At 59.5% G+C, this 51,046-nt stretch overlaps 1 protein-coding gene, 1 long non-coding RNA gene and 1 pseudogene across 2 annotated transcripts; all 3 read right to left on the minus strand.

The window, feature by feature from the left end:
- Nucleotides 1-415: 415 nt before the first annotated feature.
- Nucleotides 416-5,253, minus strand: LOC136046014 (uncharacterized). Its single transcript, XR_010621956.1, has 3 exons — nt 5,227-5,253; nt 3,124-3,238; nt 416-605 (listed from the first exon to the last, which is right to left on the minus strand). It is a non-coding gene; the product is annotated as an uncharacterized LOC136046014 (long non-coding RNA).
- A 13,863-nt stretch (nt 5,254-19,116) lies between these two features.
- LOC136046015 (shematrin-like protein 2) lies at nt 19,117-22,003 on the minus strand (the record flags this gene model as incomplete). The annotated part of the gene is given in 6 exon segments (XM_065732239.1): nt 19,117-19,246; nt 19,436-19,661; nt 20,233-20,281; nt 20,283-20,583; nt 21,207-21,451; nt 21,905-22,003. Coding segments are annotated over 6 exon segments (1,050 nt in total), but the record flags the coding sequence as incomplete, so codon positions are not given.
- Nucleotides 22,004-44,062: 22,059 nt separating this feature from the next.
- LOC136046016 (5S ribosomal RNA) lies at nt 44,063-44,181 on the minus strand (annotated as a pseudogene).
- Nucleotides 44,182-51,046: the final 6,865 nt, after the last annotated feature.

The following is a 51,046-nucleotide window of genomic DNA, read 5'->3' on the forward strand; positions in this document are numbered from 1 at the left end:
CCCAGTGCCCCATAGAGCCCCATAGCGCCCCACAGACAGCCAATAGTGCCCCATAGCCACCTCCCAGTGCCCCATAGAGCCCCATAGCCACCTCCCAGTGCCCCATAGAGCCCCACAGTGCCCCACAGACAGCCAATAGTGCCCCATAGCCACCTCCCAGTGCCCCATAGCGCCCCATAGCCACCTCCCAGTGCCCCACATCCACCCCATAGCGCCCCATAGCCACCTCCCAGTGCCCCACATCCACCCCATAGCGCCCCATAGCCACCTCCCAGCGCCCCACAGCCACCCCATAGCGCCCCATAGCCGCCCCTTAGAGCCCCACAACGCCCCATAGCCACCTCCCAGCGCCCCATAGCCACCTCCCATTGCCCCACATCCACCCCACAGCGCCCCACAGCCACCTCCCAGCGCCCCATAGCGCCCCATACCCAGGGCAGGGTGTCGAGCCATGGGTCGGGGCGGGGGGGGGGGTCCCCGGGGTCGGTAGTTCCCGGCGCGGTCGAAGCTGCCGCTCTCCATCTCCTCCTCCAAATTGAACGGGGTTATGGGGCACTGCCCCACGGCGACCTCATCGCTGCCCCACTGCGGAGCCGCCTCCTGCCCTGCCCCACAGCGCCCCATACGCACAGCGTCAGCGATGCTCTGCGCCCCACAGGGACGCGCGCGGACGCGGAGGGATACACTGTGCCCCACTGCGCCCCATAGGGACCCATAGGGACCCATAGGGACCCATAGGGACACATAGGGACCCATAGGGACCCACAGAGACCCATAGGGACCCACAGAGACCCATAGGGACACACTGTGCCCCACTGCGCCCCATAGGGACCCACAGAGACCCATAGGGACACACTGTGCCCCACTGCGCTCCACAGGGACCCACAGAGACCCATAGGGACACACTGTGCCCCACTGCGCCCCATAGGGACCCATAGGGACACACAGGGACCCATAGGGACCCATAGGGACCCATAGAGACCCATAGGGACCCACAGGGACCCATAGGGACACACAGGGACCCATAGGGACCCATAGGGACCCATAGAGACCCATAGAGACCCATAGGGACCCACAGGGACCCATAGGGACACACAGGGACCCATAGGGACCCATAGGGACCCATAGAGACCCATAGAGACCCATAGGGACCCATAGGGACACACAGGGACCCATAGAGACCCATAGAGACCCATAGGGACCCATAGGGACACACAGGGACCCATAGAGACCCATAGAGACCCATAGGGACCCATAGGGACACACAGGGACCCATAGAGACCCATAGAGACCCATAGGGACACACAGGGACCCATAGGGACCCATAGAGACCCATAGGGACCCATAGAGACCCATAGAGACCCATAGGGACCCATAGGGACACACTGTGCCCCACAGCGCCCCATAGGGACACACAGGGACATATAGGGACCCACAGAGACACATAGGGACCCATAGAGACCCATAGGGACCCATAGAGACCCATAGGGACCCATAGGGACCCACAGAGACCCATAGAGACCCATAGGGACACACTGTGCCCCACAGCGCCCCATAGGGACACATAGGGACACACAGGGACCCATAGGGACCCATAGAGACCCATAGGGATACACAGAGACCCACAGAGACCCATAGGGACCCATAGGGACCCACAGAGACCCATAGAGACCCATAGGGACCCACAGAGACCCATAGGGACCCACAGAGACCCATAGAGACCCATAGGGACACACTGTGCCCCACAGCGCCCCATAGGGACACACAGGGACATATAGGGACCCACAGAGACCCATAGGGACCCATAGGGACACATAGGGACACACTGTGCTCCACTGCGCCCCACAGGGACCCACAGAGACCCATAGGGACACACTGTGCCCCACTGCGCCCCATAGGGACCCATAGGGACGCATAGGGACCCATAGAGACCCATAGAGACCCATAGAGACCCATAGGGACCCACAGGGACCCATAGGGACACACAGGGACCCATAGGGACCCATAGGGACCCATAGAGACCCATAGAGACCCATAGGGACCCATAGGGACACACAGGGACCCATAGAGACCCATAGAGACCCATAGGGACCCATAGGGACACACAGGGACCCATAGAGACCCATAGAGACCCATAGGGACACACAGGGACCCATAGGGACCCATAGAGACCCATAGGGACCCATAGAGACCCATAGAGACCCATAGGGACCCATAGGGACACACTGTGCCCCACAGCGCCCCATAGGGACACACAGGGACATATAGGGACCCACAGAGACACATAGGGACCCATAGAGACCCATAGGGACCCATAGAGACCCATAGGGACCCATAGGGACCCACAGAGACCCATAGAGACCCATAGGGACACACTGTGCCCCACAGCGCCCCATAGGGACACATAGGGACACACAGGGACCCATAGGGACCCATAGAGACCCATAGGGATACACAGAGACCCACAGAGACCCATAGGGACCCATAGGGACCCACAGAGACCCATAGAGACCCATAGGGACCCATAGAGACCCATAGGGACCCATAGAGAGACATAGGGACCCACAGAGACCCATAGGGACCCACAGAGACCCATAGGGACCCATAGGGACACACTGTGCCCCACAGCGCCCCATAGGGACACACAGGGACATATAGGGACCCACAGAGACCCATAGGGACCCATAGGGACACATAGGGACACACTGTGCTCCACTGCGCCCCACAGGGACCCACAGAGACCCATAGGGACACACTGTGCCCCACTGCGCCCCATAGGGACCCATAGGGACGCATAGGGACCCATAGAGACCCATAGAGACCCATAGGGACACATAGGGACACACAGAGACCCTAGAGACCCATAGAAAACCACAGGGACCCATAGGGACCCATAGAGACACACTGCGCCCCATAGAGACCCATAGGGACACACAGAGACCCACAGGGACCCATAGAGACCCATAGAGACCCACAGGGACCCATAGAGAGACATAGAGACCCACAGAGACCCATAGGGACCCACAGCCCTCAGCCACTCGTCCGCCCCATAAGTGCCCCCCCCCCCCCCCGCCCCACAAGTGCCCCCCCCCCCCCCCCCCCGTGCTGCCCCATAGCGCTGACCGGGGATGTCGGCCATGCCGAGCGCCGCCCCCCACTGCTCCTCCTCCTCCTCCTCCTCTTCATCGCTGTCCAACGACGGCTGACCCGGAAAGCGGCTCCCGGGGCCGCTCAGCCCCTGCGCCCCATAGCGACGCGCTCAGACCCACAGCGCCCCACAGCGCCCCATAGAGACCCATAGCACCCCATAGAGACCCATAGCACCCCATAGAGACCCATAGAGACCCCACAGAGACCCATAGTGCCTCATCGAGACCAAGACTGCCCCATAGAGACCCATAGCGCCCCACAGAGACCCACAGTGCCCCACAAAGACCCACAGTGCCCCATAGAGACCCATAGTACCCCATAGAGACCCACAGCGCCCCATAGAGACCCATAGCACCCCATAGAGACCCATAGTGCCCCATAGAGACCCATAGAGACCCCATAGAGACCCATAGCGCCCCACAGAGACCCACAGTGCCCCATAGAGACCCACAGCGCCCCATAGAGACCCATAGAGACCCATAGTTCCCCATATAGACCCATAGCACCCCATAGAGACCCATAGTGCCCCATAGAGACCAAGAGTGCCCCATAGAGACACATAGCGCCCCACAGAGACCCACAGTGCCCCACAGAGACCCATAGTGCCCGATAGATACCCATAGCGCCCCATAGCGCCCCACAGAGACCCACAGTGCCCCAATAGAGACCCACAGCGCCCCACAGAAACCCATAGGGACCTATAGAGACCCACAGCGCCCCATAGAGACCCATAGTGCCCCACAGAGACCCATAGAGCCCCATAGAGACCCATAGAGACCCACAGTGCCCCATAGCACCCCATAGAGCCCCATAGCACCCCATAGAGCCCCATAGAGCCCCATAGCACCCCATAGAGCCCCACAGAGACCCACAGTGCCCCACAGAGACCCATAGAGACCCATAGCACCCCACAGAGACCCATAACGCCCCATAGCGCCCCATAGAGACCCATAGTGCCCCACAGAGACCCATAGCGCCCAATAGAGACCCATAGAGACCCACTGAGACCCACAGCGCCCCATAGAGCCCCATAGCACCCCATAGAGCCCCATAGCACCCCATAGAGACCCATAGAGACCCATAGTGCCCCATAGAGACCCATAGAGACCCATAGTGCCCCATAGAGACCCATAGAGACCCACTGAGACCCACAGTGCCCCATAGAGCCCCATAGCACCCCATAGAGCCCCATAGCACCCCATAGAGCCCCATAGCACCCCATAGAGCCCCATAGCACCCCATAGAGACCCATAGAGACCCATAGTGCCCCATAGAGACCCATAGAGACCTCATAGAGACCCACAGCACCCCATAGAGCCCCACAGAGCCCCATAGAGCCCCATAGAGCCCCATAGCACCCTATAGAGACCCATAGAGACCCATAGAGCCCCATAGCACCCCATAGAACCCCATAGAGACCCATAGAGCCCCATAGCACCCCATAGAGCCCCACAGAGACCCACAGTGCCCCACAGAGACCCATAGCACCCCACAGAGACCCATAGAGCCCCATAGCGCCCCATAGAGACCCATAGTGCCCCACAGAGACCCATAGCGCCCAATAGAGACCCATAGAGACCCACTGAGACCCATAGTGCCCCACAGAGCCCCATAGAGACCCACAGTGCCCCATAGAGCCCCATAGAGACCCATAGAGACCCACAGTGCCCCATAGAGCCCCATAGCGCCCCATAGAGCCCCATAGCACCCCATAGAGACCCATAGAGACCCATAGCGCCCCATAGAGACCCATAATGCCCCACAGCGACCCATAGAGACCCATAGCACCCCACAGAGCCCCATAGCGCCCCATAGAGCCCCATAGAGACCCACAGCGCCCCACAGAGACCTCTAGAGCCCCATAGCACCCCACAGCGCCCCATAGCGCCCCACAGAGACCCACAGCGCCCCACAGCGATGCGCTCAGACCCACAGCACCCCACATCGCCCCACAGAGACCCATAGCACCCCACAGAGCCCCATAGCGCCCCACAGAGACCCACAGAGACCCACAGCGCCCCACAGCGATGCGCTCAGACCCACAGCGCCCCACATCGCCCCACAAGTGGCGCTGACCCTCTTGTGGGGCGGCGCGTCGCGGTCCTCGTGGCCGTGCTCCTCACTGAAGGACACCTTGCGCTTCCCCATGGCGCCCCTCGTTAGCGCTAATTAATTAATTACCGTCATTAATTGCACCTCCCCCCCCCACCCCATTAAGCCCTAATAACCCACCATTAACACTAATTAAGCCCCAACTAACGCTAATTAATCCCTAATAAGCCCCATTAAGCCCCAATAAACGCTAATTAAGCACTAATTAAGCCCTAATTAACTTTCATGCAAGCCTAATTAATACAATTAATCTCTAATAGCGCCCTGAAGATCTAATTAACATAAGTTAAACCCTAATTAACGCTAATAAAACCCTAATAAACCACCATTAAGCCCCAATAAACGCTAATTAAGCACTAATTAAGCCCTAATTAACTTTCATGCAACCCTAATTAATACAATTAATCTCTAATAGCACCCTGAAGCCCTAATTAACATAAGTTAAACCCTAATTAACGCTAATTAAACCCTAATAAGCCCCATTAAGCCCTAATAAACCCTAATTAAGCACTAATTAAGCCCTAATTAACTTTCATGCAAGCCTAATTAATACAATTAATCTCTAATAACGCCCTGAAGCCCTAATTAACATAAGTTAAACCCTAATTAACGCTAATTAAACCCTAATAAACCACCATTAAGCCCCAATAAACGCTAATTAAACACTAATTAAGCCCTAATTAACTTTCATGCAACCCTAATTAATACAATTAATCTCTAATAGCACCCTGAAGATCTAATTAACACAAGTTAAACCCTAATTAACGCTAATTAAACCCTAATAAGCCCCATTAAGCCCTAATAAACCCTAATTAAGCACTAATTAAGCCCTAATTAACTTTCATGCAAGCCTAATTAATACAATTAATCTCTAATAACGCCCTGAAGCCCTAATTAACATAAGTTAAACCCTAATTAACGCTAATTAAACCCTAATAAACCCCATTAAGCCCTAATAACCCACCATTAACACTAATTAAGCCCCAACTAACGCTAATTAATCCCTAATAAGCCCCATTAAGCCCCAATAAACGCTAATTAAGCACTAATTAAGCCCTAATTAACTTTCATGCAAGCCTAATTAATACAGTTAATCTCTAATAGCGCCCTGAAGATCTAATTAACATAAGTTAAACCCTAATTAACGCTAGTTAAACCCTAATAAACCACCATTAAGCCCCAATAAACGCTAATTAAGCACTAATTAAGGCCTAATTAACTTTCATTCTACCCTAATTAATACAATTAATCTCTAATAGCGCCCTGAAGATCTAATTAACATAAGTTAAACCCTAATTAACGCTAATTAAACCCTAATAAACCCCATTAAGCCCTAATAACCCACCATTAAGCACTAATTAAGCCCCAATTAACGCTAATTAATCCCTAATAAAACCCATTAAGCCCTAATAAACCCTAATTAAGCACTAATTATGCCCTAATTAACTTTCATGCAACCCTAATTAATACAATTAATCTCTAATAGCGCCCTGAAGATCTAATTAACATAAGTTAAACCCTAATTAACACTAATTAAACCCTAATAAACCCCATTAAGCCCTAATAACCCACCATTAACACTAATTAAGTCCCAATTAACGCTAATTAATCCCTAATAAAACCCATTAAGCCCTAATAAACCCTAATTAAGCACTAATTAAGCCCTAATTAACTTTCATGCAAGCCTAATTAATACAATTAATCTCTAATAGCGCCCTGAAGATCTAATTAACATAATTTAAACCCTAATTAACGCTAATTAAACCCTAATAAGCCCCATTAAGCCCTAATAAACCCTAATTAAGCACTAATTAAGCCCTAATTAACTTTCATGCAAGCGTAATTAATACAATTAATCTCTAATAGCGCCCTGAAGATCTAATTAACATAAGTTAAACCCTAATTAACGGTAATTAAACCCTAATAAGCCCCATTAAGCCCTAATAAACCCTAATTAAGCACTAATTAAGCCCTAATTAACTTTCATGCAAGCCTAATTAATACAATTAATCTCTAATAACGCCCTGAAGCCCTAATTAACATAAGTTAAACCCTAATTAACGCTAATTAAACCCTAATAAACCACCATTAAGCCCCAATAAACGCTAATTAAGCACTAATTAAGGACTAATTAACTTTCATTCTACCCTAATTAATACAATTAATCTCTAATAGCGCCCTGAAGATCTAATTAACATAATTTAAACCCTAATTAACGCTAATTAAACCCTAATAAACCCCATTAAGCCCTAATAACCCACCATTAAGCACTAATTAAGCCCCAATTAACGCCAATTAAACCCTAATAACCCACCATTAAGCACTAATTAAGCCCAATTAACGCCAATTAAACCCTAATAAACCACCATTAAGCCCTAATAACCCACCATTAAGCACTAATTAAGCCCCAATTAACGCCAATTAAACCCTAATAACCCACCATTAAGCACTAATTAAGCCCAATTAACGCCAATTAAAACCTAATAAACCCCATTAAGCCCTAATAACCCACCATTAAGCACTAATTAAGCCCCAATTAACGCCAATTAAACCCTAATAAACCCCATTAAGCCCTAATTAGCCCCCTTAAGCCCTAATTAACGCCAATTAAACCCTAATAAACCCCCATTAAGCCCTAATTAACCCCCTTAAGCCCTAATTAACGCCAATTAAACCCTAATAAACCCCCATTAAGCCCTAATTAGCCCCCTTAAGCCCTAATTAACGCCAATTAAACCCTAATAAACCCCCATTAAGCCCTAATTAGCCCCCTTACGCCCTAATTAGCGCCCACTAAACCCTAATTAACGCCCCCAGGTCGCCCCCGAAAACCCCAACGAAGCGCCCTGATCCCAATTAAGCCCTAATGAGGACCTAATTAACGCAATTAACGCCCTCACAGACCCCCTCTTAACCCCCTCCCCACTTAACCAAACGCTAATTACCCGCCCCCCCCCCCCCGGCCTCAATTAACGCCCATTAACCCCAATTCACCCTCAGGAGCCGCTGTGCCTTCTCATTAGCGCTAATTAGCGCACCCGCAGCCACTAATTAACGGCCCCGACCCCTCGTGCGCCGCCGCAAAACCTCATTAACCCCTTCGGCCGCTAATTAAGCCCCCGCCCCCGTCTAATTAAACCCCCGAGCCCTCATTCCAGCCCGATTTGCCCCTCATTAACACTCATTTGCATATGCAAACGCCGCCGCTCCGCGCGGGCCGCGCTCACCGCTCTCAGAGTCGCACCGGAAGTCGAATGGTGGCCACTTCCGGTCCTCGGGCAGCCCGGAAATGGCGTAAGTACGGGCGGAAGTGCTCGGAGCAGGATGGCGTCAGTGAGGGCGGAAGTGCTCGGAGCCGAAAGGGCGTAGTTCGGGCGGAAGTGCTCGGAGCAGGATGGCGTCAGTGCGGGCGGAAGTGCTCGGAGCGGATAGAGTCAGTGCAGGAGGAAGTGCTCGGAGCGGATGGCGTCAGTGAGGGCGGAAGTGCTCGGAGCGGATAGAATCAGTGCAGGAGGAAGTGCTCGGAGCGGATGGCGTCAGTGAGGGCGGAAGTGCTCGGAGCCGAATGGGCATAGTTCGAGCGGAAGTGCTCGGAGCGGATGGAGTCAGTACGAGCAGAAGTGCTCGGAGCGGATGGCGTCGGTGCGGGCGGAAGTGCTCGGAGCGGAAAGAGTCAGTGCAGGAGGAAGTGCTCGGAGCGGATGGCGTCAGTGAGGGCGGAAGTGCTCGGAGCCGAAAGGGCGTAGTTCGGGCGGAAGTGCTCGGAGCAGTATGGCGTAGGTGAGGGCGGAAGTGCTCGGAGCGGATAGAGTCAGTGCAGGAGGAAGTGCTCGGAGCGGATGGCGTCAGTGAGGGCGGAAGTGCTCGGAGCGGAATGGGCGTAGTTCGGGCGGAAGTGCTCGGAGCAGGATGGCGTCAGTGCGGGCGGAAGTGCTCGGAGCGGATGGAGTCAGTGCAGGAGGAAAAGCTCGGAGCGGATGGCGTCAGTGAGGGCGGAAGTGCTCGGAGCGGATGGCGTAAGTGAGGGCGGAAGTGCTCGGAGCGGAATGGGCGTAGTTCGGGCGGAAGTGCTCGGAGCAGGATGGCGTCAGTGCGGGCGGAAGTGCTCGGAGCGGATGGCGTAAGTGAGGGCGGAAGTGCTCGGAGCGGAATGGGCGTAGTTCGGGCGGAAGTGCTCGGAGCAGGATGGCGTCAGTGCGGGCGGAAGTGCTCGGAGCGGATGGCGTCAGTGAGGGCGGAAGTGCTCGGAGCGGATGGCGTAAGTGAGGGCGGAAGTGCTCGGAGCGGATGGCGTCAGTGAGGGCGGAAGTGCTCGGAGCGGAAGGCGTCAGTGAGGGCGGAAGTGCTCGGAGCGGAATGGCTGACCATCAACCAATGGCTGACCACTGTTCATTAATTAAAGATTAATCAACCAGTGGGTGTATTTTGCTCATTAATTAGCACTCAATCCACTAATGGGCGACCACTGTTCATTAATGAGTGATTAATCAACCAATGGGTGTCTTCTGCTCATTAATTAGTAATCAATCAATCCACCAATGGGCATCCTTCGCTTATTAATTAGCAATCAATCCACTAATGAGCATCCTCCGCTCATTAATTAGCGATCAATCCACCAATGGGCATCAATTAATTGGGCGCCGACCACGGGAGCTGTCAATTAACCAATTAACTGGACATCAATCAATCAATTAATAACAAAGTTGTAATTATTAACAGGCCTCCAATCAGCGCGCGTCATTAATTAATTAATGAGATGGCACCCAACGGGCTCCCAATCATCAATAAGACGTTAATTAATTAACAAATCGTCCATCCGACAAGAAGCGTTAACGAACGCAGGGCGGCAATTAACGGGAGTCCACCGTGGGGCGCTAATTAGAGACGCTAATTAGCGAGGTGTCAATTAACGAGGCGTCGGTTGGAGTCACGTGACGCTAATTAGCGAGGTGTCAATTAACGAGGCGTCGGGCGGAGTCACGTGACGCTAATTAGCGAGGTGTCAATTAACGAGGCGTCGGGTGGGATCACGTGACGCTAATTAGCGAGGTGTAATTAATTAACGAGGCGTCGGTGGGGATCACGTGACGCTAATTAGCGAGGTGTCAATTAACGAGGCGTCGGTCGGGATCACGTGACGCTAATTAGCGAGGTGTCAATTAACGAGGCGACGATGGAGATCACGTGACGCTAATTAGCGAGGTGTCAATTAACGAGGCGTCGGGCGGGATCATGTGACGCTAATTAGCGAGGTGTCAATTAACGAGGCGTCGGACGGGATCACGTGATGCTAATTAGCGAGGTGTCAATTAACGAGGCGTCGGTGGAGATCACGTGACGCTAATTAGCGAGGTGTCAATTAACGAAGTATCGGGCGGGATCACGTGACGCTAATTAGCGAGGTGTCAATTAACGAGGCGTCGGTCGGGATCACGTGACGCTAATTAGCGAGGTGTCAATTAACGAGGCGATGATGGAGATCACGTGACGCTAATTAGCGAGGTGTCAATTAACGAGGCGACGATGGAGATCACGTGACGCTAATTAGCGAGGTGTCAATTAACGAGGCGTCGGTCGGAGTCACGTGACGCTAATTAGCGAGGTGTCAATTAATGAGGCGTCGGTCGGGATCACGTGACGCTAATTAGCGAGGTGTCAATTAACGAGGCATCGGGTGGGATCACGTGACGCTAATTAGCGAGGTGTAATTAATTAACGAGGCGTCGGTGGAGATCACGTGACGCTAATTAGCGAGGTGTCAATGAATGAGGCGTCGGTCGGAGTCACGTGACGCTAATTAGCGAGGTGTCAATTAACGAGGCGTCGGTTGGAGTCACGTGACGCTAATTAGCGAGGTGTCAATTAACGAGGCGTCGGTGGAGATCACGTGATGCTAATTAGCGAGGTGTCAATTAACGAGGCGTCGGGCGGGATCACGTGACGCTAATTAGCGAGTGCCAATCAATTAACGAGGCTGTTAATTAGTCAGATGTTAATCCATTAATGAGGCAGAAATTGGTAACAATTAATTAGCGAGGTGTCAATCAAGTGAGGAATTCCCCTCCCCCCACCCTCATAGAAACCCCATAGAGACCCACACAGCCCCATAGAAATCCCATAGAGCCCCATAGCGCCCCATAGAAATCCCATAGAGCCCCATAGCGCCCCATAGAGACCCCATAGAGCCCCATAGCGCCCCATAGAGACCCCATAGAGACCCATAGACATCCCACAGAGCCCCATAGAGCCCCATAGAAATCCCATAGAGCCCCATAGAAATCCCATAGAGCCCCATAGCGCCCCGTAGAAATCCCATAGAGCCCCATAGAAATCCTATAGAGCCCCATAGCGCCATATAGAGAACCATAGAGCCCCATAGAAATCCCATAGAGCCCCATAGCATCCCATAGAGATCCCATAGGGCACCATAGAGATCCCATAGCACCCCATAGAAATCCCACAGAGCCCCACAGCACCCCATAGAAATCCCATAGAGCCCCACAGAGCCCCATAGCACCCCATAGAAATCCCATAGAGCCCCACAGAGCCCCATAGCGCCCCATAGAGACCCATAGGGACCACAGAGACCCATAGAGCCCCATAGGGACCCCACAGAGCCCCATAGAGACCCCATAGAGACCCATAGAGCCCAATAGAGCCCCCCCCCATGCCCCCCCTCCTTCCCCCCCATATGTCCCCCCCTCCCCCCCCCATGTCCCCGCCCTCCCCCCCCCGAGGTGTCCCCATCCCCCCCCATATGTCCCCCCCTCCCCCCCATAATTCCTACCCTCCCCCCTCCCCCTCCCCCCCACATGTCCCCCCCTCCCCCCACCGAGGCGCCCCCCTCCTCCCCCATGTCCCCCCCTCCCCCCACCCATATGTCCCCCCCTACCCCCCATAATTCCTCCCCCCCCATATCCCCCCCTCCCCTCCCCCATGTCCCCCCTCCCCTCCCCGATATGTCCCCCCTCCCTCTCCATGTCCTCCCCTCCCCCCCCCACATGTCCCACTCCCCCCCCATATGTCCCCCCCTCCCCCCCCACATCCCCCCTTCCCCCCATGTCCCCCCCTCCCCTCCCCGATATGTCCCCCCCTTCCCCCCCCACATGTCTCCCCTCCCCCCCCACATGTCCCCCCCTTCCCCCCCACATGTCCCCCCCTCCCCTCCCCGATATGTCCCCCCTTCCCCCCCACATGTCCCCCCTCCCCCCCCATATGTCCACCCCTCCCCCCCCACATGTCCACCCCTCCCCCCCCACATGTCCCCCCCTCCCCTCCCCGATATGTCCCCCCCTTCCCCCCCCACATGTCCCCCCTCCCCCCCCATATGTCCCCCCCTTCCCCCGCCATATGCCCACCCCTCCCCCCCCCATATGTCCCCCCCTCCCCCCCCAACATGACCCCCCTCCCCCCCCACATGTCCCCCCCTCCCTCCCCATATGTCCCCCCCTCCCCCCCGAGGCCTCCCCCCCCCACATGTCCCCCCTCCCCCCCCACATGTCCCCCCCTTCCCCCCCCATATGTCCACCCCTCCCCCCCCGATGTCTCCCCCCTCCCCCCCCGAGGCCTCCCCCTCCCATATGTCCCCCCTCCCCCCCCCACATGTGCCCCCTCCCCCCCCAAGTCCCCCCTCCCCCTCCCCCATGTCCCCCCCTCCCCCCCCGAATCGACCCCCCCCCCCCCCCCACGCACCGCGTCCCGCCCCGCCCCCCCCGCGCAGTGCTTCCGCGCTCCGCGCGCTCCGTGGGGGCGGGGCACTTCCGGCGGCGGCCGCAGCTCCGCCCCGCGCGTTTCCGCCCAACGGCGCCGCTGAGCGCCGCGTTCCCGCTCGATCTGACGCTCCGACACCGACACCGACGACACCTGAGGGGACACGGGGACGCCTGAGGGGCACCGCAGGGGCACCTGAGGGGACACGGGGGCGCCTGAGGGGCACCTGAGGGGCACCTGAGGGGACACGGGGACACCTGAGGGGACACGGGGACGCCTGAGGGGCACCGCAGGGGCACCTGAGGGGACACGGGGACGCCTGAGGGGCACCGCAGGGGCACCTGAGGGGACACGGGGACACCTGAGGGGACACGGGGACGCCTGAGGGGCACCGCAGGGGCACCTGAGGGGACACGGGGACGCCTGAGGGGCACCGCAGGGGCACCGCAGGGGACACGGGGACGCCTGAGGGGCACCGCAGGGGCACCGCAGGGGACACGGGGACGCCTGAGGGGCACCGCAGGGGCACCTGAGGGGACACGGGGACACCTGAGGGGACACGAGGACGCCTGAGGGGCACCGCAGGGGCACCTGAGGGGACACGGGGACGCCTGAGGGGCACCGCAGGGGCACCTGAGGGGACACGGGGACGCCTGAGGGGCACCGCAGGGGCACCTGAGGGAACACGGGGGCGCCTGAGGGGCACCGCAGGGGCACCTGAGGGGACACGGGGACGCCTGAGGGGCACCGCAGGGGACACGGGGGCGCCTGAGGGGCACTGCAGGGGCACCTGAGGGGACACGGGGACACCTGAGGGGCACCTGAGGGGCACCTGAGGGGACACGGGGACACCTGAGGGGACACGGGGACGCCTGAGGGGACACGGGGACGCCTGAGGGGCACCGCAGGGCCACCTGAGGGGACACGGGGACGCCTGAGGGGCACTGCAGGGGCACCTGAGGGGACACGGGGACGCCTGAGGGGCACCGCAGGGGACACGGGGACGCCTGAGGGGCACCGCAGGGCCACCTGAGGGGACACGGGGACGCCTGAGGGGCACCGCAGGGGACACGGGGACGCCTGAGGGGCACCGCAGGGGCACCTGAGGGGACACGGGGGCACCTGAGGGGCACCGCAGGGGCACCTGAGGGGACACGGGGACGCCTGAGGGGCACCGCAGGGGACACGGGGGCGCCTGAGGGGCACTGCAGGGGCACCTGAGGGGACACGGGGACACCTGAGGGGCACCTGAGGGGCACCTGAGGGGCACCTGAGGGGACACGGGGACGCCTGAGGGGCACCGCAGGGGCACCTGAGGGGACACGGGGACGCCTGAGGGGCACCGCAGGGGCACCTGAGGGGACACGGGGACACCTGAGGGGACACGGGGACGCCTGAGGGGCACCGCAGGGGCACCTGAGGGGACACGGGGACACCTGAGGGGACACGGGGACGCCTGAGGGGCACCGCAGGGGCACCTGAGGGGACACGGGGACGCCTGAGGGGCACCGCAGGGGACACATAGGGACACATAGAGACCCCACAGAGACCCCATATGACCCCATAGAAACCCCATAGCGCCCCATAGAGCCCCATAGAGACCAACAGAGACCCCATAGAGCCCCTCAGAGCCCCATAGAACCCCATAGAGACCAATAGAGACTCCATAGAGCCCCACAGCGCCCCATAGAGCCCCATAGCGCCCCATAGAGCCCCATAGAACCCCACACAGCCCCATAGAACCCCATAGAGACCCCATAATGCCCCATAGAGACCCCATATGACCCCATAGAACCCCATAGAGACCCACAGAGCCCAATAGAGACCCCATAGAACCCCATAAAGACCCATAGAGACCCCATAGAGCCCCATAGCGCACCATAGAGCCCCATAGAGACCCCATATGACCCCACAGAACCCCATAGAGATCCATAGAGACCCCATATGACCCCATAGTGCCCCATAGCGCCCCATAGCACCCCATAGAGCCCCATAGAACCCCATAGAGCCCCATAGCGCCCCATAGAGCCCAATAGAACCCCATAGAGACCAATAGAGACCCCATAGTGCCCCATAGAGCCCCATAGAGACCCCATAGAACCCCGTAGAGACCCATAGAGACCCCATATGACCCCATAGTGCCCCATAGAACCCCATAGAGATCCATAGAGACCAATGAGATCCCATAGAGCCCCATAGAGGCCCCATAGAGCCCCACAGAGACCCCATAGCGCCCCATAGTGCCCCATAGAGACCCATATGACCCCATAGAGCCCCATAGAGCCCCATAGAGACCTCATAGTGCCCCATAGAGACCCCATAGGGACCTCATAGTGCCCCATAGAGCCCCATATCACCCCATAGAACCCCATAGAGACCCATAGAGACACCATAGAGACCCATAGAGCCCAATAGAGCCCCATAGAGACCCCATAGAGCCCCGTAGAGCCCCATAGAGGCCCCATAGAGCCCCACAGAGACCCCATATGACCCCATAGAGCCCCATAGAGACCCTTTATGACCCCATAGTGCCCCACAGCGCCCCATAGAGACCCCATATGACCCCATAGAGCCCCATAGCGCCCCATAGAGACCCCATAGCGCCCCATAGAGACCCCATAGACCCCATAGAGACCCCACAGAACCCCATAGAGCCCCATAGCGCCCCATAGAGCCCCATATGACCCCATAGAGGCCACATAGAGACCCATAGAGACCCATAGCGCCCCATAGAGACCCCATAGAGCCCCATAGAGACCCCATATGACCCCATAGAGCCCCACAGAGACCCATAGAGCCCCATAGAGCCCCATAGAGCCCCATAGAGACCCCATATGACCCCATAGAGCCCCATAGAGACCCCATATGACCCCATAGAGACCCTTTATGACCCCATAGCGCCCCATAGCGCCCCATAGCGGCCCCACAGCGCCCCACCTGAAGCACCAGGGCGTCCTCGCGCAGCGCGGTGGGGGCAGGGCGGCGCAGGAGCTGCACGGTCTCGGCGGTGCCCTGAGCGCGGCGCAGTTTGTCGGGGGATCCCAGGGCGTGGCGCAGCAGCACCAGCCCCACGCGGAACATCACCTTCACCCCTGCGGGGAAACGCCCCATAGCGCCCCACGCACACCCCACGGCTGCCCCATAGCTGCCCCATAGCTGCCCCATAGCCGCCCCATAGCGCCCCACGCACACCCCACGGCTGCCCCATAGCTGCCCCATAGCCGCCCCATAGCTGCCCCATAGCCACCCCATAGCGCCCCACGCACACCCCACGGCTGCCCCATGGCTGCCCCATAGCCGCCCCATAGCTGCCCCATAGCGCCCCACGCACACCCCACGGCTGCCCCATAGCTGCCCCATAGCTGCCCCATAGCTGCCCCATAGCTGCCCCATAGCCACCCCATAGCGCCCCACGCACACCGCACGGCTGCCCCATAGCTGCCCCATAGCCACGGCATGGCTGCCCCATAGCCACCCCATAGCGCCCCACGCACACCCCACGGCTGCCCCATAGCTGCCCCATAGCCACGGCATGGCTGCCCCATAGCTGCCCCATAGCCACCCCATAGCGCCCCACAGCCACAGCATGGCTGCCCCATAGCTGCCCCATAGCCACCCCATAGCGCCCCACGCACACCGCATGGCTGCCCCATAGCTGCCCCATAGCGCCCCATAGCCATCCCATAGCGCCCCATAGCGCCCCACAGCCACGGCATGGCTGCCCCATAGCCGCCCCATAGCTGCCCCATAGCCACGGCATGGCTGCCCCATAGCTGCCCCATAGCCACCCCATAGCGCCCCACGCACACCGCACGGCTGCCCCATAGCTGCCCCATAGCCACGGCATGGCTGCCCCATAGCTGCCCCATAGCTGCCCCATAGCCACGGCATGGCTGCCCCATAGCCACCCCATAGCTGCCCCATAGCTGCCCCATAGCCACGGCATGGCTGCCCCATAGCTGCCCCATAGCCACCCCATAGCGCCCCACGCACACCCCACGGCTGCCCCATAGCTGCCCCATAGCTGCCCCATAGCCACCCCATAGCGCCCCACAGCCACGGCATGGCTGCCCCATAGCCGCCCCATAGCTGCCCCATAGCCACGGCATGGCTGCCCCATAGCTGCCCCATAGCCACCCCATAGCGCCCCACGCACACCGCACGGCTGCCCCATAGCTGCCCCATAGCCACGGCATGGCTGCCCCATAGCTGCCCCATAGCCACGGCATGGCTGCCCCATAGCTGCCCCATAGCCACCCCATAGCGCCCCACAGCCACGGCATGGCTGCCCCATAGCCGCCCCATAGCTGCCCCATAGCTGCCCCATAGCCGCCCCATAGCGCCCCACGCACACCCCACGGCTGCCCCATAGCTGCCCCATAGCTGCCCCATAGCCGCCCCATAGCGCCCCACGCACACCCCACGGCTGCCCCATAGCTGCCCCATAGCTGCCCCATAGCCACGGCATGGCTGCCCCATAGCCACCCCATAGCGCCCCACGCACACCGCACGGCTGCCCCATAGCTGCCCCATAGCCACGGCATGGCTGCCCCATAGCTGCCCCATAGCCACCCCATAGCGCCCCACAGCCACGGCATGGCTGCCCCATAGCCGCCCCATAGCTGCCCCATAGCCATGGCATGGCTGCCCCATAGCTGCCCCATAGCCACCCCATAGCGCCCCACGCACACCGCACGGCTGCCCCATAGCTGCCCCATAGCCACGGCATGGCTGCCCCATAGCTGCCCCATAGCTGCCCCATAGCCACGGCATGGCTGCCCCATAGCTGCCCCATAGTGCCCCATAGCCATCCCATAGCGCCCCATAGCGCCCCATAGCGCCCCACAGCCACCCCATGGCTGCCCCATAGCGCCCCACGCACACCGCACGGCTGCCCCATAGCTGCCCCATAGCGCCCCATAGCCATCCCATAGCGCCCCACAGACACCCCATGGCTGCCCCATAGCGCCCCACAGACACCGCACGGCTGCCCCATAGCTGCCCCATAGTGCCCCATAGACATCCCATAGCGCCACATAGCCACCCCGTAGTGCCCCATAGTGCCCCATAGCCACCCCATAGCACCCCATAGAGCCCCATAGCCACCCGATAGAGACCCATAGCCACCCTACAGCACCCCATAGCACCCCATAGAGCCCCATAGCCACCCCACAGCACGCCATAGAGCCCCATAGCCAGACCATAGAGCCCCATAGCCACCCGATAGCACCCCATAGAGACCCATAACCACCCCATAGCACCCCAGAGAGCCCCATAGAGCCCCATAGCCACCCCATAGTGCCCCATAGCCACCCCATAGAGCCCCATAACCACCCCATAGAGCCCCATAACCACCCCATAGCACCCCAGAGAGCCCCATAGAGCCCCATAGCCACCCCATAGTGCCCCATAGCCACCCCATAGAGCCCCATAACCACCCCATAGAGCCCCATAACCACCCCATAGCACCCCATAAAGCCCCATAGCCACCCCATAGAGCCCCATAGCCACCCCATAGTGCCCCATAGCCACCCCATAGCGCCCCATAGCCACCCCATAGCGCCCCATAGCCACCCCATAGAGCCCCATAACCACCCCATAGCACCCCAGAGAGCCCCATAGAGCCCCATAGCCACCCCATAGAGCCCCATAGCCACCCCATAGCGCCCCATAGCCACCCCATAGAGCCCCATAACCACCCCATAGCACCCCAGAGAGCCCCATAGAGCCCCATAGCCACCCCATAGAGCCCCATAACCACCCCATAGCACCCCATAGCGCCCCATAGCGCCCCACAGCGGCGCAGGGCCGACCTTCGCAGAAGAACATGTCCCAGACGCGCAGCACGGCGTATAAACCCCATAGCCACCCCATAGCGCCCCATAGCCACCCCATAGAGCCCCATAGCCACCCCATAGAGCCCCATAGCGCCCCATAACCACCCCACAGCGCCCCATAGAGCCCCATAGCCACCCCATAGAGCCCCATAGCCACCCCATAGCACCCCATAGAGCCCCATAACCACCCCATAGAGCCCCATAACCACCCCATAGCGCCCCATAGCGCCCCACAGCGGCGCAGGGCCGACCTTCGCAGAAGAACATGTCCCAGACGCGCAGCACGGCGTATAAACCCCATAGCCACCCCATAGCGCCCCATAGAGCCCCATAGAGCCCCATAGAGCCCCATAGCCACCCCATAGAGCCCCATAACCACCCCATAGCACCCCATAGAGCCCCATAGCCACCCCATAGAGCCCCATAACCACCCCATAGCACCCCATAGAGCCCCATAACCACCCCATAGAGCCCCATAACCACCCCATAGCACCCCATAGAGACCCCATAGAGCCCCATAGAGCCCCATAACCACCCCATAGCGCCCCATAGCGCCCCACAGCGGCGCAGGGCCGACCTTCGCAGAAGAACATGTCCCAGACGCGCAGCACGGCGTATAAACCCCATAGCCACCCCATAGCGCCCCATAGCCACCCCATAGAGCCCCATAGCGCCCCATAGCCACCCCATAGAGCCCCATAACCACCCCATAGCACCCCATAGAGCCCCATAGCCACCCCATAGAGCCCCATAACCACCCCATAGAGCCCCATAGCGCCCCATAGCCACCCCATAGCGCCCCATAGCACCCCATAGCGCCCCATAGCCACCCCACAGCGGCGCAGGGCCGACCTTCGCAGAAGAACATGTCCCAGACGCGCAGCACGGCGTATAAACCCCATAGCCACCCCATAGCGCCCCATAGCCACCCCATAGAGCCCCATAGAGCCCCATAGCCACCCCATAGAGCCCCATAACCACCCCATAGCACCCCATAGAGCCCCATAGCCACCCCATAGAGCCCCATAGCCACCCCATAGAGCCCCATAACCACCCCATAGCACCCCATAGAGCCCCATAGCCACCCGATAGAGCCCCATAGCCACCCCATAGAGCCCCATAACCACCCCATAGCACCACATAAAGCCCCATAGCCACCCCATAGAGCCCCATAGCCACCCCATAGTGCCCCATAGCCACCCCATAGAGCCCCATAGAGCCCCATAACCACCCCATAGAGCCCCATAACCACCCCATAGCGCCCCATAGCGCCCCACAGCGGCGCAGGGCCGACCTTCGCAGAAGAACATGTCCCAGACGCGCAGCACGGCGTATAAACCCCATAGCCACCCCATAGCGCCCCATAGCCACCCCATAGAGCCCCATAGCGCCCCATAGCCACCCCATAGAGCCCCATAACCACCCCATAGCACCCCATAGAGCCCCATAGCCACCCCATAGAGCCCCATAGCCACCCCATAGCACCCCATAGCGCCCCACAGCCACCTGATAGAGACCCATAGCCACCCCATAGAGCCCCATAACCACCCCATAGAGCCCCATAGAGCCCCATAACCACCCCATAGAGCCCCATAACCACCCCATAGCACCCCATAGAGCCCCATAGCCACCCGATAGAGACCCATAGCCACCCCATAGAGACCCATAGCCACCCCATAGAGCCCCATAACCACCCCATAGAGCCCCATAGAGACCCCATAGAGCCCCATAACCACCCCATAGAGCCCCATAGAGACCCCATAGCCACCCCATAGTGCCCCATAGCCACCCCATAGCGCCCCATAGCGCCCCACAGCGGCGCAGGGCCGACCTTCGCAGAAGAACATGTCCCAGACGCGCAGCACGGCGTATAAACCCCATAGCCACCCCATAACACCCCATAACCACCCCATAGCGCCCCATAGCCACCCCACAGCGGCGCAGGGCCGACCTTCGCAGAAGAACATGTCCCAGACGCGCAGCACGGCGTATAAACCCCATAGCCACCCCATAACACCCCATAACCACCCCATAGCGCCCCATAGCCACCCCACAGCGGCGCAGGGCCGACCTTCGCAGAAGAACATGTCCCAGACGCGCAGCACGGCGTATAAACCCCATAGCCACCCCATAGCGCCCCATAGCCACCCCATAGAGCCCCATAGCGCCCCATAGCCACCCCATAGAGACCCATAACCACCCCATAGCGCCCCAGAGAGCCCCATAGAGCCCCATAGCCACCCCATAGTGCCCCATAGCCACCCCATAGAGCCCCATAGAGCCCCATAGCCACCCCATAGAGCCCCATAACCACCCCATAGCGCCCCATAGCGCCCCACAGCGGCGCAGGGCCGACCTTCGCAGAAGAACATGTCCCAGACGCGCAGCACGGCGTATAAACCCCATAGCCACCCCATAGCGCCCCATAGCCACCCCATAGAGCCCCATAGAGCCCCATAGCCACCCCATAGAGCCCCATAACCACCCCATAGCACCCCATAGAGCCCCATAGCCACCCCATAGAGCCCCATAGCCACCCCATAGAGCCCCATAACCACCCCATAGCACCCCATAGAGCCCCATAGCCACCCGATAGAGCCCCATAGCCACCCCATAGAGCCCCATAACCACCCCATAGCACCACATAAAGCCCCATAGCCACCCCATAGAGCCCCATAGCCACCCCATAGTGCCCCATAGCCACCCCATAGAGCCCCATAGAGCCCCATAACCACCCCATAGAGCCCCATAACCACCCCATAGCGCCCCATAGCGCCCCACAGCGGCGCAGGGCCGACCTTCGCAGAAGAACATGTCCCAGACGCGCAGCACGGCGTATAAACCCCATAGCCACCCCATAGCGCCCCATAGCCACCCCATAGAGCCCCATAGCCACCCCATAGCACCCCATAGCGCCCCACAGCCACCTGATAGAGACCCATAGCCACCCCATAGAGCCCCATAACCACCCCATAGAGCCCCATAGAGCCCCATAACCACCCCATAGAGCCCCATAACCACCCCATAGCACCCCATAGAGCCCCATAGCCACCCGATAGAGACCCATAGCCACCCCATAGAGACCCATAGCCACCCCATAGAGCCCCATAACCACCCCATAGAGCCCCATAGAGACCCCATAGAGCCCCATAACCACCCCATAGAGCCCCATAGAGACCCCATAGCCACCCCATAGTGCCCCATAGCCACCCCATAGCGCCCCATAGCGCCCCACAGCGGCGCAGGGCCGACCTTCGCAGAAGAACATGTCCCAGACGCGCAGCACGGCGTATAAACCCCATAGCCACCCCATAACACCCCATAACCACCCCATAGCGCCCCATAGCCACCCCACAGCGGCGCAGGGCCGACCTTCGCAGAAGAACATGTCCCAGACGCGCAGCACGGCGTATAAACCCCATAGCCACCCCATAACACCCCATAACCACCCCATAGCGCCCCATAGCCACCCCACAGCGGCGCAGGGCCGACCTTCGCAGAAGAACATGTCCCAGACGCGCAGCACGGCGTATAAACCCCATAGCCACCCCATAGCGCCCCATAGCCACCCCATAGAGCCCCATAGCGCCCCATAGCCACCCCATAGAGACCCATAACCACCCCATAGCGCCCCAGAGAGCCCCATAGAGCCCCATAGCCACCCCATAGTGCCCCATAGCCACCCCATAGAGCCCCATAGAGCCCCATAGCCACCCCATAGAGCCCCATAACCACCCCATAGCGCCCCATAGCGCCCCACAGCGGCGCAGGGCCGACCTTCGCAGAAGAACATGTCCCAGACGCGCAGCACGGCGGCCCAGGGCAGCGCGCGGGCGAAGATGCACATGAACCACTCGGTGAGGTAGAGCGGCGGCTCCACCCCATAGCGCCGCAGGTGGCGGTGCACGGCCGGGGACACGCGGCGCAACAGCGCCCCGAACACCTCCGCGTCCACCTGCACCGCCTCCTGCGACCCACAGCGACCCATAGCACGCGCTGCGACCCACACGGACACACGGGGACCCACAGGGACCCATAGGGACACATAGGGACCCATAGCAGCCCCATAGGGACCCATAGCAGCCCCATAGGGACCCATAGGGACAGATAGGGACCCATAGGGACACATAGGGACACACGGGGACCCACAGCGACCCATAGCCACGTGCTGCGACCCACAGGGACACATAGGGACCCATAGGGACATATAGGGACACATAGGGACACATAGGGACCCATAGGGACACACGGGGACACATAGGGACACATAGGGACACACGGGGACCCACAGCGACCCATAGCCACGTGCTGCGACCCACACGGACACACGGGGACCCATAGGGACCCATAGGAACCCATAGGGACACATAGGGACACATAGGGACACACGGGGACCCATAGGGACACAAAGGGACACATAGGGACCCATAGCAGCCCCATAGGGACCCATAGCAGCCCCATAGGGACCCATAGGGACAGATAGGGACCCATAGGGACACATAGGGACACACGGGGACCCACAGCGACCCATAGCCACGTGCTGCGACCCACAGGGACACATAGGGACCCATAGGGACATATAGGGACACATAGGGACACATAGGGACCCATAGGGACACACGGGGACACATAGGGACACATAGGGACACACGGGGACCCACAGCGACCCATAGCCACGTGCTGCGACCCACACGGACACACGGGGACCCATAGGGACCCATAGGAACCCATAGGGACACATAGGGACACATAGGGACACATAGAGACCCATAGGGACCCATAGGGACACATAGGGACACATAGGGACCCATAGGGACACATAGGGACCCATAGGGACCCATAGGGACCCATAGGGACCCATAGGGACACATAGGGACCCATAGGGACCCATGGGGACCCATAGGGACACATAGGGACACATAGGGACCCATAGGGACCCATAGGGACCCATAGGGACCCATAGGGACACATAGGGACCCATAGGGACCCATAGGGACACATAGGGACACATAGAGGAACATAGGGACCCATAGGGACGCATAGGGACACATAGGGACACATAGGGACCCACAGAGACCCATAGGGACCCATAGGGACACACAGGGACCCATAAGGACCCATAGGGACACATAGGGACACATAGGGACCCATAGAGACACATAGGGACCCATATGGACCCATAGAGACACATAGGGACCCATAGGGACCCATAGGGACCCATAGGGACACATAGGGACCCATGGGGACCCATAGGGACACATAGGGACCGATGGGGACACATAGGGACCCATAGGGACACATGGGGACCCATAGGGACACATAGGGACCCATAGGGACACATAGGGACACATAGGGGCACATAGGGACACATAGGGACACATAGGGACCCCATAGAGACCCATAGGGACCCATAGGGACCCATAGGGACCCATAGGGACCCACAGGGACCCATAGGGACCCATAGGGACACATGGGGACCCATAGGGACCCATAGAGGAACATAGGGACCCATAGAGACCTATAGGGACCCATAGGGACACATAGGGATCCATAGGGACCAATAGGGACCCATAGGGACACATAGGGACCCATAGGGACACATAGGGACACATAGGGACACATAGGGACCCATGGGGACCCATAGGGACACATAGGGACCCATAGGGACACATAGGGACACATAGGGACCCATAGGGACCCATAGGGACACATAGGGACACATAGGGACCCATAGGGACACATAGGGACCCATAGGGACACATAGGGACACATAGGGACACATAGGGGCACATAGGGACACATAGGGACACATGGGGACCCATAGGGACCCATAGGGACCCATAGGGACCCACAGGGACCCATAGGGACACATGGGGACCCATAGGGACCCATAGAGGAACATAGGGACCCATAGAGACCTATAGGGACCCATAGGGACACATAGGGATCCATAGGGACCAATAGGGACCCATAGGGACACATAGGGACCCATAGGGACACATAGGGACACATAGGGACCCATGGGGACACATAGGGACACACGGGGACCCACAGCGACCCATAGGGACCCATAGAGGAACATAGGGACACATAGGGACCCATAGGGACCCACAGGGACCCATAGGGGCCCACAGCGACCCATAGGGACCCATAGAGGAACATAGGAACACATAGAGACCCACAGGGACCCATAGGGACACATAGAGACCCATAGAGACATACAGGGACCCATAGAGACCCATAGGGACCCATAGAGACCCACAGGGACCCACACGGACCCACAGGGACCCATAGAGACCCACAGGGACCCACAGGGACCCATAGAGGGGCATAGGGACCCATAGAGACCCACAGCAACCCATAGAGACCCATAGGGACCCACAGGGACTCATAGGGACCCACAGCGACCCATAGCACACACTGCGACCCACAGGGACCCATAGAAGGACATAGGGACCCACAGAGACCCATAGGGACCCATAGGGACCTATAGAGACCCATAGGGACCCATAGCGACACGCTGCGACCCATAGGGACCCACAGGGACCCACAGGGACCCATAGAGCCCCATAGGGATTCACAGTGCCCCATAGTGCCCCATAGCGCCCCACAGCGCCCCACAGCGCCCCACAGATCGGGCCCGCACTCACCAGCCCCGCGCTGTAGTATCCGGGCAGGTACCGCTCACAGATCTGCACCAGGCACCAAAACGCCGCCTGCGGGAACCACCGTCAGCACCACCCCACTGCGACCCACAGCGCCCCACTGCGCCCCATAGAGACCCATAGAGACCCACAGAGACCCACAGCGCCCCACTGCGCCCCATAGAGACCCATAGAGATCCATAGAGATCCATAGAGACCCATAGAGACCCACAGCGCCCCACTGCGCCCCATAGAGACCCATAGAGACCCACAGAGACCCACAGAGCCCCACAGAGCCCCATAGAGACCCATAGAGATCCATAGAGACCCACAGCGCCCCACTGCGCCCCATAGAGACCCATAGAGACCCACAGAGACCCACAGCGCCCCACTGCGCCCCATAGAGACCCATAGAGACCCACAGAGACCCACAGCGCCCCACTGCGCCCCATAGAGACCCATAGAGATCCATAGAGATCCATAGAGACCCATAGAGACCCACAGCGCCCCACTGCGCCCCATAGAGACCCATAGAGACCCACAGAGACCCACAGAGCCCCACAGAGCCCCATAGAGACCCATAGAGATCCATAGAGACCCACAGCGCCCCACTGCGCCCCATAGAGACCCATAGAGACCCACAGAGACCCACAGAGACCCATAGAGATCCACAGAGCCCCACAGAGCCCCATAGAGACCAATAGAGACCCATAGCGCCCCATAGAGACCCACAGAGACCCACAGAGACCCATACAGACCCATAGTGCCCCATAGAGACCCATAGAGACCCACAGCGCCCCACTGCGCCCCATAGAGACCCATAGAGACCCACAGCGCCCCACTGCGCCCCATAGAGACCCATAGAGATCCATAGAGACCCACAGAGACCCATAGTGCCCCATAGAGACCCACAGAGACCCACAGAGCCCCATAGAGACCCACAGCGCTCCATAGAGACCCATAAAGACCGAGACCCACAGCGCCCCATAGAGACCCATAGTGCCCCATAGAGACCCACAGAGAAGAGACCCATAGAGACCGAGACCCACAGCGCCCCATAGAGACCCATAGAGACCCATAGCGCCACATAGAGACCCACAGCACCCCATAGAGACATACAGAGCCCTATAGTGTCCCATAGGGACCCCATAGAGACCCCACAGTGCCCCATAGAGCCCCATAGAACACCATAGAGACCCCACAGCACCCCATATGGACCCCACAGAGACCCCAAAGTGCCCCATAGAGACCACAGCACCCCACAGGGGCCCCATAAAGACCCCATAGGGACCCCATAGTGCCCCATAGGGACCCCATAGAGACCCCTGCACCCCATAGGGACCCCATAGAGACCCCAAAGTGCCCCATAGAGACCACAGCACTCCACAGGGACCCCATAAAGACCCCATAGAGACCCCTGCACCCCATAGGGACCCCATAAAGACCCCATAGTGCCCCATAGAGACCACAGCACCCCACAGGGACCCCATAAAGACCCCATAGAGACCCCTGCACCCCATAGGGACCCCATAGTGCCCCATAGGGAGCCCATAAAGACCCCAAAGTGCCCCACAGAGACCACAGCACCCCACAGGGACCCCATAAAGACCCCATAGTGCCCCATAGGGACCCCATAGAGACCCCTGCACCCCATAGGGACCCCATAGTGCCCCATAGAGACCACAGCACCCCATAGGGACCCCATAAAGACCCCATAGTGCCCCATAGGGACCCCATAGAGACCCCTGCACCCCATAGGGACCCCATAGGGACCCCATAGCGCCCCATAGGGACCCCATAAAGACCCCAAAGTGCCCCATAGAGACCACAGCACCCCACAGAGACCCCATAAAGACCCCAAAGTGCCCCACAGAGATCACAGCACCCCACAGGGACCCCATAAAGACCCCATAGAGACCCCTGCACCCCATAGGGACCCCAAAGTGCCCCATAGAGACCACAGCACCCCACAGGGACCCCATAAAGACCCCATAGCGCCCCACAGGGACCCCAGAGCGCCCCACAGCGCACCTCCGCGGGCATGTGCATGAGCAGGACGGCGGCCACGGGCGCCTGGGCCTGGCAGTATCCCTCGTGGGGCCGCAGCACCGTGTACGCCTTCAGCACCCGGTACAGGTCCTGCTGCCTGCGCGACGCACCCCACTGCGCCTACGGGCTTGTGGGGCGGGGCTATGGGGCTTGTGGGGCTGGGGGTATGGGGCTTGTGGGGCTGGGGGGACGCTGGGGGTATGGGGCTTATGGGGCTGGGGGTATGAGGCTCGTGGGGCTGGGGGTATGGGGCTTATGGGGCTGGGGGTATGGGGCTCGTGGGGCTGGGGGTACGCTGGGGGTATGGGGCTTGTGAGGCTAGGGGTATGGGGTTTATGGGGCTGGGGGTATGGGGCTTATGGGGCTGGGGGTATGGGGCTTGAGGGACTTGTGGGGCGGGGGTATGGGGCTTGTGGGGCTGGGGGGATGCTGGGGGTATGGGGCTTATGGGGCTGAGGGTATGAGGCTCGTGGGGCTGGGGGTATGGGGCTTGTGGGACGGGGCTATGGGGCTTGTGGGGCTGGGGGTATGGGGCTCGTGGGGCTGGGGGGACGCTGGGGGTATGGGGCTTATGGGGCTGGGGGTATGAGGCTCGTGGGGCTGGGGGTATGGGGCTTGAGGGACTTGTGGGGCGGGGCTATGGGGCTTGTGGGGCTGGGGGTATGAGGCTTGTGGGGCTGGGGGTATGGGGCTTGTGGGGCTGGGGGGATGCTGGGGGTATGGGGCTTATGGGGCTGGGGGTATGAGGCTCGTGGGGCTGGGGGTATGGGGCTTGAGGGACTTGTGGGGCGGGGCTATGGGGCTTGTGGGGCTGGGGGTATGGGGCTCGTGGGGCTGGGGGGACGCTGGGGGTATGGGGCTTATGGGGCTGGGGGTATGAGGCTCGTGGGGCTGGGGGTATGGGGCTTGAGGGACTTGTGGGGCGGGGGTATGGGGCTTGTGGGGCTGGGGGTATGGGGCTTGTGGGGCTGGGGGTATGGGGCTTGTGGGGCTGGGGGTATGGGGCTTGTGGGGCTGGGGGTATGAGGCTTGTGGGGCTGGGGGTATGGGGCTTATGGGGCTGGGGGTATGGGGCTTATGGGGCTGGGGGTATGGGGCTTATGGGGCTGGGGAATGGGGCTTATGGGGCTGGGGGTATGGGCTTATGGGGCTGGGGTATGGGGCTTATGGGGCTGGGGTATGGGGCTTATGGGGCTGGGGAATGGGGCTTATGAGGCTGGGGAATGGGGCTTGTGGGGCGGGGCTTAAGGGGCGGAGCTTCATGTAAGCGATGGGAATTCAGAGGGGGCGTGGCCTAAAGGGGCGTGGCCTAAGGTTTATGGGGTGGGGATTAAGGGGGCGGGGCTTTGTATAAGTGGTGGGGGTAGGGAGGGGGCGGGGCCTCATGTAAGTGGTGCTGAAAGGGGGTGGAGCTTATGGGGTGGGGCCTCGTGTAAGTGGTGGGTGAAAGGGGCGTGGCCTAAAGGGGCGTGGCCTAAAGGGCGGGGATTATGGGTCTTCTGGGGTGGGGCTTACTTAATATTTAAGTAGTGGGGGTAGAAAGGGGTGGGGCCTAAGGGGGCGGGGCCTCGTGCAACGTTGTGGGGGGCAGAAAGGGGCGGGGCCTAAGGGGGGCGGTGCTTGGGGCGGGGTTTCATGTGATGGGGCAGGTAGGGGGCAGGGCCAGAAGTGGGCGGGGCCAGATGTGGGCGTGGCTTCGGGACGGGTTCAGCCGGAAGTGGGCGTGGCCACACGGTCTCTATGGCACCAAATGGGATTGGTTGGGGGGGGCTTTTATGTAAAGGGGTCGTGTCCAGAAAGTGGGCGTGGCCTCGTTTGGGGGCGGGGCCAGAAGTGGGCGTGGCCACAATGTCTCCATTGAACCGAATGGGATCGGATGGGGGGGGAGGGCGGGGCCTTTATATAAAGGGGCGTGTCCGGGAGTGGGCGTGGCCTGGGGTTGGGGGCGTGGCCGGAAGTGGGCGTGGCCACATTGTCTCCATTGAACCGAATGGGATCGGATTGGGGGGGGGAGGGGGAAGGGCGGGGCCTTTATATAAAGGGGCGTGTCCACGAGTGGGCGTGGCCTGTGGTTGGGGGGCGTGGTCAGAAGTGGGCGTGGCCACATTGTCTCCATTGACCCGAATGGGATCGGATTGGGGAGGGGGGGAGGGGGGAAGGGTGGGGCCTTTATATAAAGGGGCGTGTCCAGGAGTGGGCGTGGGCCGGGGGGTTGGGGGCGTGGCCGGAAGTGGGCGTGGCCTGACCCGTGCCCGCCGCGGGCGGCGAACATCTCGTGGAAGGGGAACTGGCGGTGCAGGTCCTTCTCGATGGCGTCCAACCAGCGCGCCTCCCCCGGTTGGCTCTCCAGCTCCTGGGGGCGGGGCCACGAGGTCACAGGGACCCATAGGGACCCATAGGGACCCATAGCGACCCATAGAGACCCATAGGGATTCATAGGGACCCACAGGGACCCATAGCGACCCATTGAGACCCATAGGGATTCATAGGACCCACAGGGACCCATAGCGACCCATAGAGATCCAGAGGGACTCATAGGGACCCATAGAGACCCACAGGGACCCATAGCGACCCATAGGGATTCATAGGGACCCACAGGGACCCACAGCGACCCATAGAGATCCAGAGGGGACTCATAGGGACCCCCATAGAGACCCATAGAGACCCATAGGGATTCATAGGGACCCACAGGGACCCACATGGACCCATAGCGACCCATAGAGATCCATAGGGACTCATAGGGACCCATAGAGACCCATAGAGACCCATAGAGACCCATAGGGACCCATAGGGACCCATAGAGCCCATAGAGACCCCATATGACCCCATAGAACCCCATAGAGCCCCATAGAGGCCCCATGGCGCCCCATGGCACCCCATAGGGACCCACAGAGACACACAGGGATCCATAGAGACCCATAGGGACCCAGAGAGAACAATAGGGACATATAGAGACCCATAAAGACCCATAGAGACCCCATAGAGACCCATAGGGACCCACAGAGACGCATAGGGACCCATAGAGAGACATAGGGACCCATAGAGACCCATAGGGACCCCATAGAGACCCATAGGGACCCCATAGAGAGACATAGGGACCCCATAGAGAGACATAGGGACCCATAGAGAGACATAGGGACCCCATAGAGACCCATAGGGACCCACAGAGACCCACAGAGACCCATAGGGACCCACAGAGACCCATAGGGACCCATAGAGACCCATAGGGACCCAGAGGGACCCATAGGGACCCACAGAGACCCATAGAGACCCCATAGAGACCCATCGGGACCCATCGGGACCCACAGAGACCCATAGGGACCCATGTGGATGAAGGGAGAGCGCCCCCTGGTGGCGGGGAAGGGAACTGTAGCCCCATAGGATTACAGAGACTCCCCCCACACCCCAAATCCCCCCCCCCCCCCACACCCCAAATCCCCCCCCGCCCCACATCCCCCCCTGCCCCACATCCCCGCCCCACATCCCTGCCCCACATCCCCGCCCCACCTGGAAGAGGCCGGGGTGCTGCTGCTGGAGGTGGTGGCTGGCCGACAGGAGCTGCCACGCGCGGGCACGCAGCGACGATGGGATCCCCTTCCGGCACCGCAGCTTCACCTGCCCCACAGCGGGACCCATAGCGCCCCACACCGGGACCCATAGCGGGACCCATAGCGCCCCACACCGGGACCCATAGCGGGACCCATAGCGCCCCACAGCGGGACCCATAGTGGGATCCATAGCACTCCACAGCGGGACCCATAGCGCCCTACAGCAGGACCCATAGTGGGACCCATAGTGGGACCCACATCGCCCCACAGCGGGACCCATAGCGGGACCCACAGCGGGACCCACAGCGGGACCCATAGCACCCCACAGTGGGACCCATAGTGGGACCCATAGCGCCCCAGGGGCAGGAGAAGCTCCCTGTGGGGCAGGAGGAGCCCACTATGGGGCAGGACGTGCCTGCTATGGGGCAAGAGGAGACCCCAGAACACTCTGTGGGGCAGGAGGAGCCTGCTATGGGGCAGGAGGAGACCCCAGAACACTCTGTGGGGCAGGAGGAGCCCGCTATGGGGCAGGAGGAGACCCCAGAGCACTTTATGGGGCAGGAGGAGCCCGCTTTGGGGCAGGACAGCCCGCTATGGGGCAGGAGGAGCCCGCTATGGGGCAGGACAGCCCACTTTGGGGCAGGACAGCCCGCTATGGGGCAGGAGGAGCCAGCCATGGGGCAGGACAGCCCGCTATGGGGCAGGAGGAACTCGCTATGGGGCAGGAGGAGCCAGCTATGGGGCAGGAGGAACTCGCTATGGGGCAGGAGGAGCCCGCTTTGGGGCAGGACAGCCCACTATGGGGCAGGAGGAACTCGCTATGGGGCAGGAGGAGCCCGCTATGGGGCAGGACAGCCCACTTTGGGGCAGGACAGCCCGCTATGGGGCAGGAGGAGCCAGCCATGGGGCAGGACAGCCCGCTATGGGGCAGGAGGAGCCAGCCATGGGGCAGGACAGCCCACTTTGGGGCAGGACAGCCCGCTATGGGGCAGGAGGAACTCGCTATGGGGCAGGAGGAGCCAGCTATGGGGCAGGACAGCCCGCTTTGGGGCAGGAGGAGCCAGCTATGGGGCAGGAGGAGCCCGCTATGGGGCAGGAGGAGCCCACTTTGGGGCAGGACAGCCCGCTTTGGGGCAGGAGGAGCCCGCTATGGGGCAGGAGGAGCCCGCTATGGGGCAGGAGGAGCCCACTTTGGGGCAGGAGGAGCCCGCTTTGGGGCAGGAGGAGCCAGCTATGGGGCAGGAGGAGCCAGCTATGGGGCAGGACAGCCCGCTTTGGGGCAGGAGGAGCCCGCTTTGGGGCAGGAGGAGCCAGCTATGGGGCATGAGGAGCCAGCTATGGGGCAGGACAGCCCGCTTTGGGGCAGGACAGCCCGCTTTGGGGCAGGAGGAGCCAGCTATGGGGCAGGAGGAGCCAGCTATGGGGCAGGACAGCCCACTATGGGGCAGGAGAAGCCAGCTATGGGGCAGGACAGCCCGCTTTGGGGCAGGACAGCCCGCTATGGGGCAGGAGGAGCCCGCTATGGGGCAGGAAGAGCCCCCAGAGCACTCTAAGGGGCAGGAGGAGCCCACTTTGGGGCAGGACAGCCCGCTTTGGGGCAGGAGGAGCCAGCTATGGGGCAGGAGGAGCCCGCTATGGGGCAGGAGGAGCCCACTTTGGGGCAGGACAGCCCGCTATGGGGCAGGAGGAGCCCGCTATGGGGCAGGACAGCCCGCTTTGGGGCAGGAGGAGCCAGCTATGGGGCAGGAGGAGCCAGCTATGGGGTAGGAGGAGCCAGCTATGGGGCAGGACAGCCCGCTTTGGGGCAGGACAGCCCGCTATGGGGCAGGAGGAGCCCGCTATGGGGCAGGAGGAGCTCGCTATGGGGCAGACCCACCTTCTGGTAGCGCCGCGTCAGCCATGTGTCCCAATGGGAGAACATCTCGAGCCACTTCAGCTCCCGCTGCCGCGCCACGTCCACGGGCACCGAGCTCTCCCTGTGGGGCACAGCCCCATAAGTGTGGGGCACAGCCCCCTAAGTGTGGGGTGTGAGCCCCACGCACGCCGCTCCCCTCCCCCCTCCCCTTCCAACCTGGCCCCACACTTTGAGGGATCCCACCCGAGAAACTGCGGGGATGGGCAACTTATGGGGCGCTGTGGGGCGGAAGGGGGACATACACCCTATGGGGCGCTATGGGGCAGGAGAGGAATGCCCGTCCTATGGGGCAGGAGGGGACTGCCCACCCTCTGTGGCGCTATGGGGCGCTATGGGGTTCTATGGGGCTCTATTGGGTTCTATGGGGCTCTATGGGGTGCTATGGGGCTCTATGGGGCGCTATGGGGCTCTATGGGGTCATATGGGGTTCTATGAGGCACTATGGGGCGCTATGGGGTGCTATGGGGTTTTATGGGGTTCAATGGGTCTGTATAGAGCTCTATGGATCTATATGGGTTTCTATAGGTCTCTATGGGGTTCTATGGGGATCTATGGGGTTCTATGGGGCACTATGGATTCTATGGGACCCTATGGGTTTCTATGGGGCTCTATGGGGTTCTATGGGGCACTATGGGGGCTCTATGGGGCACTTTCGGTTGTATGGGGTTCTATGGGTCTCTATGGGGTTCTGTGGGTCTCTATGGGTCTCTATGGGGCTCTATGAGGATCTATGGGGCGCTATGGGGTTCTATGGGTCCCTATAGGTCACTATGGGTACCAAGGGAGCACTATGGGTTCTAGGTGTTCTATGGGGCGCTGTGGGGCGCTATGGGGCACTATGGATTCTATGGGGCTCTATGGGGTTCTATGGGGCTCTATGGGGATCTATGGGACTCTATGGGGCTCTATGGGTCTCTATGGGGATCTATGGGTCACTATGGGTTCCAAGGGGGCACTACGGGTTCTACGTGTTCTATGGGGCGCTGTGGGGCGCTATGGGGCACTATGGATTCTATGGGGCTCTATGGGGTTCTATGGGGCTCTATGGGGTTCTATGGGGCTCTATGGGGCTCTATGGGGATCTATGGGGCTCTATGGGGTTTTATGGGTCTCTATGGGGCTCTATGGGTCACTATGGGTTCCAAGGGGGCACTACGGGTTCTACGTGTTCTATGGGGCGCTGTGGGGCGCTATGGGGCACTATGGATTCTATGGGCTCTATGGGGCTCTATGGGGCTCTATGGGTCACTATGGGTTCCAAGGGGGCACTACGGGTTCTACGTGTTCTATGGGGCGCTGTGGGGCGCTATGGGGCACTATGGATTCTATGGGGCTCTATGGGGTTCTATGGGGCTCTATGGGGCTCTATGGGGCTCTATGGGGCTCTATGGGTTCCAAGGGGGCACTACGGGTTCTACGTGTTCTATGGGGCGCTGTGGGGCGCTATGGGGCACTATGGATTCTATGGGGCTCTATGGGGTTCTATGGGGCTCTATGGGGCTCTATGGGTCACTATGGGTTCCAAGGGGGCACTACGGGTTCTACGTGTTCTATGGGGCGCTGTGGGGCGCTATGGGGCGCAGACTCACGTGTCGAGGCAGTAGTGGCTGCCCCCCAGGAAACCGTAGCGGTCGGTGCGGCGGAACGTGGGTCCCCCCAACTCCGAATCCGACCCCACAGAGCTGACGTCGTCGGGGAAGGAGCCGAGCGACCCCGAGAGGGCGCTCAGGGAATCCGCGTCCGCCCCACGCGACGGCCACGCCACGCTCGACCCCACGCTGCTCCGCGACCCACGCGTGGCCCCGGAGGACGACGGGAGCGGGGGGACCGTCTGTGGGGTCGCACGCGGAGGAGGGCTCGGGGGGGTCCCAGAAGGAGGAGGGCGGGTATGGGATCGGGGGGTCCAAGATGGAGGACGGTGGGGGCATGGGGTCCAAGATGGAGGACGGTGGGGTTGTGGGGTCCACGATGGACGATGTGGGGGTCTTGGGGTCCGAGATGGAGGACGGTGGGGTCTTGGGGTCCACGATGGACGATGTGGGGGTCTTGGGGTCCAAGATGGAGGACGGTGGGGTCTTGGGGTCCAAGATGGAGGATGTGGGGGTCTTGGGGTCCGAGATGGAGGACGGTGGGGTCTTGGGGTCCAAGATGGAGGATGTGGGGGTCTTGGGGTCCACGATGGACGATGTGGGGGTCTTGGGGTCCAAGATCGATGACGTTGGGGTCTTAGGGTCCAAGATGGAGGACGGTGGGCTCTTGGGGTCCAAGATGGAGGATGGTGGGGTCTTGGGGTCCACGATGGACGATGTGGGGGTCTTGGGGTCCGAGATGGAGGACGGTGGGGTCGTGGGGTCCAAGATGGAGGATGTGGGGGTCTTGGGGTCCACGATGGACGATGTGGGGGTCTTGGGGTCCAAGATCGATGACGTTGGGGTCTTAGGGTCCAAGATGGAGGACGGTGGGCTCTTGGGGTCCAAGATGGAGGATGGTGGGGTCTTGGGGTCCGAGATCGATGATGTGGGGGTCTTGGGGTCCAAGATGGAGGATGTGGGGGTCTTGGGGTCCATGATTGATGACATTGGGGTCTTGGGGTCCAAGATGGATGATGTGGGGATCTTGGGGTCCAGGATCGATGACACTGGAGTCTTGGAGTCCAAGATGGAGGACGCTGGGGGCATGGGGTCCGAGATCGATGATGTGGGGGCCCTGGGGTCCAAGATGGAGGACATTGGGGTCGTGGGGTCCAAGATCGATGACATTGGGTTCTTGGGGTCTAAGATGGATGACGTGGGGATCTTGGGGTCCAAGATGGAGGATGTGGAGGTCTTGGGGTCCAAGATGGAGGACGTTGGGGTCTTGGGGTCCAAGATGGAGGACGTTGGGGTCACGTGATCCAAGATGGTCGCCGTTGGGGTCACGTGATCCAAGATGGTCGCTGTTTTGGTCACGTGATCCGAGATGGTCGACATTGGGGTCACATGATCCAAGATAGTCGCTGTTGAGGTCACGTGATCCAGGATGACTGGTGTTGGGGTTACATGATCCGAGATGGTCAACGTTGGGGTCACGTGATCCATGATGACTGGTGTTGGGGTCACGTGATCCAAGATGGCTGACGTTTGGGTCACGTGATCCGAGATGGCTGACGTTTGGGTCATGTGATCTGAGATGGCGGATGTTGGACCGGATGGGGCTGGATCCAAGATGGCCGCCTTTGGGGTCACGTGATCCAAGGTGGCCGACGTTGGGGTCACGTGATCCAAGGTGGCTGACACTTGGGTCATGTGATCTGAGATGACTGACGTTGGGGTCATGTGATCTGAGATCGCTGATGCTGGGGTCACATGATCCGAGATGGCTGACGTTGAGGTCACGTGACCCAAAGTGGCGGGCGTTGGGGTCATGTGATCAAAGTTGGCGGAACGCGCGGTGCCCTTTGACCCCGAGGTGACCGACGCTGATTTCAAGATGGCGGACGGAGGATTGGGGGTCGCAACCTTTGACCCCAAAGCAGTGGACGTGGGGGGCAGGGCTGTCACCTTTGACCCCGAGATGGCGGCCGTTGACCCTACTGCGCTCCCATTGGTTGAGGCCACACCCAACATGGCGTCCGTTGACCCCACTGCGCTCCCATTGGTTGAGGCCACACCCAACATGGCGTCCGTTGACCCCACTGTGCTCCCATCGGTTGAGGCCACACCCAACATGGCGTCCGTTAACCCCGCCCCACTCCCATCGGTTAAGGCCACACCCAACATGGCGTCCGCTAACCTCGACCTGCTCCCATCGGTTAAGGCCACACCCAACATGGCGTCCGTTGATCCCGCCCCTCGCCCATCGGCCGAGGCCACACCCAAGATGGCCGCCGCAACAACTTCCGGTCCCGCCGCCTTCCCGCCGTCGTCGGGCTCCGCCGAGCACGAGGCGGTGACCTTTGACCCCGAGATGACCTCCGCCGCCGCCCCTCCTCCTTCTCCCCCTTCGCGCGCGCTCCCGCCTGCCGCCGCCGCCCCCAACCCGACCGTCACCGTCCCCGAACCGGCAAAAGCCGCCCCCCCTCCGTCACGTGACCGCGGCGCGACCCCCGCTGACCCCGCACTGACCTCCGCCGCCCTCCCGTCGCCCTCCGCCGGCCCCGAAGCGCCGCGGACCTCCGCCCCTCCTCCCCCCCCGCGCCGTCCACGCCCCGCGGCGGCCATCTTGGGGCGGGGCGGGGGCCGCGGGGGCCCCCGGCGTTATGGGCCGCGTTTCCATGGCGACGCGCGGGGCGCGAAGGGCGGCCGGCAGCCCCCCGGCCGTTGCCGTGGAGATGCGCGCGCAGCGCCGCGTCCGCTTCCGCCCCCGAGGGCCAATGGGAGAGAGGCACCGCCCACTTCCGGGATCGTCTACTTCCGATCTTTCGCTTCGGGTTCCGGTCCGGGCGGAACCACCGGGATCGGGCGGAATCGTTCGGTTCCGGTTCTGCCGCTTTCCGGTTCCGGTGAGAGCACGGGGAGCGCCGCGCGTTTCCGTCCCCGCGTGACCCCGTTCCTCCCCCTCCTTCGCCACTTTTTGCTCCATCATCAACACCGGGGACCGCTCCGCGCCCGCGGGACCCCCGAATTCCCCCCCCAACCCATCGATGCCCCCCAAAATCCACATTCCACCGCGTTGCTCTCATCCGCCCCTAAATACACGCTGATTTCCGGCTCAGGGCCACCGATTTGCAACCTTCCCTCTTAAATTTGCCCAGATTTCCGCTCAATTTCCACAAACTGCCCCAAATCGGCGTCGATTCCCCCCGATTTCCCCCAGTTCTGCCTCGGGACCACCAAATTTTCCCCGTTTTTTCCCTGAACCGGAAGTTCTGTTAGCGAGCGCCGCACTTCCGGTCTCCGCTCTTTCCTCTCCTCTCTATGGTTCTGGATGAGCGAACGTAGCCCCGCTTCCGCTCGCTCCCATTGGCGGAGGCGCCGCGGGGTCGCATCCCATTGGCTGAGAGGGTTGACTACATCTCCCGCAGGCCCCGCGACGCCGCCATTTTTTGTGGGGTGGGAGGAGAGGGTGAGGCTTCAGGGACCCGAGGTGACCCCAAATGTTGGAACTGTCCCCAAAAAGCGGCCCCGGGGCGGCACCGAAACGCCTCCGGACGCCCCCTATGTCCCCGGTATCCTCGTCAATATGCCCAACAACATCAATAACGTTCCCTCGACACTCCCGAATCGGCCCAAAAATGACCCAAAAAGGTCTGCGAGCGCTCCAAACGTCCTCTGATGAGTTCACAATGTCACAAATGTCCATATTCGTCACCGGTGATGACTCCACAACTCTTAAAATGCCCCCGAAGTCTCCAAGGGTCCTAAGTATGACCCGGATGCGTAAAAATCCAAAGTCCCGAATGCCCCAAATGTACCCTGACCCATCCTAGCTCCACAGTGCCATCCCCAAAGGTCCCAAATGTTCCCCAAAATGACCCCAAATCTTTTGCCGTCTTCCACGCTCCGCCCGGTCAATGAATATGCGATGTATGTTAATTAAGCCCCGCCCCCTGCAGTAAAACCACGCCCCCCTCCGCTAAACCCCGCCCCTATCACCTCCCCGACCTTTGCGCGCACTGCGCATGCGCCTGGCCGAGAAAGCGGGTTCCGCGCGTGCGCGTTGTGGCGGTGTCCGCTCCTCGCAGATTCGCCAATCTCGCGGCTCATTAAAGACGTCCGTCAGAAGCGCGTTAAAATAATTACAGTCATTTCTCTGCTCTCTCACAGCAGAGTCGGACCCGGTAAAACGAGGAACGGAAGCGAAAAGGCGGAAATGCGTATAAAACAAATCGGCGAAAGTGCGGCCGAGAGGCGCATTGCGGCAGATTCGCCGCGGGCGCGGAGCGGTTGAACCGCAGCGGCTGCGCGCAACGTCCCGCCGGTTGATGTGGAGCAGCAAAACTTCCTCGCCAGGAAATCCGAGTTAAACGCGGGTGAGAAGAGGCAAAAAAAAAAAAAGCCCTCCAGGGCGACTTTTATGACGGTGATGAATTTATTGTTTTCCTTTTTTTTTTCTTTTTTTTTTTTTTTTTTTTTCCCGTGGCGAAAGTGCGGCTGGCGAGAAAGGAGGCGGGCGAACGGAAGCGATCTCGCGAGATTTGTCGCGGCGCGAGTTCGGGCGTTGGCTCCTCCCCGTGCCCCGCCCCTCCCGGTCCCGCGGCGGCGGCGGCGGTTCCGCTCCGCTCCGTTCCCGCTCCGCCCCCCCCCTCCCCCGGTCCTGAGTGGATCCCCCCCCCCCACCCGGGCCCGGAGAGCCGCGATTCGCCCCCCACTCTTCCAACTCCTCCTCCCCTCCCCGTGAGGGGCGGCAGCGGCAGGTGAGGGCGGGCCGGTCCTGGGAGAGCTGACGGGAACGGAGGGGGGGGGGGGGGGGGGGGAGGGAATTGGGGGCTGAGGGAATTGGGGAGGGGGAGGGGTAACGGGGAGGGGGAGGGGAAACTGGGAATTGAGGAAACTGGGGGGAACTGGGGTGAGATTGGGAGGTAATGGGGGGGAAGGGGTAACTGGGGGAGAGGGGAAGCTGGGGGGAATTGGGGGAACTGGGGGGAGATTGGGAGGCAGTGGGAGGGGGAATTGGGGGGAATTGGGTGGGTTTGGGAGGTAATGGGGGGGGAACTTGGGGGGAGTTTGGGATGTAATGGGGGGAGGGTTAACTGGAGTAACTGGGGGGAATTGGGTGAGATTGGGGGGGGAATTGGGGTGGGTTTTGGAGGTGGGAGGGAATGGGGGGGGGGGGTTAGGGGGGGAATGGGAAACTGGGGGCAATTGGGGTGGGTTTGGGGGGGCGGGGGAAGGGGATGTGGGGTCCTGATGGGGGAGGGGGAAAATTAGGGGGGGTAATGGGGGGGGAGCAGCGGGTGAAAGTGGGGGGAATTGGGGGAAATGTGGGGCGATTTGGGTGAAATGTGGGGGGTGGGGGTAAATTTGGGGTGAGTGGGGGGATTTGAGGGTAAATATGGGGTTGAGTGGGGGGGTAAGTATTGGGGGTTTGGGGGGTAACTATTGGGATTTGAGGGAACGGCGAAGTGAATGTGGGGCTGTGAGGGGAAAGGTGGGGATTTAGGGGGGAACGTAGGGATTTTGGGGTAAAACTGAGGTGAACGTGGGGGTTAGGGGTGAATATTGGGGGTTTGAGGTAAAACTGAGGGGATTTGGGGTGAATATTGGGATTTTGGGGTAAAACTGAGGTGAATGTGGGGATTTGGGGTGAATATTGGGATTTTGGGGTAAAACTGAGGTGAATGTGGTGGATTTGGGGTGAATATTGGGGTTTTGAGGTAAAACTGAGGTGAATGTTGGGGTTAGGGGTGGATATTGGGGATTTTGAGGTAAAACTGAGGTGAATGTGGGGATTTGGGGTGAATATTGGGGACTTTGGGCTAACACTGAGGTGAATGTGGTGGATTTGGGGGTGAATATTGGGGATTTTGAGGTAACACTGAGGTGAATGTTGGGGATTTGGGGTAAATATTGGGGATTTTGAGGTAAAACTGAGGTGAATGTGGGGATTTGGGGTGAATATGGGGATTTTGGGGTAAAACTGAGGTGAATGTTGGGATTTGGGGTGAAATATTTGGGGATTTTGGGGTAAAGCTGTGGTGAATGTGGGGATTTGGGGTGAATATTGGGGATTTTGGGGTAAAACTGAGGTGAATGTGGGGATTTGGGGTGAATATTGGGTTTTTTGAGGTAAAACTGAGGTGAATGTTGGGGTTAGGGGTGAATATTGGGGGTTTTGGGGTAAAACTGAGGTGAATGTGGTGGATTTGGGGTGAATATTGGGGATTTGAGGTAAAACTGAGGTGAATGTGGTGGATTTGGGGTAAATATTGGGGATTTTGGGGTAAAACTGAGGGGATTTGGGGTGAATATTGGGGGATTTTGGGGTAAAACTGAGGTGAACGTGGGGATTTGGGGTGAATATTGGGGGTTTTGGGTAAAACTGAGGTGAATGTGGTAATTTTGGGGTAAATATTGGGATTTTGAGGTAAAACTGAGGTGAATGTGGGGATTTTGGGGTGAATATGGGGATTTTGGGGTGAATATTGGGGATGTTGAGGTAAAACTGAGGTGAATGTTGGGATTTAGGGTAAATATTGGGGATTATGAGATAAAACTGAGGTGAACGTGAGGATTTGGGGTGAATATTGGGGATTTGGGGTAAAACTGAGGTGAATGTGGGGATTTGGGGTGAATATTGGGGATTTTGAGGTAAAACTGAGGTGAATGTGGGGATTTGGGGTGAATATTGGGAATTTTGGGGTAAAACTGAGGGGATTAGGGGTAAATATTGGGGATTTTGAGGTAAAGCTGAGGTGAATGTTCGGGTTTGGGGTAAATATTGGGATTATGAGGTAAAACTGAGGTGAACGTGAGGATTTGGGGTGGATATTGGGGATTTTGAGGTAAAACTGAGGTGAATGTGGGATTTGGGGTGGATATTGGGGATTTTGAGGTAAAACTGAGGGGATTGGGGTAAATAGTGGGGATTTTGGGTAAAACTGAGGGGATTTGGGGTAAATAGTGGGGATTTTGGGGGTAAAACTGAGGGGATTTGGGTGAATAGTGGGATTTTGGGGTAAAACTGAGGGGATTTGGGGTAAATAGTGGGGATTTTGGGGTAAAACTGAGGGGATTTGGGGGTGAATATTGGGATTTTTGAGGTAAAACTGAGGGGATTTGGGGTAAATAGTGGGGATTTTGGGGGTAAAACTGAGGGGATTTGGGTGAATATTGGGGATTTTGGGGTAAAACTGAGGGGATTTCGAGTAAATATTGGAGATTTTGGGGAAAAACTGAGGGGATTTGGGGTGAATATTGGGGATTTTGGGGTAAAAACTGAGGGGATTTGGGGTGAATATTGGGGATTTTGAGGTAAAACTGAGGGGATTTGGGGTAAATAGTGGGGATTTTGGGGTAAAACTGAGGGGATTTGGGGTGAATATTGGGATTTTGGGGTAAAACTGAAGTGAATGTGGTGGTTTTGGGGTAAATAGTGGGGATTTTGAGGTAAAACTGAGGTGAATGTGGGGATTTGGGTGAATATTGGGGTTTTGAGGTAAAACTGAGGTGAACGTGAGGATTTGGGGTAAATAGTGGGGATTTTGAGGTAAAACTGTGGGGATTTGGGGTAAATAGTGGGGATTTTGGGGTAAAACTGAGGTGAATGTGGGGATTTGGGGTGAATATTGGGGATTTTGGGGTAAAACTGAGGTGAATGTTGGGATTAGGGTGAATATTGGGGATTTTGGGGTAAAACTGAGGTGAAAGTAAGGATTTGGGGTGGATATTGGGGATTTTGGGGGTAAAACTGAGGTGATTAAGGGATTTTGGCGGTAAACATTGGGGATTTTTGGGGTAAAACTGAGGTGAATGTGGGGGGTTTGGGATGAGTATTGGGAATTTTGGGGTAAAACTGAGGGATTAGGGGTAAATATTGGGGATTTTGAGGTAAAGCTGAGGTGAATGTGGTAATTTTGGGGTAAATATTGGGGATTTTGAGGTAAAACTGAGGTGAATGTGGGGATTTTGGGGTGAATATTGGGGATTTTGGGGTGAATATTGGGGATTTTGAGGTAAAACTGAGGTGAACGTGTGATTTGGGTGAATATTGGGGATTTTGGGGTAAAACTGAGGTGAATGTGGGGATTTGGGGTGAATATTGGGGATTTTGGGGTAAAACTGAGGTTGAACGTGAGGATTTGGGGTGGATATTGGGGATTTTGGGGTAAAACTGAGGTGATTAAGGGGATTTGGGAGTGAATATTGGGGTTTTGAGGTAAAACTGAGGTGAATGTTGGGGTTAGAGGTGAATATTGGGATTTTGAGATAAAATTGAGGTGATTAAGGGGATTTGGGGGTGAACATGGGCATTTTGAGGTAAAACTGAGGTGAACGTGGGGATTTGGGGTGAATATTGGGGATTTTGGGGTAAAACTGAGGTGAATGTGGGGATTTTGGGGTAAATATTGGGGATTTTGAGGTAAAACTGAGGTGAATGTGGGGATTTTGGGGTGAATATTGGGGATTTTGGGGTGAATATTGGGGTTTTTGAGGTAAAACTGAGGTGAATGTGGGGATTTGGGGTGAATATTGGGGATTTTGAGGTAAAACTGAGGGATTTGGGGTGAATATTGGGATTTTGGGGTAAAACTGAGGGGATTTGGGGTAAATAGTGGGGATTTTGAGGTAAAACTGAGGTGAACTTGGGGATTTGGGGTGAACATTGGGGATTTTGAGGTAAAACTGAGGTGGATGTTGGGGTTTGGGCTGAATATTGGGGATTTTGGGGGGGGGGGGTTGGGGTCAATTTAGGGGTTATTCCGTGGCACTTCGTAGCGGTTCTGGAGCGCTATGGGGCAGTCCTGGGCTATTCACTGTGGGAAATAAGGGGCATTTTGGGGTCGCGAGGGGGCCGTGGGTGACCCTAACCCCCCCCCAAAAAACATTGTGCCCCCCTCCCCAGTGTCAATGAGGCAGAATGGAGCCGGAGGTGGGGGGTGAGAGCCAGCGTCCCCCCAGCGTCCCGTGGCGCAGCTACAAAGCTGGTGGTGGACCCCGCGCTGCGCCGCGCCCCACAGAAGGTCTACCGCTACGATGGCGTCCACTTCAGCGTCCCCGTGAGTCCCGCTAACGAGCGGCCCGCTAATTAACCCCCCCCCCCCCCCCATCCAAGTACTAACCAGGCCCGACCCTGCTTAGCTTCCAAGATAAGACGAGATCGGGGTGTGGCCATAGACTATATAAGCCTACAGCACCCGGTCTTCCCAGGAGGTCTCCCATCCAAGGACTAACCAGGCCCGACCCTGCTTAGCTTCCAAGATAAGACGAGATCGGGTTGTGGCCGTAGACTATATACGCCTACAGTGCCCGGTCTTCCCAGGAGGTCTCCCATCCAAGTACTAACCAGGCCCAGCCCTGCTTAGCTTCCAAGATAAGACGAGATCGGGTGTGGCCGTAGACTATATAAGCCTACAGCGCGTGGTCTTCCCAGGAGGTCTCCCATCCAAGGACTAACCAGGCCCGACCCTGCTTAGCTTCCAAGATAAGATGAGATCGGGTGTGGCCGTAGGACTATATAAGCCTACAGCGCCCGGTATTCCTAGGAGGTCTCCCATCCAAGTACTAACCAGGCCCGACCCTGCTTAGCTTCCAAGATAAGACGAGATCGGGCGTTGCTGGAGTGGTGTGGCCGTAGACTATATAAGCCTACAGCACCCAACGTGGGGCTCGAACCCACGACCCTGGGATTAAGAGTCCCATGCTCTTAATGGGGGGGGGGGGGGGGCTGGGGGCGATCCAGCCCTGTCAGCGTTGTGGGGTGCCCCATAGGTGTCATCACTGGCACGTGGGGCACCCCACAAGCGCAGATTTTGGGTGTGTTTCGGGGTCGAGAGTTGGGAGTTTGTACCCCATAGGCCTGGGATGGGACCCAGAGCCTCTTCCGGGCCCCCACCCGTGGGTGCTGCACCCCACAGGACTCCGGGTACCGTCCCGAGGGCGACGTGCGGGACCCCCGGCCCCGCCGCATCTGGTCCAAGCACCGCGACCTCTCCTTGCCCGTCCCCAAGTTCAAGGTGAGGCGGTGGACGGGGTCGGCGTTGGGGGTCACCTCGATGACTTTGGGGTTGACCTTGGGGTCATCTCGGGGGTTTCGGGGACGTGGGGAGCGGCTTTAAGGACATCTTAATGCTGTTGGGATCGCGGGCGCTGACTGTGGGGCCACGTTGGTGGCTTTGGGTCATCTTGGTAGCTCTGGGGTCATCTCAGTGATACAGGGGTTGTTTTGGGGTCATCTCAACGGCTTTGGGGTCATCTCAGTGGCTTTGGGGTCATCTCAACAGCTCTGGGGTCATCTCAGCGATACAGGGGTTGGTTTTGGGGTCATCTCAGCGGCTTTGGGGTCATCTCAACAGCTCTGGGGTCATCTCAGCGATACAGGGGTTGGTTTTGGGGTCATCTCAGCGGCTTTGGGGTCATCTCAACAGCTCTGGGTCATCTCAGTGGTACACGGGTTGGTTTGGGGTCATCTCAGCGGTTTTGGGGTCATCTCAGCAGCTCTGGGGTCATCTCAGTGGTACAGGGGTTGGCTTTGGGGCCATCTCAGTGGCTTTGGGGCCATCTCAGTGGCTCTGGGGTTGATTTGGGGCCATCTCAGTGGCTTTGGGGCCATCTCAGTGGTACTGGGGTTGGTTTGGGGCCATCTCATTGGCTCTGGGGTTGTTTTTAGGCCATCTCAGTGGCTTTGGGGCCATCTCAGTGGCTGTGGGGTTGATTTTGGGGCCATCTCAGTGGCTTTGGGGCTATTCCAGCAGCTTTGGGGCCATCTCAGTGGCTCTGGGGTTGCTTTGGGGCCCTCTCAATGGCTTTGGGGCCATCTCAGTGGCTCTAGTGTTGGTTTTGGGGTCATCTCAGTGGCTTTGGGGTAATCCCAGTGGCTCTGGGGTTGGTTTGGGGCCATCTCAGTGGCTCTGGGGGTTGATTTTGGGGCCATCCTCAGTGGCTTTGGGGCTATTCCAGCAGCTTTGGGGCCATCTCAGTGGCTCTGGGGTTGGCTCTGGGGCCATCTCAGTGGCTTTGGGGCCATCTCAGTGGCTCTGGGGTTGGCTCTGGGCCATCTCAGTGGCTTTGGGGCCATCTCAGTGGCTCTGGGTTGCTTTGGGGCCCTCTCAATGGCTTTGGGGCCATCTCAGTGGCTCTAGAGTTGGTTTGGGGTCATCTCAGCGGCTTTGGGATAATCCCGTGGCTCTGGGGTTGGTTTGGGGCCATCTCAGCGGCTCTGGGGTTGATTTTGGGGCCATCTCAGTGGCTTTGGGCTATTCCAGCAGCTTTGGGGCCATCTCAGCGGCTCTGGGGTTGATTTTGGGGCCATCTCAGTGGCTTTGGGGCCATCTCAGTGGCTCTGGGGTTGATTTTGGGGCCATCTCAGTGGCTTTGGGGCCATCTCAGCGGCTCTGGGGTTGATTTTGGGGCCATCTCAGTGGCTTTGGGGCCATCTCAGTGGCTCTGGGGTTGCTTTGGGGCCCTCTCAATGGCTTTGGGCCATCTCAGTGGCTCTAGAGTTGGTTTGGGGTCATCTCAGCGGCTTTGGGATAATCCCAGTGGCTCTGGGGTTGGTTTGGGCCATCTCAGCGGCTCTGGGGTTGATTTTGGGGCCATCTCAGTGGCTTTGGGGCTATTCAGCAGCTTTGGGGCCATCTCAGCGGCTCTGGGGTTGATTTTGGGGCCATCTCAGTGGCTTTGGGGCCATCTCAGTGGCTCTGGGTTGATTTTGGGGCCATCTCAGTGGCTTTGGGGCCATCTCAGCGGCTCTGGGGTTGATTTTGGGGCCATCTCAGTGGCTTTGGGGCCATCTCAGTGGCTCTGGGGTTGCTTTGGGGCCCTCTCAATGGCTTTGGGGCCATCTCAGTGGGCTCTAGAGTTGGTTTGGGGTCATCTCAGCGGCTTTGGGATAATCCCAGTGGCTCTGGGGTTGGTTTGGGGCCATCTCAGCGGCTCTGGGGTTGATTTTGGGGCCATCTCAGTGGCTTTGGGGCCATCTCAGTGGCTTTGGGGCCATTCCAGCAGCTTTGAGGCCGTCCCCGTTTCCGTTCCTAACTTCCATTCCCTTTTGGGGCGCAGTTGGACGAGTTCTACGTCGGCCAGATCCCGCTGAAGGAAGTGACCTTCGCCCGCCTCAACGACAACATCCGCGAACCTTTCCTGGCCGAAATGTGTCGCAAATACGGCGAAGTGGAGGAGGTGGAGATCCTCCACCACCCCAAAACCCGCAAGCACCTGGGCTTGGCCCGCGTCCTCTTCGCCAGCACCCGCGGCGCCAAGGAGACCGTCAAACACCTCCACAACACGCCGGTCATGGGCAACGTCATCCACGTCCAGCTGGACATCAAGGGTCAGCCCTTCCCCATCCCCCTCCGTCGTTTTTTTCGGGGCGGGGGGGTTTCCTCACAGAGCCCGACCCCAAAACCCCGTCGGGTTTCCCGTAGGCAGCAGAGGATGAAGTACTATGAGCTGATCGTCAACGGGGCCTACACGCCCCAAACCGTGCCCACCGGCGGCAAGGCGCCGACCGCGGGGGACAAGGCCGAGGCGGTACGGGAGGGGAAGATCCCAAAAAGGGATTTTTGGGGTGGGGAGGATCTTTTAGGGATGGAGGGGTCTTTCCGGGGTCCCAGAGAGCGTCTTTTTGGGGCTGGAGGAGTTGTTTTGGGGCTGGAGCGTTGGTTGACGGGGACGAACTAGAGGAGTTACGGAGAAGGAACTGAAAAATGGGATTTTGGGGCGGGGGGCGTCCTTATTGGGGCTGGGGGCATCCTTATTGGGGCGGGGGGCGTCCTTATTGGGGCTGGGGGGTCCCTTTGGGGTGGGAGATGTCCTTTTGGGGTTGAAGTGTGGGTCACAATGTCCAAAGCGGGGGAATGATGAAGAAAAAACCCTAAGCAATGGGATTTTGGGGGGCTGGGGTTGGGTTTTTAGGGTTCTGGGAGGAGCTTTTAATTTAAGAATCAAAGGCGTTTTTTTTGGGGGAGTCCTTTGGGGTCTGGGGGTGATCTTTTGGGGGTTGGAGGAGTCATGGTGGGGCTCTTTTATGGACTCGAGGGGCTGGGGGCTCCGATTGGGGTTTGGGAGGGCTCCTTTTGGGTGCCGGGGGGGAAATCCTATGGGGGCTGGGGGCCCATTTTGGGGTCTCCCCCCACTTCATTACCCCCCTCTCCCCACGGTGGGGTCTCCCATACCCCCTGGGGCCGTCTGATGTTCTCCCCCTCCCCATTTCCGACTCTGGGGCCATTTTGAAGCCCCTCCCTGCCCCCCAACACCCCCTGTTTCTCCCTCCCTCTCCCCCCTCCCCCCAGCCCGAATCGCGGCGGCGCCATTCAGCCGACAGCGCCTACGGCAGCACCGGTGCCGGCTCCACCCCCGGCAACGGCACCCCCGAGCCCCCCAGCACGGGATACGGCGCCTTCCCCCCCCCAGGGACCCCCTACAGCACCCGTGGGGCCGCTTACACCCAGGACCCCCACCTACACCGGAAGGTAGGGCGCGCGGTCGAGCTCCGGTTGTTGGTGGGTACAACCGCGCAGCATGGGGGGGGTTGTTGAGTTTCGGGGACGTTTGGGGGGGGGGTCCCATTGTGGTTGGGCTGTGGTTGAATTTGGGGTCGTGTGTTGGTTGCGTTGTAGTTGGGTTCTGGTCGGGTTGTGGTTGAATTTGGGGTCGTGTTGGATGTTGTTGGTTGTAGTTGGGTTCTGGTTGGGTTGTGGTTGAATTTGGGGTCGTGTTGGGTGTTGGTTGGGTTGTAGTTGGGTTCTGGTTGGGTTGTGGTTGAATTTGGGGTCATGTTGGGTCTCGGTTGTGTTGTCGTTGGGTTCTGGTTGGGTTGTGGTTGAATTTGGGGTCACGTTGTGTCCTGCTTGGGTTGTAGTTGGGTTCTGGTTGGGTTGTGGTTGAATTTGGGGTCGTGTGTGGGTGTTGGTTGCGTTGTAGTTGGGTTCTGGTCGGGTTGTGGTTGAATTTAGGGTCGTATTGGGTGTTGGTTGGGTTGTAGTTGGGTTCTGGTCGGGTTGTGGTTGAGTTCGGGGTCGTGTTGGGTGTTGGTTGCGTTGTAGTTGGGTTCTGGTTGGGTTGTGGTTGAATTTGGGGTCGTGTTTGGTCTCGGTTGCGCTGTAGTTGGGTTCTGGTCGGCTTGTGGATGAATTTGGGGTCGTGTTGGGTCTCGGTTGGGTTGTAGTTGGGTTCTGGTTGGGTTGTGGTTGAATTTAGGGTCGTATTGGGTGTTGGTTGGGTTGTAGTTGGGCTGTGTTCGGGTTGTGGTTGAATTTGGGGTCGTGTTTGGTGTTGGTTGCGTTGTCGTTGGGTTCTGGTCGGGTTGTGGTTGAATTTGGGGTCGTGTTGGGTCTCGGTTGCGTTGTAGTTGGGTTCTGGTCGGGTTGTGGTTGAATTTGGGGTCGTGTTGGGTCTCGGTTGCGCTGTAGTTGGGTTCTGGTTGGGTTGTGGTTGAATTTGGGGTCGTGTTGGGTGTTGGTTGCGTTGTAGTTGGGTTCTGGTTGGGTTGTGGTTGAGTTTGGGGTCGTGTTGGGTGTTGGTTGCGTTGTAGTTGGGTTCTGGTTGGGTTGTGGTTGAATTTGGGGTCGTGTTGGGTGTCGGTTGGGTTGTAGTTGGGTTTCTGTTTGGGTTGTGGTTGAATTTGGGGTCGTGTTGGGTGTTGGTTGGGTTGTAGCTGGGTCCTGGTTGGGTTGTAGTTGGATCTGTGGTCACGTTGTGTCCTGCTTGGGTTGTAGTTGGATTTGTGGCCACTTTGGTTCCTGGTTGAGTTGTAGCTGGGTCCCGGTTGGGTTGTAGTTGGATCTGTGTCCACGTTGGGTCCCGGTTGGGTTGTAGTTGGATCTGTGTCCACGTTGGGTCCCGGTTGGGTTGTAGTTGGATCTGTGTCCACGTTGGGTCCCGGTTGGGTTGTAGTTGGATCTGCGGTCCCGTTGGGTCCCGGTTGGGTTGTAGTTGGATCTGCGGTCCCGTTGGGTCCCGGTTGGGTTGTAGTTGGATCTGCGGTCCCGTTGGGTCCCGGTTGGGTTGTAGTTGGATCTGCGGTCCCGTTGGGTCCCGGTTGGGTTGTAGTTGGGTTTGCGCCGTTGTGACCCCGTCCCTCTGTCCCACGCAGGCTGCCCTTCCCCACCGACCCCTTCTACCCCCGCCGCACCCCCCCCGCCCCCTTCCGCCCCACGGAGCCCTACCTGCCCTACAGCCGCTACCAGCGCCACGCCTCCGCTGACGCCCGCCTGCCTTCCTCCTCCTCCTCCTCCTCCTCGCTCCGCCGCCCCGACGACGCCTTCCCCTCCCGCCTCCGCGCCCCCCCGCGACGGCGACAGCACCCCTCCGTCCTCTTCCTCCCTCCCCACCCCCCCCGGCTCCTACCCCCCCCCCCCCCGCCGACCCCTTCTACGCCGTCCCCGCGCCGCCGCCCGCCGACCCCGACTTCCGCCTGCTGCCGGCCGCCGAGACCTTCGCCGCCAACGCTCTGCCGCCCACCGAACTCCTGGCTCCGGCCGAACCCGGCACCGATCCGCCCGCCGAACCGCCGCCGCCGGCTGCCACCGAACCTCCTCCTCCTCCTCCTCCTCCTCCTCCTCCGCCACCGAGGGGGGGTTCTCCGGCCCCCGAAAACACCCCCGAGAGCGTCCCCTTCGCGCAGCACAGCAGCCTGGACTCCCGCATCGAGGCGCTGCTCAAAGAGCAACGCTCCAAGTTCTCCTTCCCTCGCCGCCGAGGAGGAGGAGGAGGGCGGGATCCGCCGGGACCACCGCCGCTACCGCCGCCGCCCACCGGTGCCCACCGCGACAGCCGGGGGCAGCGGCACCGGCACCGGCACGCCGGGCGGCCAGGACACCGACGGGGACGGCCACGGGCCCTGCACGCCGCCGCCGCCGCCGCCGGCCGCCCCCCGCCAGTTTCGAGGATGTGGGGGCGGCCGACGCGCCCCCCGAGTCCCCCAAAGCCAACGGCAGGACAGGGTGAGTGTGGGGCGGCCCCAGAGCCAGGGGTGGGGTGTGGGGCGGCCCCTAGAGGATCTGGGGGGGTGGGGCGGCCCCCTAGGGGGATCTGGGGGGGTGGGGCGGCCCCCTAGAGGGATCTGGGGGGTGGAGGGTGGCCCTGTAGCTGAGTCTGGGGGTGTGGGGCGGCCCCCTAGGGGGATCTGGGGGGGTGGGGCGGCCCCCTAGGGGGATCTGGGGGGGGTGGGGCGGCCCCCTAGAGGGATCTGGGGGGTGGGGTGGCCCTGTAGCTGAGTCTGGGGGTGTGGGGCGGCCCCCTAGGGGGGATCTGGGGGGGTGGGGGCGGCCCCCTAGAGGGATCTGGGGGGGTGGGGGCGGCCCCCTAGAGGGATCTGGGGGGGGTGGGGCGGCCCCCTAGAGGGATCTGGGGGGTGGGGTGGCCCTGTAGCTGAGTCTGGGGGGGTGGGGCGGCCCCCTAGGGGGATCTGGGGGGGTGGGGCGGCCCCCTAGGGGCATCTGGGGGTGTGGGGGCGGCCCCCTAGAGGGATCGGGGGGGTGGGGCGGCACTGTAGTAGAGGTTT

This window comes from Cyrtonyx montezumae, unplaced genomic scaffold, assembly GCF_038088225.1.
Source record: "Cyrtonyx montezumae isolate F1298 unplaced genomic scaffold, pur_monq_1.0 scaffold_151, whole genome shotgun sequence".
NCBI classification, from domain to species: domain Eukaryota; kingdom Metazoa; phylum Chordata; class Aves; order Galliformes; family Odontophoridae; genus Cyrtonyx; species Cyrtonyx montezumae.